The 72089-nt window shown below is 43.6% G+C and overlaps 1 protein-coding gene across 3 annotated transcripts; it reads left to right on the forward strand.

Moving 5' to 3' along the window:
• The first annotated feature begins 9214 nt into the window (after positions 1–9214).
• Positions 9215–18177, forward strand: ING2 (inhibitor of growth family member 2). 3 transcript variants are annotated; one of them, XR_003968168.1, is made up of 3 exons: positions 9215–9515; positions 14205–16690; positions 17185–18177. XR_003968168.1 is itself a non-coding variant. In XM_030312095.1 (3 exons), exons 1-2 carry the CDS (start codon positions 9344–9346, stop codon positions 14873–14875), a joined length of 843 nt encoding a protein of 280 aa, XP_030167955.1. In that variant the 5' UTR covers positions 9215–9343; the 3' UTR covers positions 14876–14899; positions 17185–18177. The 3 variants fall into 3 exon arrangements, 2 of the variants coding, with proteins under 2 accessions (XP_030167955.1, XP_030167954.1); XM_030312095.1 differs by having other exon boundaries at positions 14205–14899; XM_030312094.1 differs by lacking the exon at positions 17185–18177 and having other exon boundaries at positions 14205–16704.
• The last annotated feature ends 53912 nt before the right edge of the window (positions 18178–72089 follow it).

Below are 72089 nucleotides of genomic sequence, written 5' to 3' on the forward strand. Positions count from 1 at the left end.
AATCCCTACACTGTATACCTGAAATCTGTGTGACACTGTGTCCATCATATTCAAATAAAACATTTTTAATTAAACGTGCAGGGCGCCTGGGTGGCTCAGTAAGTTGAGCGGCTGACTTCGGCTCAGGTCACGATCTCGCGGTCCGTGAGTTCGAGCCCTGTGTCGGGCTCTGTGCTGACAGCTCAGAGCCTGGAGCCTGTTTCAGATTCTGTGTCTCCCTCTCTCTGACCCTCCCCCATTCATGCTCTGTCTCTCTCTGTCTCAAAAATAAATAAACGTTAAAAAAATTAAAAAAAAAAATAAATGTGCAAAATGGCATTTGTGAAAACTAAGTGTCTCTCCAACTCCAGATCCCCAGGCCCTAAATTAGAGGCAACTATTATCAGTATATATTGCTGGACAATTCTTCCATAGATATTTACCTGGATATAAAAAGTTAGGGGTATTCTAAAGATAACACCATATAAGGAAGTCACTAGGCTCTTTTGAAATTATTTTGGAATCAACCTGCCAATTTTCAAAGATTAAGTTAGAGAGACTATTCGCCCAACCCTGTGTTACAACTGTGTTTTTCACTGCATAGTGAAAAAGAATAAAAGAATCACATAAAAGAATCACAACTAGTTTCCATAGAAATAATTTACATATCGTGGTCCCTAAATTTAATTCTAATGTACTACCACCATTAATGACTTAAATAATCATTCCTTTCTCTGATTCTTCTAATTTCCTGTAACAGAAAGCTTTTTAAAATGTATTTTTTAAAAAAATTTTTTAATGTTTATTTTTGAGAGAGAGAGCGAGACAGAGTGTGAGCGGGGAAGGGTCAGAGAGAGGGAGACACAGAATCGGAAGCAGGCTCCAGGCTCTGAGCTGTCCGCACAGAGCCCAACATGGGGCTTGAACTCATGGACCACGAGATCATGACCTGAGCTGAAGTCAGATGCCCAACCGACTGAGCCACCCAGGTGCCCCTAAAATGTATGTATTTTTAAGTTTACTTATTTATTTTGAGAGAGAGAGAGAGCGTGTGAGCAGGGGAAGGGGAGAGAGAGAATCCCATGCAGGTTCCATGCTGTCAGCAAAGAGCTCAATGCAGGGCTTGATCTCAGGAACCATGAAATCAAGATCTGAGCCAAAATCAAGAGTCAGATGCTCAACCGGCTGAGCCACCCAGGTGCTCCCAGAAAGCTTTTTAGCCTCTAATATTTTCCACTCAAAATTTCCCTTCATCTTTTATATCTTTGACTTTTTTATGCCTCTAATTATGGTGCTTACTTTAGCCAGATACCAGAAGAAAACATTTCTACTGTCACTTGTGGGCATTTCTTCAGAGCCTTCTCCCTGATGATGGCGTTTCTGTGACCACAGGATATCATGCTAAAGCATCTGGAATGTATGCCACAGTTAGAACAAGCAAAAGAAAGTACACCTAGGCTGCGGTTAGATAAGGAGGAGCACGAACTGTTTTCTCAAGCAGAGCAAGACACTTGAGGCCATTCTAGTAAATGAAAGAAAGCCAGATGAGGTTTTTTTTGTATTAAGTAAATATTTTCAAAAGTTGGATCTCTTGTTTTATAGAACTGGCACATTGCATATTACTTACAGCAAAATGAGGTTTGAGCACAATTTTCCAGAAACACATACATTGCATAAAGTGAGATCTATACTGGTTTCCATATATAAAAGAGTCTGAGAGTGGAGGGGGGATGAGTGAAATAAAGGAGATTGAAAGGTACAAACTTCCAGTTATAAAATAAATAATTCACAAACATGAAAAGTGCAGCAAAGAGAAGTTAATCAAAAATATCGTGATAGTGTTGGGTGACAGATGGTGACTATACTTATTGTGGTGAACACTGAGTCACTTACAGGACTGTTGAATCAATGTTGTACATCTGAAACTAATAGAACACTGTATGTTAATTATACTTCACTAAAAAATAAAATAAAATGCCTGCTCCCCCCCCCCCCACAAAAGAGTCAGAGAACCTCAATTTATGGAACTAAAACTGGATAAGAAATTTTTAAAAAATTGTCACCCTCAGAAATCAATAGTTACCAAATGCTGGATTAAATTAACCACGACAAGAGTGATTCATGTAACACCAGCTCCAATAAAGCCTCATTAAGTAATCAATTAGAAATAAGTCACGGGGATAAAAAGTAAAAAAAAGGGACTAATGTAATAACTTTGTATGGTGACAGAGGGTAACTACACTTTTCGTGTTAAGGACAGCCTAATGTGCCTAATACCTACTGTGGAGCCCCTATGCTGTGCACCTGAAACTAATATAACATTGTATGCATACTTCAATTTAAAAAGAAGACAGGGAAATAACATTGAAAAAATATTTAAGTGAATAAAGTTGAAAACCTGTTAAGTAAAATATATTCCATCCTTCTAAAAAAGAGAAAAACCAATCAGAATAATTTAAAAGGAACAAAGAATTTAGCAAAAATCTCCTGGCCAATAGTATGTTTTATTCATAAAAGAGTAGAGCATCCTGGGGCACCTGGGTGGCTCAGTCAATTAAGCATCCAACTTCAGCTTAGGTCATGATCTTGAGGTTCACGAGTTTGAGCCCCGCGTCCGGCTCTGGTCTGATAGCGTAGAGCCTGCTTGGGATTCTCTCTCTCCCTCTCTCTGCCCCTCCCCAACTCACTCTCTCTCAAAAATTTATTATTTTTTATTAACTTATTATTTTTGAGAGAGAGAGTGTGTGAGCAGGGGACGGGTAGAGAGGGGGACAGACGATCCAAAGCAGGCTCAGCACTGACAACAGAGAGCCCCACATGGGGCTTGAACTCACAAGCTGTGAGATCACGACCCGAGCAGAAGCCAGAGGTTCAACCGACTGAGCCACCCAGGCGCCCCAAATTTCTAGGTGTACGCTTAATTCATAAATTGCCATGTGACCCTGGGCAAATGAATTAACTCCTCTGGGTCCCCAAATCATCATCTGTAAAAAATGTTGGTCTAGAGGTGATCCATTAATAGGGATCCTCAACCCCTTCCCCATCATTACAGCCATGATGATTATGATAAATTACTATGAGCGGCAGAGGCTTACCCAGCTATTCAGAGAGACTATGTGTTGTTGCCTCTTCTTTTTCCTTGATGGGAAATCGTTGATCTAAGATTACTTTTTGCTATAAAAAGTCTATGAGTCTAGACTGATCATGAGATTAAAAATAACCATCTGCAATCCTGCAACCTCGAGATGCACTTTTTAATTTTCTTTTCCTGCATCTAACTTCTATTTATTGAGTACTGTGCAGGGCTCTGATAACAACAGACATGGTTCCTGAATAAAATCATCATTTTTGAGGTTCTTAGTAAAATATATATATATTATATTACATATATATGTTATGTATATATATTACATATAATATATAAATTATATATATAATATATACATTTAATTTAAAGATACGGTTTAGTCTATGCTACCACAGCTTTCAAGTTTCTTTGTTTTGTTTTGTTTTTTAAAGCAGGCTCCCCGCCCAACGTGGGGCTGGAGATCAAAAGTTGCTTGCTCTACTGACTGAGCCAGACAGGTGTTCCACTACTACTTTCAAAACATTCCCTCCCTCCACTTTTCTCTATCCATTGATGAAATTAATAGGAAAATCTCTATGACCAGTTAAGAGTAGCATCTGACGCCAAGCTGTAATCTCAAGCTTTCAAAGAAGGTAAGAAGTCAAAGTTTCAGTTTACATGTGATTTGGCTACTCCAAGATTCTAGGCCATTGTTGGGTTTACTGATTACCTGCAGAAACATTTGAAGATGGCTCACTAAGATAAAAGAGGGATCTTTAAGGAATGCACCAGCAACTCCTACCACACTTATGAATCTAGCCATTGCAGCATTTGAATAGATTGAACAATTTATACCTATAGTATCAACTATTTAATTTTGGACAAAATTTTAAGTTTCACTCACAAACCTAGACCACAATTTCAATTTTGAACATATAGTATAAATCTCTCTTCCCTAAATTTTAAATGTTTTCCCGTTTTTAGGAAGCATAATTGCATAATTCAAACTCCTTCAATACTGTGACCTAGTTCCTCCTCTTGATGTTATAAACAGCTCATGTAACTATGGTAACCACCTAGGGAAAACTGAATGTTTTTCTGGTCAGCGATATGCAAAGTATACCATATGTGTTATTTTTTTTTCTGTCTGGAATAACCAAAGTAGATAATATGTGTTTGCTTTTCTTCTTGGCCATGGGAATGATAGTTCATGATACTGAATTTTCTCTTTACTAGTCCCAGTCATTCATAGTCCCTTCATTTTTGGCTGTGATCATCTTCCACTGTCAGTAGTCAGAACCCATAGTGGGACTGACTGCATACACCCAATTTTAAATCTGTGCTGTCTACCTCACAAACTAAATGTACAGACCAACACTGCTCAGATTTCTAAAGTTCCAGCTTGAGAATCTGGTATTTTCTTAACTTTATCCTTTAGTCCTAGCCCAAGCATTTCCTTAAAGCAAAAAACTAAAATGCAATTATATACTTAGATTCCAAGAAGAGTTTTATCTCCAGTTTGTAGTGACTTTTATCTATCTTCTTTCCAGCTCTATTTTTGTTTTTTAAATACAATTAGTGTGTACCACTTATGTAATAAAGCAATTCATACTTTAAAACTGAGTTCAATGGAAACAGACTGCTTTGTTTGTTTCGTTTTTTGGTTGCCTATTGTGCTAATGAATTGATTTAAAGTTTTAGGTTTTTTCAATACAACTTACAATGCTTCACTGGACCTTCTAGAACAAATAAAATATGAACTCTTACATTTGTAATGATTTATTTATTTGCATTAGGTACAATTACATTTCTACAGTGGGCTATCAATTGGTGACCTTTTAATATGAGGATTTTTATTTAAAGTGATTTTCTTTCTACTTATTTACTTTGAGAAACAACACAAGTGGGATGGGAGAAAGAGAGAGGAAAGAGAATCCCAAGCAGGCTCTGTGCTTGTCAGCTGACATCGCAGACCCCACCTGACAAGGAGGGGGGCGGGGTGGTGGCTTGATCTCATGAACCAGGAGATCATGACCTGAGCTGAAATCACAGGTAGGAAGCTTAACCCCCTGAGCTAACCAGGAGCCCAAAAGTGATTTTCTTCAATTTCCTTATACTTTTAACAGTGCTTTCTAACAATCCAAATACCCTCCTTAGAAAAACACTGCTATTTGCTTCACTGAATTAAATAGGAAATTAACTGCCTTTTTTTTTTTTTTTTTTGGAAATTAACTGCCTCTTACTGGTTTAGAAAAAAATCTAACCAAATGCAAGATATGGAACTTGTGTGGATCCTGCTAAACCTGTAAAAAGATATTAATGAGACAATGGGGAAATGTGGACATTTTAATTGTCTGGATATTAAACGATAGATAATTGTCTTGATGGGATAATGGAATTGTGGGTATGTTTTTATTTTTTAATGTTTATTCATTTTTGAGGAGAGAGACAGAGCATGAGTGGGGGAGGGGCAGAGAGAGAGGGAGACACAGAATCCAAAGCAGGCTCCAGGCTCTATGTTGTCAGCACAAAGCCTGACACAGTTCTCGAACCCCTGAGCCGTGAGATCATGACCAGAGCTGAAATCAGAGGCTTAACCACCTGAGCCACCCAGGTGCTCTAGTGGGTATGTTTTTTAAAAAATTCTCTTATCCCTCCATATTTAAAGTATTTACAGATAAAATGAACAGTCCAGCAGGAGATAGGAAGCGTGGAAGGCTACAGATGAAATAATATTGGCCATATATTGATAAATATTCAAGCTGGTGAATAGTGCATTAGGATTTATTGTATTATTACCTCAATTTTTGTGTGTGTTTGAAATTTTCCATAATAAAAAAGTGTTAAAAATATTAAGAAGTAGAAAGAAGAAAAGCATTTCAAATTTAATTGGCCTGACTTAAGCAATAGCTGAAATTTTCTCAGGTAGTATCTTTAGGAATCCTTCAGAACTATCTGCTAATTTGCTTTTTCTTTTCTTTTCTTTTTTTTAAGTTTTGCATTTTTTAATGTTTATTTATTTTTCAGAGAGAGAAAGAGAGAGAGCGCACAAGCTGGGGAGGGGCAGAGACAGAGGCGGGGAGAGAAGATTCAAAGCAGGCTCAGCACTGTCAGCGCAGAGCCTGATGCAGGGCTCGAACTCACCAGTCGTGATATCATGATCTGACTCAGCCACCCAGGCACCCTCCCCTGCTCATTTTGTTTTCAATGAGAGTTTGAAGCTATTGCCCTCCCCTCTCACAATATAAATAAAGCTTATAAGACAAAGGTTTAGAGGCATAAACATTTCCCACCAGGGACCTCTTAAAAGAAACTGATTTCAAAATTACAGGTAATCCCAGACACTTGGTACTAATCTGGGGGAGTCAGTTACTTATCTTTTTTAGGGTTACTTAATGGTAGAAAACAGTTTGAAGAGCAAATAATATGCCTTTTTGCTTTATCAGAGGACTTGATATCACCAATTAATTCCTACATTGCAAAGAACTGGGGGCTTTTAGATTTTGCATTTAGCCAAGTAAGGGAACCCAGTGTGAAAACCCCCCAAATGTCCAGGTAAGTGATTACTGAGAAGAAAAGAACATCATAAATAACCAAAGGTCAAGAATTGAGTTTAGGGAATACGGTGATTTCTTTTTTTTTCAAGTTAGTACTCTCTCCACACAGTGTGCTCTCACAGGTATGGCAGGAATAAGCCTTTGATTAGCTTATATTAATTTAGCAAAAAAAAAAAAAAAAAAGCACGTCTGAAATAATTCACACCCCGTCCCCCCCATATTAGAGTGTTTTTTATACGCTTAGGCCAACACAAGCTGAAAAAAATCACCATTTGGATTTTTTGCTTCCTTTCAGCCTGTTTAACAAGAGTTATGAAAGGTGAAAAGAATGTATAGAAGATCTCCATTACCATACTCAGCCTCTCTTCTCTCTTCTTGCTCTAGCTTCTTGGACCGAATAGTCTAAGCAGCCTGCATCACTGCCTTTCTTGCTTCTGGTTTCTAACCACGTGTCCTATCTGCCAGCGGATTACTTCTCAGGCTGAATAAAACGCATAGGCACATTCAGTGTCTAACCTGAATCGGTGAATAACAAGGCATCTTGCATTATTTGGGGCTTCCAATAAGGACTCGGTGATTCAAATCCATGAATAAGAAAACAGTAGGGTTCAGGTAAAAAGCAAAAAAATTCAATTTTTAACAGTGACGGGTTTTTGATAAGACCTGTCTGCTTAATCTGAAAGATTTTAAAGAATGACAACAATGAAATCCCTAGACGATTCTCAGAAACACATCACCCTGTACTGCCTGGGTCGGCTTAATATTCAAGTAGTCAAAACCACAAAAGTGTCACAGTATAGTAACACGAGGCAATCTCCGAGTCCCGAGCAATATTTTTATTATTCCCAAAACGCCGAATTTCCTGGAGGGCTTTTTGTTTGAAATTTAGCATTTCCAGCAGATCAGGGTCTAGATTTCTCTTTGCATGTCAATGGGTACTTCTACTAACAGACGTTTTCAAAGTGCTCTAAATAGGTCACCGTACAGGTGTACCACCGCTGCGAACGAACTGGATAGAAGGAGAAATCCAAGTTCAACACCCACTTACGCTTCCTTTTTAATTCAAAGGTACTACTCGGAATAGGACTTGTGTTCATAGACACTCTCCGAAAATCCTCCGCGGATTCGTTCTATTTACAGCCATTTCTTTCAAAAACACATGTTAGCATATACTCTGAGAGTCCATCTGGAATTAAAATGAGCTCTTCTGCAGGGCGTTTCATTTAGCACTACACAAAAATTAAGCCCTGAAAGTCGATCACATACACAGGGACGCGGGCCTGATTACAGATTAGGCTTTTATTCTTTCGCTTCTTCCCGACCCCGTGGTTTTCAGTCTTAGGATAAAAAGAGATGAAAAGGGGGTGCTGCGCCCCCCACGCCTTCTGTAAGCGTCGCCTACGTTGCATGTCTAAACGTTCTGACACCGGGAGGGGGAAAAATTCTTTCTTAAAGGTGGCCTATTGGACGAACACGTTTCTGGGGGCAGATGCAGCCTAAACTAAAGAGGAATCCTGAAGGTGGACAAAACCTGCGAGGCACTTCGGCGGCGGCGGACCTCCCGCGTCTGAGAAAGGGCGGAAAACACTAAAGCCAGGAGGGAGATTTAAAAGCGAGCGGACTAAAAGAGAAGGAAAACGCAGGGGGCACGCGGGAGCTCCGCCTACCTCGGCTACCAGCCCTCCCCGGCGCTCCGTGAGCCCGAAAGCCGCGGCAGGAGGAGGGCCGGGGCCCGCGGGCAGCGCTGAGGAGGAGGCCGGGCGAGCCGCGGCGGCTCGGCGGGAACTCCGCCGCCGAGCATGCCGGGAGCCGCGCCCGCTGCACGCTGGGTCGCGTAGTTCCCGCAGGCCTTACTCCAGGTTGTAGCGAAAAGCGGCCGGCCGCCCGCTGCTCTTTTAAGGCCTCGCGAGCTGCCGCGCCAGATCCACCTGATGGGGAAAATGTCGGTAACGCCCGGCCGAGGGAGCTGGACCAAGATTCCCCCGGCCTGTGGGAAAGACGAAAGGAAGGACTCAGCCACCTTCCCGCTCAAGTCCCATTCAGGCATTGAGCAAAGAGGCGGGCTTGACAGCGCTTCCCCTTTAAGAGGGGGCGGGGCGCAGCCTGCCGTTTGGCCGTCCTCCGCACCCTCCCTCCGGGCCGAAAGTTGACAGACCAATCGCCCGGGTGGCGGAGGGAAGGCGGGAGAATGCGAACCCTTCGGTAGGGCGGTAGGGGCGGGCCCCCGGCCTTATTAGGAGTAAGTCCTGCGCAGGCGCAGAGGCGGCCACAGGCGGAGGGGCGGGGGCAGTCCAGTGAGAGACTCTCCTACAGGCACCGAGGGTGATTGGGAGAAGAGGGGGCAGCGAGGGGCTTGTCATGGGGATCCGTGCTACGAGACGGCATTGGTAGCATCTGGGGACTCCCAGGGGGACAGGAAGTGTCAACGCCCGGGACCCCGGCGCCAGCTCCGCTGGGGGGATCCCCGCTGCTCTAGTCTTTGGGAGGGAGGGGAAAAAGGAGGGAGCCCTGATCTCGCCCCGCCCCTGGGCTTGTTACCGCGGGGGCGGGGAGTGAGGGCTTCTTTTGGGGGGAGTGGAGATCGGGGGACTCGGCTGTGCCGTCTTGAGCGGCGGCCGGTGTCCCCGCGGCGCCGGGCTGCCGAGCAGAGGAGCCGCGGCGGCCGTGGCTGTTGCATGTGTGGCTGCTGGATGCGGAGGCGGCGGCGGCGGCGGCGGCGAGGAGCAGCAGCGGCGGCAGGATGTTAGGGCAGCAGCAGCAGCAACTATACTCGTCGGCCGCGCTCCTGACCGGGGAGCGGAGCCGGCTCCTCACCTGCTACGTGCAGGACTACCTCGAGTGTGTGGAGTCGCTGCCCCACGACATGCAGAGGAACGTGTCTGTGCTTCGGGAGCTGGACAACAAATATCAAGGTAGGGGGCCGCGGAGCTGCGTGTGCGGGTCCTCCCCTCAGTCGGATTCGCTGGCCTCCGGGCACTGTCGCTCGGAGGCTGCCCGGGGAAGTGCCACTTTCCATTTCTCCTGTGACAGTCTCCCCGAGTGCACAGAGGGGGTCTGGTGTGTGGGACGGGGGAGAGGGACTGGAGACCGCGTTCGGGGCCCTCCCTTCCCCCGCTGCGGTCGGCAAGGACCTCTGTGGGGTATCACGGGTGGGGGTGGGGGGCCGCTCGTCAGCCCCCGCTGCAGACCCAGCGGCTGCAGCTGGTGTGGAAAGGAATCAGCCATTTTAAGCAGCATTTGTTCCGGCGCTTGCCTGCCCGGTGCCGCAGACCCTCCTGCCCCGGCGAGGGAGCGTGCAGCCGGGCGGGGGGCTGTAGGGAGTGAGCGGCCGGCCGCAGCCGGACACCCGCTGGTCTCCCGGGCCTGGCTTTCCCCCTCTCCTCCGACCCCCACCCCGAGAGCAGATGCATTGGAACGGGGGGGGGGGGGGGGAGGGGGCGGGAGAGGGCCGCGAAGGCGGACTCGGGGAGGTCCCTCCCTCCGCTCTCCGGCTCCCGGCTCGGGAATTGAGTTCGTTCCCTTCTCCCGCCCCAGGGAAAGTTCCGGGCCGCAGCCTTTTCCTCTGAGCCTTCAGCCAAATGGTTAAAAGGGGAGGGGTCCTCGCGGGGAAAGGAAGAGGGGTGTGTGTGTGGCGGGGAGGGCCTCCGTCCCTGGGGGCGGGGCCTGAGGGCGTGACGTAGGGCATGGGAGGGGCGCGGACGGGCGCGCTCCCGCCCGCCTCGAAGATGGCTGGTGCCCGGAAGGTTTGGGCGGAGTTGGCTGGTTGGGAGGTGTCGGAACGTTGCAGGATGTTAATTCGTCCCTAGCGCAGTCGCTGTTGGGGTTTGGGACATATTTGTCCTGGTTTTTCGACTCTTTCTCAACCACTCAATCAGGACGAGGAAACATTCAGCTAACTAGGACCATCGCTGGCCCTAGCACCGCGTAGGTTCCGGGCCTTGCGTCACTTCCGGGCCCCAGGTGGAAGTGGGTGGTTGACAAGGCAACCGCCTGGCGTCCTTTAACCCATGGGTCCCTCCTTCGCCAAGTTTGAGTAATGAGGCAAAAGCCACTCTTTGTGGTCAGAAAACTAAGATAGGGAATCAGCCTTTCCTGCAGAGAGTATCATTTATCATCCACTATTGGTTGACTTTGGCCTGCTACTAGGAGGGGAGAAGTTTAGATGGGGAGCCGTTTCGCGTTTACTAACCCTGATCAAGGAACAGACCTTGGACATAATGTGGGAACAGCCATACGGACTTCAAAAAGATAACTTTTGGACCCCATTCTTTGTTTTTCTAGACCCTCCACTAATCTTATGATTTAGTCTCAAAGGAACCCACTTCTGGGGTGACATTTTCTGACCTGTAGCATATTAGAATATTTAAGTGTCTCTTTGTTTTTGAATCTATAACTTATTTCTGCCTTCTGAATCCATACGATAGGGCTGATGATAGGACTGATCTCTGTTAGGGGGAAAGAGAATTAAATAGTGATTACTTACTGGGTGTCATTGCTGTGTCCGATCCAGAACATTATTTCATAATTCTCTGAAGTAAAAATTTATTTTACTAAGGAGTTAAAATTTACAAGGAGTTTAAGTCACTTGTTCACTTAATTAGGTGGGGAAGTAGCCTGGCTCCTTCATGTACACATCCTTGTTTTTAAACTATTAACGTTGTATACAAGCTTTTTTAAAGCACTCTAAAGGTATTTTCTACAGACATGGAGCACATACATGAAGTATAGCCTAAGAATGACACACATGTGCTTAAGAATTGTATATTGAACATTTTTAGTTTTTCAAATAGTAACTGAAGTTTGTAAAGCTTGCATGTTTTTGCATTTCTTCACAGACATATTTGCCTTCACAAGAGTTAAGCTATTTTCATTTTAATTGGGGAGGGAAAATTGGTTACAGGGAAATCTGCCATCTTGACCGTCTAGAATTGTGCTAAGTAGCTCTGGTAACATGAGAAACAGTATTAGGCTTTAAAAGATTGAGAGATTATAAACATTTTAAGATTGTGGTCAGCTTCAAGATTAATGTAAGACAAGGATCTGGTTTTCAGTCTGTGCCTGTGCTTACTAAGCTCTGCTTTATATACTTCTGTGTTCTTGGTTCAGATTTCATATGCTTTTTGTTTCTTTGCTAGTTCTTAGGCATTTTCTGTTTTTGGATTTAAAACTTACGGCAGTATTTAGTGATATGAATTATACGAGAAGTCAAAAAAATTTCTCTCCTACCTATTTGAGACACTTTCAGAAATTACTGGAGAATCTTAAAAGTAACCTTAAAGACTTTAAAAATACAGAAATGAAGAAAACAATTTCACAATTGAAGTATTTATTATAGGACCTGGTTATTAGAGAACCTCAATTTTTGTTACAATATTCTTGTTCCTAATGTCTTGGGCAAATAATCATTGAAGAAAAAATTAATACTTAATTTCAAGTGCTTTCCGTGCAGCTTAGTAGCAAATGCTTCAATGGCAGAGCCAGACATACGTATGTGGCAGAGTTCAAAGTCTGGGGTTGTTACCTCTTGAACTTCATTTTCTTCACATATGGAAGTGATAGCGTCCACATAAGGTTGCTGTGGGGATTAAATGAGAAAATCTTTATCACATACAAGGGCCCTAGTAAGTGTTAGTTTCCTTTCTTCTTTCACTACATAATTAAGATGTCTTAGAAATGTGAATTTTTCTCATGCATAGTATCTTATCAGTGTGCTTGTATGGTATGATATAATTAGCCTCAAATCCTGATAGTTAGGTACAGAATATTTAAAATAAGGTTTACCTTTATTTTTTAATCCTCAAATTTTGTCTGAGGGGAAAATATGTGATGTCCTTATTTTTCCTGGAGAAAAATTACGTTCTTAAGAAAGTCACCCAGCCAGGCAAATGGGCTAGATGTGAACTTTGTTTTAAAATATGCCGTGCAGGTACGAGTACCCTCAAATGTGCGGTGGCATTTTGTCACGTATCCCGGGTTAAGCAGTTGTCCAGCACATGTGAGTACTTCTAATTTCTAGGGAGGAGTTAATTCATAAGAGTCGTGTTGAATGCCTGCTTTGTGTTAACATTTCTCGGAGACAGCCTAATGTATGCATTTTACTCGTCTAGCATTTCTGTTCTTGTTAAAGTAATAATATTGGAAGGCAAAACGATGGTATGCCATGTGCTGGTAATAATATTAGGATGTAAAACAGTGATATGCCATGTGGTGTGATCAATTAGAGTTAATTTTTGTTTCTCTCCCTTTAGTAAGACAGAACTCAGATAGCGTTGTATCTCAGAGGGGCAAGAAATAGAACAATAGAATAGAATAGAAATTTAATCTTACGTAAATTTTTGGTGACATCTGGAACTCTATTTTCAGATTTTTGTATGCCTTCTAGTGACTCAGACATTTTTAATTGATTTAAATGTGTCCCACATGCTATACAATACCAAAATCAGCAGTTCAAAAAGCTTAGAACCAACTGCTGAGTTATCTACAAAAGCAGAGTGATCCGGTGCTGACTTTACTGTAATTGTATTAGTAGCTTCGTCAGTTGATGCCAGAATGGGAACCTAACCCCACTCTGTAAATAGCTTGGTTTTCAGAATCTCCCCTATGGTAAAATAAGAGAGCCATTAAAACTAATATGGGGGGGGAGAGGAAGAGTGACTCGTGTCTGCTTTGTTTGAGTGTCCAGGGATATGATACGCAAGTAAAGGTGTAATGTCTCTCTGGAGTCATGTAGCAAGTCATTGATTGAGCTGTAAATCCTGTAAACACGGTTGGACAGTAGTCTGTAGCGAGTTTTAGAACCTAAGTTTTACAGTTGAAGTCTGGCATGTAAATTTCATTACAGTGAGTGTTTTGAGGTTCACGTGAAGTGTAGGTGACTTCACTAGGTGGGCTATAAAGTGGCATACAGTGTTCTTGCCCATGTATTAATTAGTGCATACATCTCTTATCCTTTTTTTTTTTTTTTTTTTTTTTTTTTTAAGTAAGTTCAGTGCCCAATGTGGGGCTTGGACTCATAAGCCTGAGATCAAGAGTCACATGCTTTACCAACTGAGCCAGCCAGGCACCCCTCTTATCCTTGTTAATATAAATTACTGAGTATTAGAAAGCTTTGTAAAAAATAAATACATAAATAAATAAGAAAAAAGAAAAAAAGAAAGCTTTATATCCTTCTTATTAGTTTATTTCTTTAAAAAAATTTTTTAATGTTTTATTTCTATTTTTGAGAAAGAGAAAGAGTATGAGCTGGAGAGGGGCAGAGAGAGAGGAAGACATCTGAAACAGGCTCCAGACTGAGCTGTCAGCACAGAGCCTGACATGGGGCTCGAACCCAGGAGATTACAGCCTGAGCCAAAGTTGGATGCTTAACCGACTGAGCCACCCAGGCACCCCTTATTAGTTTATTTCTAAATATACTTTCATATTGGATAACGTCTGGTTTTTCTAGGGGAAATAATTTTTTTAGTGTATGCATACCATAGAGGAGACTGGTTTTATGATTTGAGTTCATTCAACTTTACCAATTCTGTGAACCATAACTAACTTGAAAAATATCATATGTGCTAATGCACAATAATGTTCTGGTTTTTCTCTTCTGTTTTTAGAAACATTAAAGGAAATTGATGATGTCTATGAAAAATATAAGAAAGAAGATGATTCAAACCAGAAAAAACGCCTACAGCAGCATCTCCAGAGAGCATTAATCAATAGTCAGGAATTGGGAGATGAAAAAATTCAGATTGTCACGCAGATGCTCGAATTGGTGGAAAATCGGGCAAGGCAGATGGAGCTGCATTCACAGTGTTTTCAGGATCCTGCTGAAGGTGAGCGCGCCTCGGATAAGGCAAAGATGGATTCCAGCCAACCAGAAAGATCTTCCAGAAGACCCCGCAGACAGAGAACCAGTGAAAGCCGTGATTTATGCCACATGACGAATGGGATTGAAGACTGTGATGATCAGCCACCTAAAGAAAAGAAATCCAAGTCAGCCAAGAAAAAGAAGCGCTCCAAGGCCAAGCAGGAGAGGGAAGCTTCGCCTGTTGAGTTTGCAATAGATCCCAATGAACCTACATACTGTTTATGTAACCAAGTGTCTTATGGGGAAATGATCGGATGTGACAATGAACAGTGTCCAATTGAATGGTTTCACTTTTCATGTGTCTCACTCACCTATAAACCAAAGGGGAAATGGTATTGCCCAAAGTGCAGGGGAGATAATGAGAAAACAATGGACAAAAGTACTGAGAAGGCAAAAAAGGATAGAAGATCGAGGTAGTAAATGCCATCCACATTTTAAAAGGTTATTTGTCTTTTATATAATTCTTTCAGAATTTACTTTCAGAAAATGTTTTAGGGTAAATGCATAAGACTATGCAATAATTTTTAATCATTAGTATTAACGGTGTATTAAACGTTGTTGTACTTTGTCTGTGACTTTAATTTTCTGCACTGAATTACCAAATATTTTAAACCAGGTAGTCTTTAGATCGCCTGATGAAAGGAGCAGGGAATAGGGAGAGGGTGGTGTGAGCATTAGAACTTCACAAACCAGGCCTATTTCATTTTCATTGAAAACCACAATGCTGTTTCTGAGGTAAACACCAAAGTTTTGCTAGTATTTTAGTTCTCTGTGCTTTAAAAATTTAGATGAAGTTGGAGTTCTCTGTAAGCATTCAGATCATCTTGGGTAATTTAAGGTATGAACACTACATTTAGAGCTTCTTTCTCCCTAGCCCCATTTATACATACACTTGTTCATCTCTAGGCTTCCATGAATTTAAGGAGCTAGAGATAAGAATAATTTGGGATTCCATGTGGAATAATGTGCTCTTATTAGAGTATTTGCTGCTGTATTTTCCTTAGTAGCATTTTGATACACTGTCAGTAGCCCATTTGTAAATGCCTTCCTGCTGCATCATAGATACATTTAATCTAGTGCTTAATAAGGGAGTTGTGTTTTGTTTTGTTTTAATTGGGACAGGTAAGCATAGTTAGGATATCAAAAATGGTGCCATTGGCTTATATTGGAAAATTTGGGGTTCTGTAGTATCATGGTTCAAGGCTGAGCAATTTAGAAAAAGCATCTTCTTTAAAAACATTTTCCACGTGACCCACTGCTGAGTTGCCTAGCCACGGGCCTATCAGTGGGGACAAGGGCATATACTAGTCTTTAAATATTGCCTTTATGTCAAACAGGAGTTTCAATAGTTTTGCTAGTGGCTATAGTTGATTTCTGTCCCAATCAGTGATTATATATTATTTTAAGTAATAGTGTATTCACTTTCACTTTCTGGTACTGGTGCTGTTTGATGTTTTCATGTTTAATGAACTAATTTCATTATAACAATGCAATTAATAATGTATTTGTAAATTGAATTTTCCAAGATCCTGGTACTTTAAGAGTAAGCATATTGATGGATATATATGAACATATATTCGGAGAATTGTTTGGTCTGGGGGAGGAGGCAGATGATTGACCAGTCCTTTAAATCTGTGTGTAACGTAACTTTTTATTCCTCATTTCTTCCTAATCTGATGATCTCGATTCTTTTTGATTAGCGTGAAAAATTCTGTCTGCTTGTTTGGAACAAAAAAAAAAATTGTTTTTTCTTCTTCTAACTCTCCTGTGTGACTTTTAGGCATGTTATTTCCTCTCATCTGGGTGTCCAGTTACACATCTGTAATACAAAATACAAGGTTGGCTTCAGTATCTCCAAGGTTTTTTTGAAATCTATAGTTTTTGCACTATGGTAAGGATTTTAATAATCAAATGACTTGTTTTTCTCTTTTGTTAATTTTGTCCCTCATACTGAGATATGAAAATACTTTAAAGGTGATCTTTGAGACAGGTAAATGCACAATATTTGATTAACTTCTGTCCTGAGGATATTTTGCTTGATGACTGGAACTAGTTGGTTATATTACTTCTTGAGCGAGAAGTATTAGACAGCATGATGAAGAATTTATTTGTTGTAACATAGTTGAGTTGTAAAGACATTCTTTTCTCTCTTGAAAATACAGCATTTTGTCTTAGTGATGACATCCTTATTACCAAGATAGAGCTGTTTACCTGACACCATTAAAAATATCGGTATGTACAAAGTCTCCAAAAGCTTTCAGATGTCACTATATGGAAGTCAACGCTTTTTCATACATTAGATTTCCCTTAGCTTATGGGGAAAACAAAATAAACTTCATAACAGAGGCCCCAAATTTGGATTAGGCTTGCTAGGAAAACAGACATGGAAAATCCTGTAAAATGTGCTCTCTTCAAGACCTAATGTTTGAAACAGTCTTATTCTTATGAATTTTTTGTTTGTTTTCTGTACCATACCACACAGGAAATAGAAGTCTTAAGTTTGCATAATATTTCGACTGGGATTTCTTTTTTAAGTATTCTAGGTTTCATATACTATCTCATATCATGGTTATTAACTCATGCTATAAACCAGGGGTTCCTAAACTTGTCTCAGAGTTACTTCAAGAGTTTCAAGAAATATAGATATCTCTCTCCCACACCCAACAATTGTGATCTCATTCATTTGGAATGTGGCTGAAACATTAGAATTTTTTTTTAATCCCCAGGTGATTCTAATATACAGAAAAGTTTTGGAACCACTGCCATATTATGAAAATTTGAACCTGTTCGAAACTGGGTGTCTTCTCTACATTCAGACTTATGGGACTCTGAAGCACATCCAAGTTCTGAAACACGTGCAAGAGGTTGTCCCTCGCACCCAACAGTCTACCAACACTTGAAGACGCCACACTCGAGTGCTGCTTGTGTGCTGTTCTAAGCAGTGGCGGTTTAGAAGACAATCCTTGCTCACACACCAGACATTCTGATAGTCAGATATATGTAATGGTAGGGAACGGTTTAGAGGGGAGTAAAGTAGAAGAACAGAAAACGGAGGGAAAGAGAGGTGAGTCTTAATTGTGGTGATTAAAGAAGGTCTCGAAGGAAGTGATCTTGGAGCTGAGGCCAGAGGGGGAAATAAGGGAGGCAGGCAGAGGTTTAAGGGAGAGAGGGGTAAAAACAAGCTCATCAGTTTAACTAGAACACTTGACACAGTGTGGAAGGGACTAGAAACTGCTGACTCTCGAAAGCCATGGTAGGAAATTGGGGAAAGGTTTATATTGAAGAGTTTTTTGACGATCACAATGATCATGCTGCACTCAAAATCTGGGGAGCCTTAGTGAAAATAGGGAGTCTCAGGAGACTCAGAAGCCTCTGCACAAGAAATATTGATGGCTTACGGTAGGACTCTGCTTAGGTCTTCAAGATTATTTTTTAAATTCACAGGATTCCTATAGTTGCTTTTTAGCTTCAAATGGATATTAGCGAAACTTCAAGGATTTTGGCCCAGTGATTGGAAAGCAAAGAGATGACAAGGGTGACTCGGGTTTTGGGGTTGTGGGGAAAGATCAAGATTTCTGTTTGCATTTGGGTGTCAGATTCCTGATAGACTTCTTGTGGGATCCAACGTGGAGTGGAGGGAGGGGCCGGGCGCTAAACATGTGGAAATTAGCCTGTGAGTAGAGTTTAAAGCCATGCGACTAAAATCACTTGTAAACACATGATTGCCTCTCAAATTTTTTTAAAATGTTTGTTTGTTTGTTTATTTATTTTGAGAGGGTGAGAGAGAATCCCAAGCAGGCTCCACGCTCAGTGTGAATCCCAACCTGGGACTCAGTCTCGAGACCTTGAGATCATGACCTGACCTGAAATCAAGAGTCCGGAGGCTTAACCCACCGAGCCACGGAGGCACCTCGAGTGCCTCTCAAATTTTAATGTGCACGAGTCACCTGTTTTCGTCAAAATGCAGACTTGGATTCAGTAGGTCTGGTATGGGGGCCTGAGATGCTACATTTCTGACAAGCTCCTCAGTGGGGCTGATGCTGCTGGCGGGGGGGGGGTGGGGGGGGTGGGGGCGAACCTACATTTTGTGTAACAACTGGGTGGATCCAGACGAGGGAGGGGTGGGCCCTGTGGCGCTCCAGGCTTGGAAAGGGGGAGCCACTGAAGGAGACTTCCAGATCTCTCCGAGAGATCAGCCGGAAAAATGTGGCACATCGGAACCAAAGGGAAGTGTTTCAAGAAGAGCATGGTCCCTCATTGAAGTGCCACCCAAATAAGACGAGGACGGCGGCTAATCACGTGGTTGGGGGGATGGCAGCCTTAACAGGCTCTGAGTTTGGGGATGAGGAACCGCTCGGAGTGGCCGGTGACCAGGAGGGCGCAGAGGTAGCATCAGCAGTTACGGACAACTCAAGTTTTTATGTTTTTGTTTTATTTATTTTTAATGTTTATTTATTTTGAGAGACACCGTGCGAGCGGGGGAGGGGCGGAGAGGGAGCAAGAGAATCCCAGGCGGGCCCCGCGCTGTCAGCGCAGAGCCCCGCACAGGGCTCGGTCTCATTACGTGCGATTGTGACCTGAGCCGAAATCAAGAGTGGGAAGCTTAACCGACTGAGCCACCCGGGCGCCTCAAGTTTTGGTGTGAAGGGAAGCATGATTGTAGCTGAGGTGAGCGAGCTAGGGGAGGATTGTAACTCCTAAGGAGACAATATAGCGTGACCATATTGGAATATTCCATCAGAAGGGGACGGATGCATGCTGTCAGGAGAAGCGGGTTATTGCAACAGTCACATCTGAACAGGCAGGCAACAAGGAGTGAGCGAGAACTGAGACTCGTGACGGGTTCATCTCAAACAGGCACAGGGACAGCTCCAGTTAATGTGTCAAAAAGGAAGGTGGTTTTTTAACTCACTTGTTAAGATCTGTATTTGCTCATCTGTGACTTACAAGGCACTGTTTTTAGGCCTCGGGGAATAAAAGTGATCGAGACGACAAAAATCTGTGTAACCTGGTGGTACTCAGGTTCTGCGAGTGAACAGGTGTGAATGCAGGCAGCTCGCTAGATTTGGTATTGAGAAAAGAGCTCGTTCTCTTCTAACAGCTCCCGCTTTCCCCGTGAAGGGCTGACACGGGGAAGGGACATGGGAAGTCTGCAGGAGTCCCGAGAGGTGTGTGTGAACGATGGCTGGGGACAGTGGGAGAGTGGCCGGGGAAGGCCAGTCCGATCCGGGGGTCAGCTGGAGCCTCGGGTCACAGCTTCAAATGAGCTGATAACTCATTCTTGTTGCCTGGATGCAAGCATGACAAAAGAGACGGACAAAATAGCAAAATTTCAAAATATCCCTACAGCGAGCTGGAAAAATTGCAGCCCTCCTCTCCTTTTTATATGCCCAGTAGGTGGCTTCCTCGGAGGGTTCTGTCCTCATTACCCCCACCCGACCTGGAGAAGGGGCTGTCTTCAAGGAGCAGTGAGGGTAGAAATAAGCCAGACAGCTCTTCAGCCCTTCCTGAATCAAGTGCTTATAGTTTGATGTATACTTTTATGTTGTAATTTTTTTTTAGAGGCAGAAAGAGCGCGCGAGCAGGGGAGAGGGGAAGAGGGAGAGAGAGAATCTTAAAACCCACCCGATTGCACGACTCCATCCCACAACGGAGAGGTCATGACCTGAGCCGAAAACCAGGAGTCGGATGCTCAACCCACTGAGCCACGCAGGCGCCCCTGAAAATCTATTTTAAGTAAAGTGTAAGTTACCTTGGAATTCGCTCACCATGTTGCCTAAACTCTATACATCAAGTAGAGAGACCAAAGGTCCCTGTCCTCTCCTACATGCGAGGTCAGTACCCTGGCTGAGGACTCCAGACATGTGGGCTTCTCTGGGGTCTGCAGTTTGTTCAGCCATAAAATGAGCGATTTAAGGTAAGGTTATGCTAAAAATGTGGTTATTATTAATCACATACCTTACAATTGATAGGAAAGAGTTCTTCTGGTCACAAACTTACTGATTGTGGAGTTTGTAAAACAAACAGTGTTTAGTTCATGTATGTGGTAACTAGACTTTACAACAGGGTTTTCTAAACTTCGGACAATAACATGATCTTGATGGGTTTTTCCATGTCCACATCCCATTCTAATTTTATATTTATAGGAATTTACTTATTCAAGACTTTTCTTTAAAATGACTCACTTTTGGATGTCAGTTTATGTGTAAAAGAAAGCCTGTCACTTTTGTAAGTGGAAAATTGTCAACGTATCACTTTGATTGGATTACCTTAAAATATAATGAAAACAAAGTCATGTTATTAAATTCCAGCTAGGTAGTATCACTGTGAAAACAGAGCCCCAAATCTGCTCTCCCTTTTTAGACGTGTGATTAGTAAATAATATTGGGTAAGGGTAAAAGAGACAAATAAACACCGAGTCAAGTCTCTTCTGCATGATGTAACCAAAAGGATTTGAAGAGAATATTGAGGGGCGCCTGAGTGGCTCAGTCAGCTGAGCGTCCAACTTCAGCTCAGGTCGTGATCTCATGGTTCGTGAGTTCAAGCCCCGCGTCAGGCTCTGTGCTGACAGCTGGGAGCCTGGAGCCTGCTTCGGATTCTGGGTCTCCCTCTCTCTCTGCCCCTCCCCTGTTTGCACTCTGTTTCTCTCTCCCTCAAAATAAATAAACATTTAAAAAAAAAAAAAGAATGTTGAGCACTACGTCACCATCCTGCTCCGGGAAACACTATAAGCAACAGCAAAGGTTAACTACCGCACTTTGTCGGCAATGCTAACATGTCTTCGAGGCACCCGTCTACTACGTGCAGATGGACTGATTGTGCCTTGTAGTAAAGGTTTCTGTAAAACCCCTAAGGTATTGGCCAGCACCACCTCCATTGCTATGAGGGTAACTGACATTATCCTGACTCCACTAAGTTTCCGGACTTGTTGGTGTTTTTAAGCTCAGGATAAAAAAAATCTGCAGCTCCTCGAGTACCAGGCTGGGAGCAGAGAGAGCGGTCCTAGGCAGCCTCATCTATAGTTTTGGGCCTGGCAGTCCAGCCTTAAAAAAAAAAAAAAAAAAAAATCCTTGGAATTTCCCAGATAACTTCCTCAGTCACCCACTTGCTTGGCTTGGCGATCTTCGTTGTAAAAAAAAAAAAAAAAAAATTCCAATTTCCTTATGAATTAGATAACAGCAAAATGTCCTAACACTGCAGGACTCAGATTTCTGGTATTGCAGTGTGTTTTGGTGTGCTGGGTAGCTGTGCCCCCACATGCAAAGTCGCCTTTCACCTTTTAATTGTGTTAGATAAAAATTGTCCTGCCCCCTTAAATACATCCTTCGATCCTTTTTGGCAAGATTTGATGCCTTCGTCCTTTGACTCAGCACCGTGTGCATATCCGGGGATTTCCTTTCATCTTGGCCCAGTCTGGAGGGCTGTTACCTCTCTACTTGCCTCGGATGAGTTTTTAAAATAAACGTGGCTGCTTTTAACGCGATTGGTTCTTTCTTGCTTCTAAAACTGCCTGCCCAGCGCTGGAAAAGCATTTGGGGAAATTTGTGTCTAGCTGAAAAATAAATACATTCTAAGAGAGAATCTCACACTTGAGCTTTGATGTGTGGTGTTGGTTTTTTTAGGTAGGTGGATTTTTCCCCCCCTGTTTTTGACTGTGTTCAGATAACAGTGTTTTGCTATATTCTTACTTTGAGCAGCAAAATCGGATAACTGTGACCGGAGTCCTTAATTTATTTGTATAGTGCCTTAATCTTCGAAACTTCCCACATAGAAACAAAGGTGTTAGACCAACCGGCTAGTTTTCGCTCCAAAGATTCAGGTTTTAGACTAGTAATACGGAATCATGTCCTCAGTGGGAGGTAAAGATTTAGGTGCTAAGAATCTGCTGTTAGACTTACCGAGGCTGTAAAATGGTAACATATAGCAATTCCAAGCCTTCAAGACAGACTTTGATCGCATTTTTGTGCCCCCCTGAGGCATGGTAAATCCCTCAAATGTCAGAAAGTGTCCCCCAACATCTTTAGAGTGCATTTGGTTTTTTGGTCATAAACTTACATTTCTCACCAATTGGAAAAAGAAAACAATTCTCGGATTAAGAAAAGCCATTTATAAACTGTAGCAAATTAGTGCCTGAAAAGTTCCTCGGTTTTGACTGCAAAACATTTCCCGTAGCTTTGGCCTTGAATTTATGATGCTTGGGTATCGCATTGAAAATTTGCTCCTCCTGCATCAGTTTAATGTCACTTTGGAATAATTCTGGCTAAATGTAAGGTGTAATTTAGTAAAAGTGACCATCTCGCACTTTTCTAACTGTACAGTGGAAAATAAACCTTCCATGGCTAGTTAGAAGGATGTAAATTATTTTTTCTGTTTAAGACTTTATCAAAATCCACCTGAAATTATATTTCTCTTTCCAGTGCAGATCAAATGCTTAATTATCTGGCAATGAGAGATTAAAAACCTTTTCATATGACTTTCATGTCCTTTGAAACATCCGAAAACAAGACTTTGACCCTTCCAAGCTAACAAGAGTGAGTTCAGGATGTTGGTAAAGCGTTGTCGTAAAGAAGTACTTTATGTGTGAGTTTGTAGTGTCTGCTTAAATAACCAATGATTAACTCAGTGAGTTGCTAATAGTAGCTAAGGATATTATTTTGCATGCAGGGTTAAGGTAGATGATTTGCTGGGAGTTTTTTTGTTTGTTTCTTGCTGCTTTTTGTTTGTTTGTTTTTACCAGATAACCCGAATCTTTGTTTCACTCATTATGATCCCACTGACAGCCACCCTTCAGAGATGCAAATACTATGCTATGAAAGAAAATTCAGTAGTTTTGGTAGCATTCCCACCACTGTTTAAAGGGACAAGGGCTTGCCCCTTCTTTCTGGTTGCTAGGCAGTACTACTCAAGTTGGCGGAGGAAGTGTGTCAAACCCTCCCAAGTGAATCTGATACAACAAATAACAATATGGTTCAAGGAAGAATTGTCTGTCAAATATCATTGGGTTATGTAGCCCATCAGCTCAACTTTGAAAGTATTGTGCTCAGTTTCCCGATTGGTAAAATTGGCCTTGATTTCTTAGGTAAAAGGGGCTGTAACCTTCGTGTTTGATCAGAGAAATTCTAGAAGAGGCCACTTTTACTCTTGCACTCATTTCTGGGAAAAAGCATGGACTACAGAGAGCGAGCAATAATGAAGATGTGAATTCAAGCCCTATTTTATTATTACTGTATGAGTCAACGATATGAGAACTGACTGTTGGGGAACAATTTTCTGTTCCCAGTGGGCTCTGACATTTATTAGGATTTAGTGTCGTGACATTCCTTTGGCTCTAGAACCTATAAAGATCAGGCAAACTGTTGTCCTTGGAGATATTTCTTGTTGTTTCAAAGTCATATAATTTGCTTCTGTAAAATGCAATTACTGAAAAGGCGGAATTGCTTAATCATTGTCATGGTCAAAAATTTCTGCGAAAGGGTAGAGAAATACCTTCTGTAGACAGAACTGAAACCTGAATTGTGTATGAGGCACAGGGCCTTTGGAGAAAAGGGGTAGTCAATCGTCCAAGACTTACAACGCCAGACAGTGATTGGCAGAGTTCCAAATTTATCATTTCTAGCACAGTTCAGTTGAGAGAGCAGGAAATCTTTTTGTTCGTTTCACCTTGTTATTAGTTGGGGTCTTTAGGAATATCAAGAGCCATGAAGAATAAGATAAGTAAATTATTCCTGGAACCAGGAGATTAAGCTAAAGCAGTATTTGATATGCCGGCCTCTATGTCCTGAGAAGCAACAGACTCTCTGTTAGTCTCCAGAAATGTGTTTGGTAACGCTCTTTTGAGAATAGCTTGTTTATTCAGAAGAGAATGATGTGTCAAGTCCAAGTGAGGGTGATAGGCAAAGGGAAAACTTCCTTTCTGCCTTTTCACAATCATGCTCATTTTACAAAGGAGGGAAGGAAGGAAAGAAGGAAGGAAGGAGGGAGGGGAGGGAGGAGGGAGGGAAACCTCCTTTTCTTAAAGCACCATAAAACTCACTCTTTGTCGTATTTAATACAGTTTTACTTATTTTCAATGAATTATCAATTTTATAATGTTCTAATCAATTGTGAACTAGTAATTGTAATACTAACAATTGAGAAGAAAGAGGCAGATATTTGTTGCAAAGAAGTATAATACAGTAATCAAACAGTTCTTTTTTTTTAACTTTATTTTTTATTAAAATCTACATCCAAATTAGTTAGCATATAGTGGAGCAATGATTTCAGGAGTAGATTCCTCGATGCCCCTTACCCATTTAGCCCCTCCCCCCTCCCACAAGCCTTCCAGCAACCCTCAGTTTGTTCTCCATATTTATGAGTCTCTTCTGTTTTGTCCCCCTCCCTGTTTTTATATTATTTTTGTTTCCCTTCCCTTATGTTCATCTGTTTTGTCTCTTAAACTCCTCATATGAGTGAAGTCATGATTTTTGTCTTTCTCTGACTAATTTCACTTAGCATAATACCCTCCAGTTCCATCCACGTAGTTGCAAATGGCAAGATTTCATTCTTTTTGATTACTGAGTAATACTCCATTGTGTATATATTCCACATCTTCTTTATCCATTCATCCATCAATGGACATTTGGGCTCTTTCATACTTTGGCTATTGTCAATAGTGCTGCTATAAACATGGGGGTGCATGTGTCCCTTCGAAACAGCACACCTGTATCCCTTGGATAAATGCCTAGCAGTGCAATTGCTGGGTCGTAGGGTAGTTCTATTTTTCGTTTTTTGAGGAACCTCCATACTGTTTTCCAGAGTGGCTGCACCAGCTTGCATTCCCACCAGCAATGCAGAAGAGGTCCTCGTTCTCCGCATCCTGGCCAACATCTGTGGCTGCCTGAGTTGTTAATGTTAGCCATCCTAACAGGTGTAAGGTGGTATCTCATTGTGATAATCAAACAATTCTTAAGAATAAGAATGCATCCGGGCGCCTGGGTTGGTTGGTTAAGCATTTGACTCTTGATTTTGGCTCAGGTCATGGTCTCATGGTTCGTGGGATCAAACCCTGAGTTGCGTTCTGTGCTGACAGCGTGGAGAAGCCTGCTTGGGATTCTCTCTACCTATTTGCCCCTCTCCTGCTCACACACTCTCTCTCAAAATAAATAAATAAGCTTAAAAAGAAAAGAGTAAAAATGCATCATTAAGATACTATTTTGTGGGGAAAGTGGAATGGATATATAATTTTGAGAGACAAAGAATGTTAAACTCTGTGCAGTAAAAATGTGCGGTATGTATATTCCATTGAATGTATCTGAGCGACGTAATGATTTTATTTTAAAGTGCCAGTATAGATTACATGCTGGAATTTTTATTTGTTGCATTCACACAAGCTTAGAGGTCAAGTTATATGTTTGAGAGGATATATACTTTTTCAAAAAAAAAAAAGTTTAGTAGATTTGAGAGCACAACCAGAAATCATTGACAGAGATAATCTGTTCCATATTGGCCTTGACCCTCTCACCTCAAATGATTTATCCCGCCTTCGCCTTAGACTTTGCGATTACCAGAATCTTCGTGTGACTACTACCAAAGAAGCCATCGTCGATTTTCAGCATCTCATCCTCTAACCGCCACCTTCTGTCATTCTCACTCCCTTCTCTACTCCGACTGGAGCCATCCTTCAGCACCCGCACCTCCAAAGAATCCCCACCAAACCTTCCTGCTTGCTCACCTCCTCAGGTGGGCGTCTGCCTCCTTACCTGACACTCTGTGGCCCATCACTAATCAGGTGTCTGCACACACAAAGCTCAAGCGGGCCCCAGGGCGGCCTGACCCACCTCCTACGCCTTCTGAGTGCACTTCTCCCTCTCCGAGCTCCCTGTTCTGCGAACATGCAGTACCGTCCTCCTTCTAATCCAATCACAAGCTGATTAATTCACTTCTTACTTCACTAGAAACAGGAAGGTTAATCAGAGACCTCCACCTGCTGTTTCTACCCGAGGTCTTGGCCCACCCGCCTGGCGTCTCCTTCTTCTGGGTGAGCGTCTGTTCCAAAGGTCTCCACCGGCACAGGGATTCTGTCCTGACATTTACTCCCTCCATCCTAATGATCCCTGTTTTCTCCTTCCATTGCACTTTCTATTGGCATGTGATGTTGTTGTATTTCCAATCTGGCGGCTTTCAACTCCTTTGATACTCTGGTGGTTCCCAAATGCACATCAGCAACCCGACCCTCATCTCGGCTTATGTACCCAACACCCCTTGGAACACATGCCTTTGTCTAAAGCGTGCCTCAAACTAAACACGTAAGCCCCGGAGTTTTTCACTACCCTCCCCAGCTGCCAACCTACTCTTTCCTCATCTTTCTCTACGCAGTAAAGGGCAGTTACATCTTTCAGTTTCAAAGATTGCGAAAAATCTTGGAGTCATCTTTGATTCCCTGTGTTCTCTTACACGCCCAAACAAATCTGTCTGCAAATTCTGCCATTGTGATATTCAAAATATATCCAGCGGCTTGCTCTCCACTGATCTTTTACTTCATCTAGACCACCATCAATCACTTCTGCCAGAACCATTGTAATCGCTTCCCAACCAATCTTCCTGTTTCTGCCTTTGTCCCTATGCGTGTTTTCTACAAAGCAGCTCAAGAGATTCAGCAAACCAGTCTCTCCTCTGATAAACGTCCTTCAGTGGGTTCCTATCTTAAAGTAAACTCCAAAATCTTTACAATGGCCTAAAAGGTCACATTTAATCTGGCTCTGAGTGCTGACCTCTCTTAGCCCTCTCCTTTTGCTCACTCTATTCCAGCCACATCAGATCGGCCACCTTGCTGTGCCCTGAATATATATCTATCACCCCAGCCACAGGGCCTTTGCACCTACTGTCTCCTCTGCCTACAAGGGTTTGCTCTCAGATTCCCATTTCACTTGCTCCCTCTATCACTCTGCAAATACCTATTTTATGCTGTAGAATGCCCTGTGTTTCTCTCCCGAAACTCTTCATCAAACTCCAGCTAGGTTAGAAAAAAGACCATACTTTATGAAATTCTAACTGAAGAATGATTATTGGACCTTAACCTTCTTACCAGCATTTTAATATTGTTAGTCCTGCTAGTGTGATATTAATTCAAACAAGTTTTGAATTTGTGGAAATTTGAGATAGTATATGAAGAAAATTCAAATATTAAAAAAAAGAACCCTAATAAAAAGAGAAAATGTTCCACTGACGTCTCTTCCCGCTAAAACATAAGCTCCTTGGGAGCAGGAACTGCTGTTTTGTTCACAGCTGTATTTTCAATGCCTAGAACAGTGCGAGCACAACATAGTCCTTAATAAATATTTTTTTGAATGAATGTCATGAAGCTTTTGTTAATCTAGCCCAGCATCTTTGGTCTTTAAACATATCATCCCTTCTCAGTAGGTCTGTTTTCTTTTCTTTTCTTTTTTTTTTTTATGTTTATTTATTTTTGAGAGGGAGAGAGAGAGAGAGAGACAGCATGAGTGGGGGAGGGGCAAAGAGAGAGGGAGACACAGAATCCGAAGCAGGCTCCAGGCTCCGAGCTGTCAGCACAGAGCCGGATGCGGGGCTCGAACTCCTGAACCCTGAGATCATGCCCTCAGCTGAGGTCGGTCGCCCAACCGACTGAGCTCCCCGCAGGCGCCTCTGGGCCTGTTTTCTTGGAATGAAGCTGCTGGGTGGACCCAGGGCTTGTTCATATGACTGAGTAATCAGTGATTCTGGCAGGGACCTACTTGTCAGGGCATTAAGGGAACATCAAGCTATTGTGTTTTTTCTCTAAAATTAAACACTGATGCGTTTAATTCATGTTTTGGGGGGGAAACGTGTTTGAGAGAAAAGCGCAAGAATGCTTTTGTTTCCATAGCAAGAAGTAAAATATGATGTTGAGTAGAGGAAATGCGAAATTAATTTTAATAATGCTTTAGTGCTTCAAGGAATAGGACGTAGCACAAACCTGTGATAAAGGCATTAAGTGGATAGTGACCATCACAAAATGCCCATTGCCTGTTGGGCAGTTTGGTCTGACTAAAGGAAGACAAGGCTCACTGAGTTTTCACTTGAACTTGCTATCACCTCGGAAACACATTTGTCAGATTCTGTAACGGTCAAGCCATACAGATCAGCTTGCTGCTTATTCACTGGGAAAGATGAGGGGTCAGCTTACTCCCCTTGATTTCCTGTGTCAAAACATAGAAAAGCGTGCTCTGCCATCCAGACAGGAGAACCGTATTACTTTAATCGGGAAGGACCTTTCCCGGTTGCTGTCCCTGGCGGTGTACAAATGCTTTCTTTTTCAGGGTGATGTTCTCCACCTGAACAAGCCGAAGACAAGACAGCAAAGGTGCAAAGTCACAGGTAGGTTAGAAAAAAAATGTCCAAGATGTTATATCCCTGGAAGATACGGATTGGCCACAGCCTTGTATGATTTGGGGAAAGAGAGAGGTATAGAAACAGCAAATATCTGGCAAGAGCGTTGCAGTTAGGGACCCATGCCAGACATCACTAATTTTTTTCTGGCATTCTTTACTGCTGAGTTTCGGTGACCTCAAAAAGTCTTCTCAATGCTGACACCAGTTGATTGATGTTAGCACCAAAGATCAAGCCTGTCTGCTATTGCAGTTTGAATGGAACTTTAGAGATTCTTTCTGACAGGTGTTCTGCTTTCGGATTATAATTCTATGCGGAAGATCAAAATGAGTTCTTATGATTGGTCAACTCATCGTTGACTGGGTTAAACAGGATCCATAAAGAGAATTTAGCTTTCTGTTTGCTCGATCTCCAAACTAGGTTGTTTATTTTTTTCTTTCCCCTCTTTCTTAGTTTGTAGTAAAGTACTTTGAAATTTATGGGCTACCTTGAGTTGGGAAAGCAGAGACCAGTGCTTCTAGATTAGATCCTGTGTTAAGCGTGTAACACAGGCTCATCATCAACAAATTGCGAAGGGAGGGACGTGCACGGTTTCCCGTAAGTCATTATTCTGCCCTTGGAGTTGGGACTCCGAAGACTGGCTGGTGTTGGTGGCGGTGGTGGTGAGGCATTCTAAATAAGTCGGTATCTCTCCTACTTCTTTTTCAAAGACTCCACATTCTCGTCGACTTTTGTTGTGCTCAACAGTATTGGCATTTCTCGAAACTGTCTGATTTCGCCTTCACTGAAACTGCACTCTGTTTGCTTTTATTTCCAGGGCTCTTTTCTTCTTTGTGTCACTTCTTCTTTGTCTCCTTAACCAGGAATGTCACCCCACGCTTGGCATGGCCTTCCATTTCTCTCCACACTCTTCTGAGATCTCGATCTTTATAACTTCACCCATCACCTCCTGGATCTATATCACCATCCCTTAGCCTGACAACCAAGCCTCTCAGTCTGCTTGCCCTAGCTAGCTCCTCTTGGATGGTGAAGTATCAGCTCACAGCAAGGCATCTTCCCCTTGACTGGCCCAGTTCCCTCCCAATTTCTGTGTCAGCTAAACTGCCTCTGTATCATTTCCATCCACTTCCCATCCACTACAGACGCCAACACCATGGGAGATGAAAAAGAAAAAATCATCTTCTTGAAGTTCTAGAAAGCCAATGGATCCTATGCTAAAAGAAGGGGAGAAGCAGGGCGTGCCTGGATGGCTCGGTCAGTTAAGCGTCCGACTCTTGGTTTCAGCCCAGGTCATGAGCTCACAGTTTAGGAGTTCGAGCTCTGAATCGGGCTCTGTGCTGACAGCGTGGAGCCTGCTTGGGATGCTCGCTCTCTCTCTCTCTCTCTCTCTCTCTCTGTCTCTCCCTCTTTCTCTGCCCCTCCCCCCTCAAAACAAATAAATAAACTTAAAAAAAAGAAGGGGAGAAGCTATGAACCATGGAAAAGGCAGCCTTTTCAGCAGGCTCTCAAACAGAAATGCATGCCTCCGTGCTGGTCATCCCGTCCCAAACAAATCTATATTATATTACATATCATGTGACACTACACATATATTAATAATTATAGTATACATTATATATTATTTTCCTTCTTTTTAAAGTGTTGATCCTACTTTTCCACTTGAATATTCTTGTTACGTGATCTAATGTTTCAATAAGTTTGAGATTCATTTGAATTAATACCATGTGATCAGCAGGCTTAATATTCTAACCTAGATAGATATGGAAAGAAGAGTTTGTTGGTTTGTTTGTTCGTTGTTTTTTTTCCTTAATTTTTAAAAATACAATTTATTGTCAAGTTAGCTGACATACAGTGTGCTCTTGATTCCCACGATTCATTGCTTCCGTACAACACCCAGTGCTCATCCCAACAAGTGCCCTCCTCAATGCCCATCACTCATTTTCCCTGCTTCCCACCCCCCATCAGCCCTCAGTTTGTTCTCTGTATTTATTTATTTTTTTAACATTTTTATTTTATTTTTGAGACAGAGAGAGACAGAGCATGAATGGGGGAGGGGCAGAGAGAGAAGGAGACACAGAATCGGAAGCAGGCTCCAGGCTCTGAGCCGTCAGCCCAGAGCCCGACGCGGGGCTCGAACTCACCGACCGTGAGATCGTGACCTGAGCTGAAGTCGGACGCTCAACCGACTGAGCCACCCAGGCGCCCCTGTTCTCTGTATTTAAAAGTCTTTTGTAGTTTGCCTCCCTCTCTGTTTGTAACTATATATATTTTTTTTTTTTCCCTTCCCTTCCCCCATGGTCTTCTGTTCAGTTTCTCAACTTCCACATGTGAGTGAAAACATATGATATCTTTCTCTGACTGACTTATTTCACTTAGCATAATACCCTCCAGTTCCATGCGCATTGTTGCCAATGGCTGGATTTCATTCTTTTTCGTTGCCGAGTAGTATTCCATTGGATATATAAACCACATCTTCCTTATCCATTCATCAGCTGATGGACACTGGGGCTGGAAAGAAGGGTTTTGATTGGGCCAGAGAAACTTAGGGCAATCTGAGCACACTCTACAGATCTTTTGGGATAGCTATGTAATAGTGGCAAAGTATTAGGACAGCTCAGAGGGAAAGATATTGGAAAGTGAGAAATGGCTGAAAAATAGGTAAGAGTTTGGGAAAAGGAACGGGGCACATGTGGTTCAGCTCCGTCTGGATTCTTCCGTCAGTCCCGTCTGCCAGCAGGGAGGATGCATTCCTGTCTCCTCTCTGCCACGCTATCGATAGGGGTCTGCCCTTGTGGGACAGCGGGGACCGGGTAGGTAATGGGTCTAACCCACTTAGCAAGATCACTTAGCGGCAGTTACAGAGTCATGCTCTCCACCAGCTTATTAATAATAAAGCTGGCATGTGGTCTGCGTTGGCTCATTTCCTGTTCTTCTTTCCGCATTAGTTCAAGCACGCGTGCATGGGAGAAACCAAGGAAAGGTGTTATTTATTCGCCTCCTGAAACTTCCACACTTAGTTACAATTAGTCCTCAATAAATAGTTGTTGAGTGATTAAGGAACTTTCCTATTGTGCAAGTTCTCCTCATCTCACCTCGTTTGGCTTGGTCCAGCATAGGACCAATTTGAAATGCAATCTCACTAGCCGCATGAGAAGCTGTGGCCTGGGTTAGTGTCTCTGGGAGAGAGAAAAAGCGCATAGGTTTGTTGGGCAGATTTCTGGCACATATCTTGTCCCAGGGCCGAGTGAAGTAACATTAGGAGAGCTCTTTCCCTGAGGATCAGGCCGCTCTGTCCTCTGGTTCGTGTATTTGACCTCATCTAGCTGGAAATGACCCCGGGAGGACTCTCATCCTTTCAGGAACCACCTTTCTGAATGCAATTTCATTTTGGACAAGATATTCCTGATCTTCTCGTCTCTTCCAAGGGGAAACTAACAAATACCAAGGGACTTTTTATGAAGCAGTTATTGAAATGTTTCCATTTTCTCTTTCAGTTCATTTTCCAGCTGTCTTTTTCTTCAATTTTCCTATCACTTGGAGTCCCAAAAGCTGAAATGATACAGCGGATAAAGGAGAGTGATTTAAAGAGGCCCATCTGCTCCCAGTGGCCTGTCCACACAGCCCAGAGTTTCTAGAACCAGGCCAGTAGCAAGCCACAGCTGTTGATAGAGTAGCTAGCTTCGTATCTCTCTGCCCACCCAGGAGCAGGAAGGCACTCCACACCTTTATCTCAAAAATGCTATCAATACTTGTCAAGCCCACACTCAGGAGGATCCTCAAAATGGAGGACTGACTTCATGTGAGTCTACACCTAGTGACAGAGGATGCTAATTCCGTCCTGGTCCTCAGCTTGTATTTCCCATCTCGCTCCTACTTTTGCTTTCGTCCTAAATTTGGAATAGTCCACTTGGTGCCTCCTGCCAGTAATAGATCATAGATCTGCTTCTTGGATTCTCAGTTCCCAAAGGACTTAAAGTTTTCAAGAAAGAATCTGGGGGGCCCCACATGGTCTTTGCAGAAATAGTGTCAGGGATACTCACTGACCGGAGGTCATTAAATATGTCAATATGAAAGTGTTTGGGGGCCACTTGGGTGGCTCAGTTGGTTAAGCATCTGATTCTTATTTTCAGCTCAGGTCATGATCTCACAGTTCATGAGATCGAGCCCCATGGTGGACAGCAGAGAGCCTGCTTGGGATTCTCTCTCTCTCTCTCTCTCTCTCTCTGCCCCTCCCCCAACTCTCTCTAAATAAATAAACATTTTAAAAAATAGAAAAGAGAGGGTTTAGGGGCGCCTGGGTGGTGCAGTCGGTTAAGCGTCCGACTTCAGCCAGGTCACGATCTCGCGGTCCGTGAGTTCGAGCCCCGCGTCAGGCTCTGGGCTGATGGCTCAGAGCCTGGAGCCTGTTTCCGATTCTGTGTCTCCCTCTCTCTCTGCCCCTCCCCCGTTCATGCTCTGTCTCTCTCTGTCCCAAAAATAAATAAACGTTGAAAAAAAAAAAAAAAAAAAAGAAAAGAGAGGGTTTGGAATGTTTACCACCTGATAAAGAGGATCACCATAAGAACAGGAAATTTAGGGGCACTGGGGTGGCTCAGTCGGTTAAGTGTCCAACTTTGGCTCAGGTCATGATCTCATGGTTCGTGAGTTCGAGTCCCACGTTGGGCTCAGTGCTGACAGCTCAGAGCCTGGAGCCTGCTTCCAATTCTGGGTCTCCTTCTGTCTCTGCCCTCCCCCACTCACACTCTGTCTCTCTCTCTCTGTCTTTCTCAAAAATAAATAAACATTAAAAAAAAAAGAACAGGATGTTTACATGGCACCCAAGTATCACCACACACCTTGTTAACTGACTTCAAAGGGAAACATATCAAGTCAGTGGGAAGGTCTGGCTGTCAGCACCTTTTACCAAATCAACATTACTAGTAGTGAGACAGTTCACTGTTATGTGCCCTGTGGCATGGTGTAGTGTGAAATACCCAACATCGACTCTGAATATATTTATCAAAATGTTAAATCTAAATGAAATCCGGGTCTCTAGAGCTAACATCTAGAGGGACTAGAGCCAGTTAAATTACAACATCAGGAAACAATCAGAAAAGTCCAGAATGTGAGATAACTGGCATAGACATTCCAAAAAGTCAAAGTTTTAGGGGAAAAAAAGCGGGGAGGGGGGTTGCCTGTAATTCTGGGAAAAAAGACATATACTCAAATGCAATCTGTGAACCTTGATTGGATCTTGACTTGAACAAAAACAGCTCTAAAAGATATTCTTGGAAAAATGGGCAAATTTGACCATAATTGAAGATTAGACGATATTATAAAATTATCGTTAATTTCCTCCGCTGTAGTAATGACATATTGATCATGTAGAGAATGTCAGATGATCCCCTTGAGTCCGGTCAAGGCCTTTCTCTCTCCAGGTAGGGCGAGGAATCTACTTTTGGACACCTGGCATCCTTGTCGGCCGGGCCCAGAAAACTCAACCAGTGTGATTCTGTATGGGTGGCCCAGATGCTGATCCGAAGCCTATCCAGAAACTGGGAATCCTTCGCAATGGTACAAGGCTGAAAAAGCCCTGTGGCAAAGGAACCTGTTTAGTGAGCAAACCTCGAGGTGACTCGGCCGGAGAACACTGGGTGTCCCAATCCTCATCCGAGCTGGCTGTAAGCCGTAACTGAGAGCTGAAGTGTCCTCCCTGTAGGCAGATGAGTTCCTGCTCTGGTGTCAGTGACCCCGCATCTCAGAGGAGGAGGGTGACAAGGAGAACTTTGTGGAAGGCTTGTGATCTGTGTTTCCCTCCTTAGGCTCTGCTCCAAATAGGCTGCAACCACTAGAGACCAAATGTAAGTCTGGGGAAAGTAGGTTATCAGGCACAGGACGGAGATAATTAGTCTATTGTGTTCTGCTTACAGCACGATTCTTTTACCGTGTTGTCCTCCCCAAATGCTCCGTTTCGTGGAAATTAGTGTAGTATTGGCATAGCATCTAATAATGAAGCCAGGAGATGAGGAGAATTCCAGCAAGTGCCTGACCTAAGCAGGTGGACAGAGTCACGCTCCCAATTCCTTTGCACCCACCACTTGCTTTGCTCATATCCCATTTCTCATGCTGCTGCTGGTAATTTAGCTGTCTCAGCCCAATTTGAGTTAAAAAAAAAAAAATGTTGGCTATTCTAAGTGCAGCTCCAGGCAAGTGACATTTACAACTCGTAGTTTCTTCCCTCCACCCTGTTTTTTTCCAGGGTTTTTTTGGTGTGTGAAACTGTACTTGTTTCCTGATAGGGCCACGACGTGGCACATTGCTAGAAGAAAGTAGTGCAGGGAGGGGACCAAACTTTGTGTCTACTCTCTTAGGGTATCCAGATGGGCCTGAGAATGAAGTCAATGGAAGACAGATTGACAAGAGAAAAAACACAGATTTCACATGTGCGCGAGGACCCCCAGAGGAAAGCGCAGACCCAAAGAAGTAGTTGGAACGGAATGTTCACATACTAAGTTGGACAAAGAGTAGTGAGTGGTAGAGATGTGACAAGATCAAGGGACTTGGGCTAGGGCAGTTAACCATGACCAGGAAGACAAGGATTCATTTAACAAGGCTTGTTTTGTTTGTACAGAATCTCCTTGGCTGTGACTCCCGTCTCTGGTGATAAGGATGTTTGTTTCCTCCTGGTGTAAGAGGACATCTTTCATAGGGGGGGCTCCATCTCCTTCTTTCAGGAACAAAACAGAAGGTCAAAGAATCCTTCTTCTTCTTCTTCTTCTTCTTCTTCTTCTTCTTGTTTGTTGTTGTTGTTGTTGTTGTTGTTGTTTTTCTTCCTCTCTCTCTTTCTCTCCAGCTATTCGCTCCAGGATCAGGGCTCCCTCCCCACTGTGGCATCCACGGCTCTTTTCTCCCACAAATTAATTCTCTGCAGTTCCCACCTTCCACGGGTCATTTTTTAGTGTTTGCGGATGTGCAGCTTTGTTTTCTAAGACTTCCAATTGATTTCTTGGATGTTCAGAATGATTTGATATTTATCTAGCTGTTCAGGGGAGAAGGCAGGCTTGGGGTCACCCTACTCTTCCGTCATCTTAACCTCCCGCCCGGCATGTGCTTCTTGCATTTGTTGCTTTTCCAGCGCCTTTAAACTCAAAATAATCCTTAAGCCAAAGTGGCACATTTTGGGGTGGTGTAATTTGCCACCCTTCAGTAGTACATCGGTTGAATTAAATAAGCCCTCGCCATGCGAGCCTTCAGGTTTGCATTATGTCGGTACTGAGGGAAGTAGGGAGAAGGGCGACAGAGAAAAATGCCCTTTCAGAGCTTATACCCTAACGGGGGAGATGGACACACACACATCTGTGGAGAAGTAATCAGATACGTCCTCATCTTCCCATCATCCAAACCACCCAACTAGCCATGCCTTTGGCCACACTCTCCATCCTGCTCCCTGTTGGCTCATGTCTCAAGTCAACCTCTCTTCTTTTTTTTAAAGTATTTTTATTATTATTATTTTAAAGTTTTCATCCAAGTTAGTTAACATGTAGTGTAATAATGATTTCAGGAATAGAATTTAGTGATTTGTCACTTACATATAACACCCAGTGCTTGCCCCAACAAGTGTCCTCCTTAATGCCCCTTACCCATGTAGCCCATCCCCCCACCCAAAACCCCTCCAGCAGCCCTCAGTTTGTTCTCTGTACTTAAGAGTCTCTTCTGGTTTGTCCCCCTCCCTGTTTTTATATTATTTTTGCTTCCCTTCCCTTCCCTCGTGTTTATCTGTTTTGTATCTTAAACTCCACATATGGGTGAAGTCATATGGTGTTTGTCTTTCTCTGACTGACTTATTTCACTTAGCATAATACACTCTAGTTCCATCCGCATAGTTCCAAATGGCAAGATTTCATTCTTTTTGATTGCCGAGTAATATTCCATTGTATATGTATACTACATCTTCTTTATCCATTTATTCATCGATGGACACTGGGCTCTTTCCATACTTTGGCTATTGTCGCTAGTGCTGCTATAAACATGGGGGTGCATGTGCCCCTTCAAAACAGCACAGTGGTTCCCGTGGATAAATGCCTAGTAGTGCAATCGCCTGGGTCATAGGGCAGTTCTATTTTTAATTTTTTGAGGAACCTCCATACTGTTTTCCATAATGGCTGTACCAGTTTGCATTCCCACCAGCAGTGCAAATTGTTCCTCTTTCTCCGCATCCTCGCCAACATCTGTGGCTGCCTGAGTTGTTAATGTTGGCCAATCTGACAGGTATGAGGGGGTATCTCATGGTGGCTTTGATTTGTATTTCCTGACGGTGAGTGATGTTGAACGTTTTTTCATGTGTCTGTCGGCCCTCTGGGTAGCCAACCTCTCTTCTCGTGTCCAGTCCCATCTCTTGCCTTGTTAACGACTCACTTCAAGCACCCCTCTCTCATGTCTGGTTCACCACTCTACCCCTGCCATAGCATTCTTCTCTAAGGGAATGTCTGTTCAGAAATGACTTCACCTCTACCCCCCAGTGAGCCAATCCTCTCTTCTCCTCGGCCCCCTCCAGCTCTTGTCCCGTTTCGGGGCCGCTCATCTCGCACTTCAGAAGGCTTGTGTGTTGAGGCCGCCTCTACTTCCTCTCTACTCCTTCATCACCTCCCTTTAGACGAGCTTCCATCCTCCAGACCCCCCCCAGGGAGCACCTTGGTCACTGTTTCTGGTGACCTCCAGGTTGCCAACTTCAATGGTAGCGTCTTTGTATTTATCTCCTTTGATTTCCCAGCAGGTTTTCGTTCAGTTCACCACCCTCCGCCTTCTTGAAACAATTTCCTCTCGTATTTCTTGACACGAGGCCCTTCTGGTTTTCCCTCTACCTTAGGGAATGCCAACTCTTATTCTTTGTTTGTTCTCCCTTCTCCATTTGACCTTTTGATGACCCAGGCTCCCTTCTTGTGCTTTCCTCTTCTGGGTGACCTCATCCAACCCCATGGCTTTTGACATCTCTACATGTCGATGACTCCCAAGTCTGCATCTCCAGCCCTGATGTCTCCCTGGAGTTCCACATTTTTATAATCAACTGTCTAATTGATTCATCGCTTGATAGGTTTATTAACTCCACTAAGATTTATTGATCATCTATATATGCCAGCTGCTGTTCTAGGTGTGGAGACCATTAGCAACACACATAAGTAAATTAAGTGCTATCTCAGAAGCCGGAAAGCATGGAGCATGGGAGATGGATGGTGAATGTCAAGACGAAGGAGACAGTGTTGTAGTTTTAAGTAAGATGGTTATGGATGTCGTACTGAAGAGGGAATAACCGAGCAAAGACTTGAAGGAGGGAAGGGGTGAGCCATGTGGATATCTTGGGAAAATAACAATTGAGGAAGAAGGAAAAGCAACTGGGGCAGGGGTGTGCCTTTTTGTATTCAAGAAACATCAGGGAGGGTTAGTACAGCCGAAGCAAAGTAGAAGAGAAAGTCAGAGAAGAAATGGAAGCGATGCATTGGGAGCAGGTCCCACGGCGCTTGGTTGGCCATAATGAGGACCTTGGGTTTTATACTGACTGAGATGAAAACCTATTGGCAGTTTTGAGCAGAAGGCTAACATAATTTGATTTACTTTTTAAAAGATCCCTTGTTTGCTTTATTGAGAATAGACTGTAAGGGACGATGGGAGAAGAGCTGGAAGGCTATGTCAGTTCTTGAAATGGTGAGTCATGTCTTGGACCAGAGCGGCAGCAGTGAAGTTGGTAAAAAGCTTCAGATTATGGATATATTTTGAAGGTAGAGCCAATGGGATTTGCTGACAGATTGGATATGGGATGTGAAAGGAAGAGAAGAATGAAGGATGATGCCAGTATCTTTGGGCTGAGCTGTTGGAAGGACAGAGTTGCTATCAATTAGGGTGGAGAAGACAGTGGGTTGAACACATTTTCAGATCCAGTTGCCAGATGTAACAAATGAAAATGCAAGATGTCTGGTTAAATTTGATTTCAGCTAAACAACAGATTCGTCTTTAGTTTAAGTACATCCCATGCAATGCTGTTTAAACCTACACTAAAAAGTTATTTGCTGTTCTTCTAACTTAACTCGGTGTCCTTTATTTTATCTGGTACCCCTGGATTGGAGGGAAGTCTGTGTTGTCTGTTAAAGAGAGCGATGTTGAATAGGCGGCTGGACAAATGGGGCTGGACTTCAGGGGTGGATTCTGGGATGGAGATTAAAGTTGGGGAAGCATCAGCATATAGGTAGCTGGAGGAAGTCACTAAGGCAGTGAGGTTGGATAGAGAGAAGGTCCAAAGGTGGAGCTTATGGCCGTCCAATGCAGAGAGAAGAGACGAGCCAGCAGAGAAGTCTGAGCAGCAGGCACCAGGATGGAAATCAGCACATCTAGAAGGTGTCTAAGGTTTAGGATGGCCCAAGTGCACTCTTGGCTTCTCCACACACCCCTTCTCAATTCTGCTTCCTTCCGTATTCTATCCCAATTCAGGGTAGAACGGCATCCATCCAATTGCAAAGGCCAAATACAGTAAAACCTTGGTTTTCAAGCGTAATTTGTTCTGGAAACATGCTTGTAATCCAAAGCACTTGTATATCAAAGCGAATTTCCCCATAAGAAATAATGGAAACTCAGATGATTCGTTCCACAACCCAAAAATAGTCATATAAAAATGATTACAATACTGTCATATAATACAAGATAATAAAGAAAATACCAAATATGAAGAAAAATAAACAAATTAAGCTGCTCTTCCCTTTGAAAACTTTTGTGGCTGATGTGATGGAGACAAGAGAGAGGAGGGTTATTGTGTAGGACAACTTTCACTCTCACCAACGGAATCACTGCTATCTGTTGGCTCAATGGAATCTTTTTCTGCATGGGGACCATTGTATACGCTCGAACGGATGTTGACTACAGTTCAGAGTTAATAAACTTGTCATTTACTGTGTTTCATGTAACTGGCCATTAGCCAGCAGAGGAAAGGGTCTATATCTGCAGGCAACCTGATCTAGAAGGAAGCAAAGCATTACCTAAGCTCACTCTTGGATGGAGAAACAAGGGACTGTCCATAGGCGCTTGGAAGTGACATAAAATACACAGGTGCCAGTTGTGGGCACCTTCCAATGTTTTGAAAAATCACTGATTTCTCCCAAGCACTGTGGCCTGAGACCGAGCATCCAAGCATGGGGGACGATCACCCACAGTCCCACAGTGAGAGGGAGAGAGAGAGGGAGGGAGAAGAGCCATTGGCCCAGTTGTGGTCATGTGACGTTCAGCATCACGTACTACTCGTATTGCAAGACATCGTTCATTTATCAAGTTAAAACTTCTTAGACTTGTTTGCTCATCTTGCGGAACACTCACAGAACAAGTTACTCGCAATCCAAGATTTTACTGTATCTAGGAATTATCTTTAATTTCTCTTTCCTTTACCCTGCCTATGTTTAGTCTAACAGCAAGTTCTGCCTCCTTTGTTTCCAAACCACGCTCTGAATCCATCAAGGTCTCTCCATGTGATGACCACAGCCCAGCCTCCGTCACTGCTCAGCTATGCTCCTGCAAGCCTCTTGCAGGACTCAGTATGTGGTGTGTGTGTGCGTGTGTGTGTGTGTGTATGTGTGTGTGTGTGTCTGTAAATCCAGGGCTTCAAATCTGGCATCTCATTGTCAGGGTCGGCACAATGAAATCTAAACTCATGATGACACCTGGGCCCTGTTACTGCTGACTTCCCTCTGTGACCTTTTCCTGCTCATGGGATTCAGCCCCAGTGACTGGATTATGCAGGGTCAACAGGAGGGAGTCAATTTTAATAGTCCCGGCAAAGAAAAAGGGCTTGACCTGCAGTGGTGGGGTTGGGTTTGGGGGTAGGGTGTGCGTGTGCATAGACATTAGAGCGATCTCAGAAAGAGACGTAAGAAGGTTTGTCCTTGATTTCTGCCTTTCACTTAATTCTTTGTGGATCGTGATTTTAGATCACAGATAATGAAGAATGATCTGAAAGGTATGGTTGTCTACTTTTGTCTCTCAGAAATAAAAAAAACTGGCTTTCTGTTGGTTATTTTAAATCTGGGCAATGGGCCACTGTTGTGAGCTGTTTATTTTGGGTGTCCCTTTGTTTGTGGACACAGGAACTCTAGGAGAAAAATATAGATGTTAAGGACAAAATACCAAGAGAACACCACAAGCAGGCAGCAACCGACTTTCCCCTCCAAACTTTCAAATCCTCTCGTTTGTCAATGTTTAGCCTTCATGAGAAATCACCTGGCAACGACTATGCATTATTCTGATTGCTAGGGAAAAAAATGACACAAGCGCATTCAAAATCCTTAGAAAAGATTGCCATCTTTTTTGATGCTTTGTTGAAAAGCACGCACGAGAAACTAGCATCACTGGTTGCCTCTAGGCAAGGGGACCAAGGGTCTGGAGATCCGGACTGGGAGATGTGTTTTTCTTGTGCACTCTTTTATATATTTTGAATCTTGTGCTGTGTTCCTGTACTATCTACTGCCGCAGAACTAATTTTTGTAAAAACGACAGCTTAAGAGGGCCAGAAAAACGAAATCTGATTGGTTGCTGATTACTGTGATTTCATATGCAAATTTTAAACATGTATTCCCCGAATGGGCAAATATTTTGCGGACTGTTGAATCCGTGCCTGGTCCTGGACGTAGCAAAGAGAGCTCGGGCACCTCGTGCACAGACGGACGGACACCCTGGGAGCTCCCCAGACTTGGGCAGTTCCCGGTGCTACTGTGTGTTCTGCTTCCTGGACTGTCAAATGTGGGGCCACCTGGGGATGGCCTCTCCACTCCCTTTCAACTTGGATAGCCTTTATGCGTACTCATTTCACAGAGTGAGAAAGCATCTCCTGGCCTTTCTATCGCAGATTTTTTATGGGCATTGCCTGTGAAATTTCATCTCAAAGACAGGCTGAGTGCTTGCCTGTAGAGCGGTGCCCATGGATCCCCACCAGCAGCTCACACCTGGGAAGTTGGTGGGTTTGCTGAACGGCTAAGACTCACGCCTGCAGCTGGCTGGTGCTTCCCAATCCATGTGGGCTGAATCTGAATCTGAATACTAATTCCACCCTCAGGAGCCAACACATATGGAAAATATTAATGCTTCCTTCACATGGAAATCTTTTTTTTTTCTTTTTGGAAAAAAAAAAGATTTTTAAAGAAGATTCTTGTTACGGTGCTGCAAGGAAAAAAAAAATCATCTTTCCAAATGCCCATAGAGTCATCGTTCTATCAGAAGTAAAGAGAAAATGGGGGATTATTTGAAGGGAAGAATAAAAATCAAGTCGGGCTTTTTCCTTCAACGGCTACAGGTCATTAGCCCTAAAAATTGGAACTTAACATTTCCTGGAAACAAACCCAAGAACATCGATGTCAGCTGTGTTCCTGTGTTGTTTAATCTCTGTAGAGCCTGCTGGACTGAGTTCTCTCTGACCCTTACAGAAGGTTTCAGTACGTGAATTTTAAGTGTTGAACCTGGGTCTGAGTAACCACGGGAACCTGCCCTTCTTGGTCTCAGAGATTTTGCATTTACATTTTTAATTTTTTTTAATGTTCATTTATTTTTCAGCGAAAGAGACAGAGTGTGAGCAGGGGAGGAACAGAGATAGAGGGAGACACAGAATCCCAGGCAGTTTCCAGACTCTGAGCCATCAGCACAGAGTCCAACGCGGGGCCCAAACTCACGAACCATGAGATCATGACCTGAGCCAGAGTCGACGCTTAACCGACTGAGCCACCCAGGCGCCCCTACATTTTTGGCGTGATACGGCTTCTGGTAAGTTCTTAATTGCCATTGCTCACAGTAATGTGGAATGGATGTGAGGGAGAGCTTTTGATAAGAGGAGGTCTTTCTAGGGGCCTTTTAAGGCATTTAAACATAAAATCTTTATGTTTATACAATCACAACTAATTTTTCTGTTTCTTGTAGCCTGACATCTAATCATCTAACAAACTTGTTCACATATTTAAGTAACTGGTCCCTGTGTTCTCTCGTGCAGCACGAGGTCAGTTTGTGCTGAGTTAGACTCCCTGGGGCGCGGAGAGGTTTGGTGTGAAGGGAAGGAGGATTTACTCCAGTAAGATTGAGCTAGTTAGGAGAAACCTCCGGATGTCCCCAATGAGAGGATTTCTGGGAGGTTGGATTAGTGGCAAACTTCAGGAATTGCAGTTCAGTCTTCTGCACGTCCCTCCCCCAGGTGCTGCAGGAAGAACCAAGCGGGGCGTGGGGAGGGTGGGTATGGAAAACAGTAGCTCAGAGCTGTGCTCCTTCCTGTCAAAGCCCAGACTAGGCTTGCTGACTCACAAAGGAATGGGGGCAGAGAGAATGAGGGTGCCTGGGAAAGGAATGTTGAGAGGGGAAAATATATTTATATAAGAACACAAGGATTCAAACTATGGCTGGTGCTTTCTCACTGCTCTTGATACTGAAGACATCCTTGGGGGCGGTGAGGACCACGGGACCCTGCCTGACCACGCTAACAGTCCTCCAGTTCCTCTCCTTGAAATAGATAGATAAAATTCCAGTTCTTTCTACTCCTGGAGACCCCATGCTCTGCGAGAGGGATTCCAGAAATCTGGGTTTGGGGCGATACCTTTTCCTATTTCTTTTTGCATGCCATCACGGGAGAGACCCTTTTCACTTTCTGAGCAGAGGAACAGGTCCGTTTTCCCACAGATCTGGTTCTTCTACCGTGATAGGTAGCAAAGCCTTGTTTTCTGTATCAAAAGGTATTTTGCCACGGTGCTGACTTCGTGGTGTGCGCAGCGTGTGTTATAAATTATGAGCTGATTATATGGCTGACTTCATTCTCCCTCTTCTGAAACTATGCAGTCTGTCCCAAACAATTAGCACTTAATTATGTTTCTATATTGTTTCTTAATTGTTCCATATGTTGGGGTTTCACTCCTCAACCAGACTACACGCCTCTGGATGACAGACATCAGAACTGAAACTTCTTCGAACCTGCAACACAGCAGTACTTTCTGTCCTGATTAACACGGTCACTGGCAGAGTTGGGGTTTTAAGAAAGGGACGGTAGCATGAGTGTAACTGAGTCATTTGTTTGCGAGCAGGGTGGGCAAAGCCAAAACCAAGATTTAAAAGAAAAAAGCTGGACGGACATTTACTGAAGTCGTTCGTTGTTCACGTTCCCAGACGGCAGGGATCGTATGTTTGCATTACTGCTGCCTTCCCAGAGCCCAGCCTCCGGTTTGGCAAGTAGCAGACACTAAATGATTATTTTTATTTTTGTTATTTTTTTAAAGATTTTACTCTTTCTTCAGTAATCTCTACCCCCAGCGTGGGGCTTGAATCCATAACCCGGAGATTAAGAATTGCACGCTCTACCGACAGAGCCAGCCTGGTGCCTCTAAATGACTATTTCCAATGACCCAACAAATGAATGGCTTGAGCTCCTGTAGTTTCTAGGTCCTGTGCTACAATAGGAAGACACAAAGACAAATGGCATCTTCTTTCTTCAAAAGCTCACGGTCCAGGGAAGGGGAGGAATGGCGGAATTGAAAACGATGGACTCCCACCTACAAAAGAAGCTGTTAGACTTCCATACAAAGGGCTTTGCAACCAGAGAAGGGAGTTGCTCACTGTCCAGGGGCGGTCAGAGAACTTAAAACAAACAAACAAACAAACAAACAAAAATTTGATGGATTTTGGAGGGAGAAAAAGAATTTGCCAGGTGGAAGATGTGGAGACATTCTGGGCAGAGGGAATAATTGGACCCAGTTCAGAGGGCGGGGAAGTCTGTGTTTTCTGGGAAACCTGTGGTTCTTCTGAAGGCTAAGGGATGAGGTCTCTTGAGGGGGGTGGAAGAAATAGGACAAGTGAGTTGAGACCTGTTTCTGAGAGCCTCAGCGTTGCTCTTGCTGGCAATGGGGGCCAGCGGAAGTGTCTGAGCAGAGAATCACCGCAAGTAGGTTTGGATTTGGGGGGATCGCTGTGGACAGCGTGGAGAGCACATCGGGAGCGGGAGAAACGAGTCAGAAAGCCCTCCACGAAGGTGATCGTGGCCCTTTGATTAGAGATTATGGAGGCAGGAAACGAGGGAGTGGAACTGGGGATGGAGAGAAACTGACTCATTTGAGAGCTTTTCAGAAAGTAGAGTTACGGGAGGACTGTATGTCACCTGGGTGTAGGGAGATGGGAAACGGAAAGACAGGAGTCCAGAGCGATTTATTTATTTATTTATTTATTTATTTATTTATTTATTTTTAATGTTTTATTTATCTTTGAGAGAGTGCAAGCAGGGGAGGGGCAGAGAGAGGGGGAAAGAGGATCTCAAGCAGGCCCTGCACTGACCGAGGGGAACCCAGTGCCACTTGAACTCATAAACTGTGAGATCGTGACATGAGCCAAAGTCCCAGGTGCAACTGACTGAGCCACCCAGGTGCCCCAGGGTGATTTTTAGTTTCCAGTTTAAGAAAATGGAGAACCCAGGAACAGTAGCGGAATGCGTGTATTAGGAGAAAGCAGGTCTCATTTTGGACTGTAATGCAACAACCTCTTCTCTGTGTCGATGACTTCATTATTATTACTATTATTTTTAATGTTTTTATTTACTTTTGAGACAGAGAGAGAGAGAGAGACAGAAGCGCGAGCGGGGGAGGGGCAGAGAGAGGGAGACACAGAACCTGAAGCTGGTTCCAGGCTCTGAGCTGTCAGCACAGAGCCCGATGCAATGCGGGGTGAGGCTCGGGGGCTCGAACTCATGGACCGTGAGATCATGGCCTGAAGTCATAACCTGAGCTAAAGTTGGATGCTTAACTGGCTCACCCACCCAGGCGCCCCCTGTGTCAACGACTTCAGACTGTTTTCCTGTTGAGGCGACAGGGAGCCTCCCCTTTGTAGGGAAGGAGAAGAGGCTTCCGTGAGGAGGTCAGGACATGGGTCCCAGTGTCAGCCATCTTGACAGGAGGACATTTCTCAGCCAACCAGCTGTAATTCCAAACGTAGTCTTGAGCTCTCTCTCGATTCTAGATTCCAAGAAGCCGTGGCCCCTTAGCTACAAATCAGGCTGCAAGTAGCCTGCAGCCTACGAGACTCAGAGAAGGACGTATTTTGTGAGTCAAAGAATTTAGTTATACGCTGTCATGTGCTTTTTTCATTTTTCTTATCCTTGAGCATAGTCATCTACAAATAATCTAGTCTTATGGTAACTGTCCTGTAATGGCTTCAAGAACATAAAAGGAACAGTACCGCCCTTGCCTCCTTCGGAATAGGAATGATATTCAGGAGGAAACCCCTGAGGGGATGGGTGACACCTACAAGGTTCAGGGATTTACCCCTTGCAGACAGTCCCCCTCGGTTGCCAACGTGGAAGAATGGTGCTTTATTTTGTTAAGGTGGACAGATGTTTCCTTAATGGCTATGTTGTCGTTTGAGGTGCCTACCCTATGTCACTTTTAGTATGTCTACTAGAAAATGACATCTCCTCCCTGGCTCCCCCAAGAAGAGGTAAATACCCACATCCTTTTGTTGATCCTGCCCCAGCTCCAAAGACTGACACGCTTGTAGTAAATGAGTGTCAAATGGGTTGGTGGCCATTCGGGGAAAGGTGTTTGTAGCCTATCACGAGAACCCTTATCTAATAATCGTACCGGAAGAAGACACCCCTCCACGCTAACATTGTCTATCCTTTCTTAAAATATTATTGTCAATTGTGGTAAAATACCGCGTGAAATTGACCATCTTAGCCATTTTTAAGTGTGCGGTTCAAGCACGTTCACGTTGTTGGGCAACTATCACTACCAACCAACTCTAGAACTTTTTCATCTTCCCCGACTAACACTCTGTACTCATTAAGCTCATAATAAACCCCATTTCTCCCTCTCCACAGCCCCTGAAAAACCACTATTCGGTTTTCTGTCCCTATGAATTTGACTCCTCTAGGGATTCTCAGTAATGTCCATGGAATCATGCACTACGTGTTCTTTTGTAACTGGCTTGCTTCACGGAGCATGATGTCGTTGGTGTTTATTGGTACTGTAGCCCGTGTCAGACTTTCCTTTCTTCGTAAGGCTGAATAATATTCTTTTGTGCTTACCTACCATATTTTATTGCTCCATTCACCCTTCATTGGGCACTTGGGTGGCTTCTATCTTTGGCTGTTGTGGGTGAGGCTGCCATGAACATGGGTGTTCGCGTCCCTCCTTCCTTTTTTTTTTTTTTAAGTTTATTTACTTTTTTTTTGAGAGAGAGAGAGAGAGTGTGAGTGGGGGGAGAGGAGCAGAGGAAGAGAGAGAGAGGGAGAGAATCTCAACCAGCATCTTGTCAGCATGGAGCCCCACACAAGTCTCAATCTCACGAACTGTGAGATCACAACCTGAGCCAAAATCAAGAGTTGGAGGCTGAACTGACTGAGCCACCCGGCGCCCCAGCACTTCTCGTCTTATTCACAGCTATAAACCCAAAACTCAGAGCAGAGTTTAGCAAATGGTAGGTGCTCAATACTATCTGCTGGATGAATAGATAAATAAACTAACAGTTTTGACTCAAGCGGAATTTCTATACTGAGTTCTCTTCAGTTCTGTTGCTGAATGTAGAAGGGGAATTTTGAACAAAGCTTTCAGTTAGATAGTGCCTCACATTCCTTACCTCTAAACTGGGCATCAGTCTTGCTTTAGCAATACTTGTGAGCCTCCCCTGTGTGACAGGGAGCAACGGAAGGGTCATCGTATTTTCTGGCAGAACTCTGGCCAGCCCTCTAGAATGATAAGCAAACTCCCTGAGGGTGGCGTCTGAGGATTTTCTCTCTGGTTTTCGTCTACTGGAAGAGTGACAGCTTTGTTTCTTGAGCTACCTTAACTTAAATTAAAAAAACAGTGTATCCTGAACTATCTATTCAATGACATAGATATTGTCTCAAAGTATGCTAAGCCGTAATTAAAGGAAGTTGTAATTATACCAAACTTGAGTTACACCCGTTACTACTTTCAAGCACTCTTTTATGTATAAACTTCCAATAAAAAAGTTTAGATACAGGGGCGCCTGGGTGGCTCAGTCAGTTGAGCGTCCAATTCTTGATTTTGGCTCAGGTCATCATCTCACGGCTCGTGGGTTCGAGCCCCTCGTCGGGCTCACTGCTCTCAACGCAGAGCCTGCTTCAGATCCTCAGTCTCCCTCTCCCTCTGCTCCTCCCCAGCTTTTACTCTCTCTCCCTCTCTCTCTCTCTCTCTCAAAAAAAAAGAAAAAAGTTCATATACATTTCACTCAATATGATGAATTGTTTTATTCAATTTGAATGTTATTTTTACAACTTTATTGTAACATGTCACTTTCAGAAGGCTTTAGGATGGGCTCAAAAGTAGTATGACTTGTTCAGTTTGCTTATTTTCAGTATTTCATATTTGTGTCCCAGAGTAAGTCAGTTTATGAGACCAGACCTCCAGAAGAGGAGACTCTCATCAAACCTATAAGCAGGGAGGGGCGCCTGGGTGGCTCAGTCGGTTGAGGGTCTGACTTCAGCTCAGGTCATGATCTCACAGGTCGTGAGTTTGAGCCCCGCATTGGGCTCTGTGCTGCTGGCTCAGAGCCTGGAGCCTGCTTCCAGTTCCGTGTCTCCTTCTCTCTTTCTGCCCTCCCCCGCTCATACTCTGTCTGTCTCTCTCTCAAAAATAAGCATTCAAAAAATTAAAAAACTAATAAAAATTTAAAAAAAAACCTATAAACAGGGAGCAGTTAGAAGGGATTCCCTAGAAGGAAATTTAGTTTTCTTAATGTTTTTTTAAAATGTGTATTTATTTTGAGAGAGAGAGAGAGAGAGAGAGATGAGACAGAGAGGGGCAGAGGGAGAGAGAGAATCTCAAGCAGGTTCCACTCTCAGTACAGAGCCTGATGCGGGCTCAACCCCACAACCCTGAGATCATGACCTGAGCTGAGATCAAGAGTCGGATGCTCAATCGACTAAGCCACCAGGTGCCCTTTGTGTGTGTTTTTTTTTTAAAGATTTTTTTAAAGTAATCTCCACACCCAAGTGGGGCTTGACTCACAGCCCTGAGATCAAGAGTCTCACGCTGCACGGACTGAGCCACCCAGGCACCCCTTAACCTTCTTGACTAAAGAAGAAGGTTAAATAAATATCTTCCTTACCTTCTGGTCGACAAGCTTCCACTTAGTACTTTGTATTCGTGCTCTGGGTGGGCACATCATAAAGGCCATCCTTACATATTTCTTTTCCCCAGGGCTAAACGCTAGTAATTTCTGAGAATTATAAAAGAGAACAACTTGTAAATTATTATATATTTAAAGATTGAAACATAGTGTTAGTGATTTGGTGATGGGCAGATTGGAAGAAAAGGCACTGACTCTACACTCTGTCCACCCTGGTCCTCTGCATCCCCTGTCCCAGGTCACAGCTCCACTCAAGGTGGCTGCACACGACACCCTCCTTTCTATTCTGGCAAATGCTCTTCTCGTCACCCACTCAGCCCAGAGGCGGTGCCGCTCTACATCTCAGCCACGCTTTTGTAAGTGGTCTCTTCTCTTCTCCCTCCTCAGCTGACAGTATTTGGAACGCACCCTCTTTTCTCTGATTGGGTCTATTTGATCCATAGGGTTTAAGTCACCGAAAGGAAAAATGACTTCCGTGACCAAGACAAGATTTAATTAAAAAGTGCACAATACGCAGAGTTGCTCTAAACTACAGGCAATCCAATACCAAAAAGGTGGAGAGTGTGAGAGAGAGAGAGAGAGTGGAGTCAGGGAAGAGGGAGAAGGAGAGGCGGAAAGGAAAACGAGTGCTACGAGTCTTGGCTTTTGTAGAACTAGAGGGACTCTGAAGTCCTAAACCAACTGATGAAGGTGAAGGGTGTAGTATGCAGTAGAAATGACAATGACAGCTATATCACTTACTGAATGGTTTATGCGCATAATTTGCTCCGGAAACATGCTTGTCATCCAAAGCACTTCTATATCAAAGCGAATTTCAAGAACCATTGGCTCAGTTGTGATCATGCGACGTTTGGTGTCACATACTACTCGTATTGCAAGACACCGCTCGTTTGTCAAGTTAAAATTTATGAGAAATGTTTGCTCGCCTGGGGGAACACTCGCGGACCAAGTTCCTCGCAATCCAAGGTTTTACCGAGTATGTTAGATGCCCGTCTGAGTTAGCCTGCTTGGGCTGCCACAGCGAAAGGTCACAGGCTGGGTGGCCTAACCAGCAGAAATTTATTTCCCACAGTTCTGAAAGCTAGAAGTTCGAGATCCAGGTGCTAGCAAAGTAGATTTCATTCTGAGGTTTCTTCTCTTGGCTAGTCAACAGCCGCCATCTTGCTGTGCCTCACAAGGCCTTTCGTCCCTGCATTCGCTATGCAGACAGGGGGAGAGCAAGTCTCTTCTCATAAGGACACTCATTCAGTCTGATCAGGCCCCGCCATTATGTCCTCACTTAACCTTGCTTACTTCCCTAGAGGGCCCATCTCCAAATACATCCACACTGGGGGTTAGGGCTTCAGTGTATGAATTTGGGGGGCACACGAACATTCAGCCTGGAGCACCTTAGTCCGTGTGCTACTGCTTTCTCCAGAGTACAACCACAGGGAACCAGAAAGAGGTTAAGGAGTGAGGCAGGGAAGGGGGACAGCCATTGTGAAGGCCAGTTTCCAAGCTGGCCAGTACTTCATATCAAACTTGATGCCAGGGACCATCTTGGGAGATGCTGAACAAGCACGTCCTGAGACTCACTCAGGGAAGGAAGGGGGTTAATGTGCCCGTGTGAAGTTGGCAGGAGCCCACACAGAACTGATGGCTGCAGTGGCGACTGGGCCGGAGACCCTGGAGACAAGAAGCCAGGAGAGCAGAAGGGGCAGGAAGGAGGAATAGTATTCCCTACCATATTAAGTGCTTTAAGGACATTAACTCGAAGCCTCATAATAACCCTCTGAGTAGATGGAGTGCCCGGTGCCCCTTTGGGAGGGAAGCGTAAGTTCCCTGGAACCAGGGATTTGAGCAATGCTGAGACCTTCTGTGCCCCTCCTACTGCTCTCAGAAGGGTTTCCCCTCGTTTCAGAATCAAGACCACCAGCCTCTCTGGCCCCACCCCTCTACAGGGCTGCCACTTGAAACGAAAGGAAAGGGTTTCTCTTTCTCTTACATAGATTGAAAGCATCACAGGGAAGGGCTCTGTGGGCTTTCGGTCACGTGGTGACTCCTTGGGCCAATCGCTGCAGAGGGAGCTGGGGGTCCAGTCACTTGGCTATTCCTTGGACCAATCGTTGCAGCGGGAGCTGGAGGCCGTGCTGTGATTGGCTACTGTCTGGTAGTGTGCCCTGCAGGGTGGCTGGAATCTCGGCATGTTAACAGAGCAAGGGAGCAGACCAGGAAAGACGCTCAGTGTGCAGTACAAAGAGCCTAAGGTGGTCACCGTCACGGTGGATCCTTCCATTAAATCTCACTCCTACAAACAAGGGCTAGCCATACACCAAGAACACCAGATATCTTGTTTGCATGTGCACCCAAGGTCAGCCCCGTCTCTCTTGTCCAGAAGGGTATTTATAGGGAACGTGTTTGGCGCGATTTCACCTTCGGCCCCCCACATGTAATTAATTGTGAATTTTTGTCAGTCCTGCCTCTTGAATGTCTTAAACACTCCCTTTCCTTTCTGCTCTCATGTGGCACCATACCTTGTCCTTTGGCCATTTGCAATCGCCACCATTTGCCTGTCTCATCTTGTTCACCCTACGCTATCACCAGATAAACCAGAGTTTGTCGCCGTGAAACAAATCTCAATTAACTACTCTGCTTAGCAGTTTTTGATGACCCACTCTTTCTTCTATGTTGCGTATCAGCTCTGTGAAACCTTCCCAGGAGAGAAAAATGGAAGAATTTGACTTTTCTTCTTGAATGCCTCACCTAGCACAAGTATAAATACTTTTTATTTGCATAAACACTCTTAGGGTATTGACCATAGTGTGTGTGTGTGTGTGTGTGTGTGTGTATGCATGTGTATGCATGTGTATTAGTTTCCTCCACTAGATAGGAGCTTATTCAAATGGGTGGAGTGTTCTCATCTGTTATTCTATCCACAGGACTTGTCATGGAATAGGTGTTCAATAACTGCTGAATAAATACTTACTGTTTAGTCTTTGGTATTATTCCCTAGTTTCTGGAAAGGGTAAAGAGATAAAGAGGAAAAGAACAACAGGGAAAGGAATGGAAAGGAAAGAAAAAAAAATCCAAAATGACATTTAATGCCTAGCTCTTGTATCAAGTCAATTTTGGAATGAGGTGAGGTTATAAACAAGTCAACAAAATCATCACATTTTATATTAACTTATTTATTTATTTATTTATTTATTTATTTATTAAAGTTTATGTATTTATTTTGAGAGCGAGAGGGAACCAGGAGGGGAGGGGCAGAGAGAGAGATGGGGGGACAGAGGATCCGAAGTGGGCTCTGTGCTATCAGCAGAGAGCCCGAGGTGAGGCTCGAACTCATGAACCCTGAGATCATGACCTGAGCAAAAGTCAGACGCTTAACGGACTGAGCCAACCGGGCTCCCTTAACAACATATATTCTTATCTCCAGAAAATAATCTGGCCTGGTGCTTGTGATGTACCTCTTGGTTGGAAGACACGATATTATTGCAATTGAGGCTGGGGGTGACACCGATTTGGGGACAGGTGCTTGAGGATCAATCCAGGAATGCAGCGACAAAGGTAGTAGGTTAAGTCACGTGGCAACAGCCCTTCAAACTCCTGACAAAGCTCAGTGGAAAACCCCCCAAAGATTCTGTGGTAGAGTGTTTTATTGTTTACAACTGCTCACTCCTCCTTTCTATAACAGCAGATTAGACATTCCTGCTCGTTGCATGTGACGTCATAGTAACTCCCCACCAGCAGGGGCAGGGTGTCCTCCACACCCTGTTGTCGTGTGGCCAGTGACACATGAGCAGACGTGGCCTGCACCTCGAGAGCAGGCGCTGTAAATGTGACTGCTTGCTTCTGCACCAGACTTCTGTTTCTGCCCTCCGCCATAGGAAAGCGTGTTCCAGATCGGGGCTGCTCTCATAGCCGAGATCCAGGGTTGAGAAAACACAGAAAGCAGACGGCCCCGGAGCAGAACCACAGCCTGGAGCTGACTGTACAGACCCACGTGGAACACGAAGAAAGCCATAAAAATGATTTATATTATAAGAAACTGAGATTTTTTTTATAGTTGCTTGTTACGGCAACAAAGCTGACTATATAGAGAAGTCAATCAAAATTCTTTTTTTTTTTTTAATTATTTTAAATTTATTTTTGAGAGAGAGAGAGCACAAGCTGGGGAAGAGTGGGGCGGGGGGGGGGGGGCGCAGAGGATCTGAAGTGGGCTCTGAGCTGACAGCAGCAAGCCCGATGTGGGGCTCAAACTCACAAACTCGTCCTTTGACCTGAGCCAAAGTTGGATGCTCAACCGACGGAGCCACCCAGGCACCCCTCAAAGTTCTTTAAACTGAAATATACTCTTTAATATGAGCCATTAAATCCAATACTAATAGAAGTAACAGGGAATTTATTGCAGAGGGAAAAAAAAATTGCTTTGATTTTTGGTAGGAGTAGAATCTCCAGTTACACAAACAAATGAGCAAATATTCACACCCCATGTCGTTATTTGCTGCCCTTCCGGTGAAAGATTAGACTTCCACACATCATTGACATCAGGTACGGCCGTGGGACTTCCTTTGACCTGTAAACTGTGAGTGAAACGGACATAGGACCCTTCTAAGCAGAAACCTTAATGAGGATAATTTGAACAGAAAAGGTTATCAGGACGTGGAAACACAGTAAGAGATCTAAACTGCCAAGTAACATGGACTCCCTTTGTTGATCTTTCATTGTTATTTTTTAAAGTTTATTTTGGGAGAGAGAGGGAGAGAGAGAGAAGGCATAAGCAGGGGAGGGGCAGAGAGGGAGGGAGAGGATCCCAAGCAGAGATTGGGATCTATTAGCACAGAGCCGGACGCACAGTTCCATGCCACGAACTATGAGACCATGACCCGAGCTGAAATCAAGAGTCAGACGCTTAACCGACGGAGCCCCCCAGCTGCCCCTCTTTGTTGATCTTTTAAAGGAGAGGTGTCACCAGACGTAAATCTTCTGGCTGGTCAGCAGCGGCCTCACTGGTGGTATTTCCTTTAGGAATTCTTGTCTTAGTTGTACATGTCCAGAAACTTCATCCTAGTGTGGCAGGCAGATTAGCTACGTGGAGAAAATGGCTGACGCTAATACAATCCACAAGGGGTCAGTTCTAAATCAGATCCTTGGTGTCTTGATCTATGAAGTACGGTAGCCTTTCGGGCGCCCCAAATCTTCCTTTCCAGTTCCTCTCCAGCACGAAGCGTATGCACTCGTCTCTAACAAGGGATCCGGAAATGTAGGGAAGAAATCTCTGGGTACGTGTGGAAAAGACGAGGCAAACAGCATCAAGTGTGTTTAAAGGAAGCCGCTTGGTGGTGTGTACCAGCCAGAGTCCCAGAAGTTCCCGCTATATTCTGAGACTCTCTTTCTGTGCTCCAGAGTTGGACATTCTCCCTTCTCACTGACACTTTTCTGTAGGTGCATTCATAACACTAATCATTTCTCAAGTACACAGTTGCTTTTCCAGTTCCTAGCGGGTCCTTTATTTCCCAGTTCAGAGACAGAGTAGAGAAAGCATGGGTGTTGGAGCCAGGCAGACACGGGTTCCAATGTAGCCTCTCCCATTGATTAGCTGTGTGTTTCTTCGCCAGTCTGAGCCTGTATCTTCAACCACAAAAAATTAGGGTATTACTATCTTCATCTCAGGGTTATTGTATAAGAGTCCAGCCTAGCTGGTGCACACAAATGCAAGGTTTTCCTTTCTTTCTATCTGTACTAAAACGTAATGCAAAATCATCTCACAGTGATGATCACAGCAATAACACTAACCCTTCCCAAGTCCCACTGTGTTACTCATGCCATGCTGGACACTTTTGTTAACTATGCTCTGTGTAACTCAAAATGATCATTTAATCCTCTTTTCCTTTTCTTCTCCGTGCTACTGTCGTATGCCTCCCTTTTCTCTAGAAGCTAGAGATTTTTTGTAGCTCAAATAGCTCTTAATGCTGATGAAAACCTCCATGCTCTGTCCTATCTTTTATTTATTTTTTTATTTTTTTTAATTTTTATTTTTGAGACAGAGAGAGACAGAGCATGAATGGGGGAAGGGCAGAGAGAGAGGGAGACACAGAATCTGAAACAGGCTCCAGGCTCCGAGCTGTCAGCACAGAGCCCGACACGGGGCTCGAACTCACCGACGGTGAGATCATGACCTGAGCCGAAGTCGGACGCTTAACCGACCAAGCCACCCAGGCGCCCCTCTGTCCTGTCTTTTAATTACAAAGCCTCTCACGGCTCTGGCCAAGAGTTTACAATGGCTCCTGAGTGTATATGTATCAGGCTGAGAGACAAACTCCGGACTCCCCAGCCCCACCGTCACTCCTTGAACATTCCCAACTTTCCGCCTAAGGGTTCCATGCCATCCACCTCCCCGCACGAACACACCCGCATCTCACTACTGATTTCCTTTATGTGAACTCTCTTTATGCTCTTCCTCTGCCTCCAATAAGGTTTCTTTCCGTATTTCCCTTCTTTGAAAGCTTGCACTTTCTTTCAAGTCAAATTCGAAGTCACAGAACTTTCTAAGGGTAACCGAACCTCAACCTACATAATTAATATTTGTTTTGCTTTGAAAAATCTCCCCCTGTCCCTCTCAGGTAGACGGGTTACACAGCTCCTCAGTCACCGAAGATTATAGCCCCCCAAGGAGAAGGAAATTGTATTCTATTACTTTAGTGGGTTTTTTTTTCCCCCATCTCTGAGCCTAATCAGAACTAGAGAAAACAGTAGGTAGGTACTTAATAAGTGCAGGAATGAATCACTAGTGTAGTGATCAGTGAGCCATGGAACTGTCTACCACAAAAACTTCTTGAATACCAAAAGAGTTCAACTCAGATTTGTGAATAAAGTTTTGCTCAATTTATACATGCTATGTATAGGGTTAATTTTGTTTTAAAATTCATGCATAGTTTTTAAAATGCGTGTGTTTTTAAGAGCCAGCCTACTTAAAAAGATTCTAAGAATTCGCAATCAAGCCACATAAAGAATGATTAAAATGTGAATCGTTTAATAAGAATCATGTAGGGAAGGAGGGAGATAATTGTATAGTTTCATCTCCAGACTGTTGAAGGGTTGCCTTCCTGAATGTGACCTTTTGGTCTCTTGGAACCTAACGTAATTATGCATATGAATATATACTTTGCACAAGATAAGAGAATGACACCCAGTCAAGATGTTTTTTCCACCATTGTTCGTCATATCTTTAAAAAGCATGTATAAGGGCAAATAAGTTATATAGCTTATTTTTCAATATAATCGTAAGGCACAGCATCCCGTCCGTAACCTTCTTCTATGTGCTGACTTGTGTGAATGGAGGGGATAACTGTAAACAACTTTCCACGAGAGACTGTGGAAAACAAAATAGCTGTGGCTTGGAACCTTCCTGGCGCTTACTGGGGGGACAAAAGCAATGGCATGAGTAAAATATTCATCGCTTACACCCTTCTCTGATTTTAGTATGGGCGTTATGGACATACCGGCATGTGGTCTGACTACTTCTAGCTCACGGATTCCTGGGCCAAGGTCTAGGCTGAGGACAACGTAAATGAAGCCCAACTTTAGCTCTGAGCTTCATGGCAGCCGAGGAAGGATGAAGATTTGGGTGTCTTTTGTGATTTGACGTTGAAAAAAACCACCAGGTCTTTAAGGGATGAACTTCTTTTCCATATCAAACTGAGAAAAGCTGGTCCTGGGACCCCGAGCCGCAAAGGCGGGGAGTTCAATGAAGATTTCAAGAACAGATGGCCTTTCTTGTGAACAGACAAGAGCCTAATGTGCCGAAATAATTCTGAGAAATATTTTGACAGGGAGTTCAAGTGAGTTAATCCTTTAAAGCCATATCCTGATATAGCCATAATAAGAGGAAGTCATTAAGAGGGACTTAGTGGGTTATTTGGTTTTGTTTTTTAAAGCTGAAAATGGGGTGAAAGCGATTGAAAACAGAGTTTCACGAAGTCCAGGTAGCAGAGCGTTCTTTTTTTCAATTTTTCTTCTCCTTTGTTCTATTTTGGCTGATTTGTGGATTGAAAAGTAAATTATTTATGTCACACTTTGTTACCAGAAATAAGTGAAACACGTTTGACTACCGAATGCTTCTGCGGCGTTTGCTTCCGGGGATGGGTCAGGTGTCTCTTCCTACCTATTTGGCCACAGGAGCACTTGTAAGGGAGCCCACCTCAAGTCAGTACAAAACATGGGCTCCAGCCCAGCAGAGCACTGGAAGATGACCTTTGGTCTGGGCTGAGTTGTTTCTGTAAGTTGCCTTCTCTTTCCTCCTGGGGCTTTGCTCTCCCAGTGGACTCTCACCATCTCCTCGCCTCTGCGTCTCCCAATCCAGACCGCGGGACGGGCCGTTCCACTTTGGGACTCTACCCCAAACTTGGCCGAAATAATCTTCCCTTGGCTCCCCAGAGCATCCATGCATTCATTGGATGATAATTAATTCAGCATGATCGCTGTGCTGGATCCTCTCCTAGGTCCTGAGCCGCAGCGATGAACGAAGCAGAAAGAGTTTCTCCCTAATGGAGCTGCCCTTTTAGCGGGAGAAGGTACACTAAGCGTATAAATAGAAAAGACATTGATTGTTAGTCATAAGTACCATTAAGAGCCTGTGCAGTGTTTACACAAAGAGCTTGCATATATTAAGGGAGAATAAGAAGAAAAGATGATAGGAGACACAAATAATGAGGTATTTACATATGAAGTCTTACAAAGCAAAGGTTTTTGTAGTTTCGAAGAGCTGGCACTTTGCCACCCACCTGTCTTTCTAGTATTTGGACTCAGCCACCTTGCTGGTTGAGCCCTCAAATGTTGCTCTGATGCCTGTTTTGTCTCCTAGATTCAACACTTTTCTCTTTTCAAACATCATTGCCAAGAAGCCCTCTGTTTCAAACAAATCAATGACCCAGTAAATTATCTAATCCTGTCCCAACCTCCACCGATCACTGGTATAGTCTCAGAATGCCCAAGTGGAAAATGTTACGTGGGGCATGTCACCACCAAGGACTTGGAAATGAGGCGAATAGCCAATGAGGAGAAAACGAAAACTTCCAAGGGACTGGAACAGAGAGATGCAAAAAGCTCTTTGGTGACTCTCGGGCTGGTTAAAGACGAGTAACACAACAGAAGATGTTGGCTTATCTAAAAATGTGTCACTGTAATCTGGGGGTTTGTTAGTAGAGAGGGCCAGAAAACAGTGGTCAGAAAGGCTGGTGTTGGCAGTGTTGTCCGTGGACAGGATGCAGGGTCTTAACCTGGCAGGTGTACCCATCGGTTATAAAAATGAAGGCACCAAGAATGAAAACTTGTTGAACATTGGAATCATAATCTCCCTTGCTCTAAATCTATGCTCGTCAAAAAATCTTCCGTGGTTTGTTTTCCCAAGTCCACAGAGGAAACAAGATCTTTGTGATCTCTGGGCTCACTTGTTAGTTATATTTTTTTGTAGAAATGAATAAATTGGAATTTTTATTAATGTAATTTAATGCCTCATCAGTCCCCTCTGCCCCTCCACACTCCCCCACCCCATCCCGTCCAAGTCTGATCAAATCTGGAGCGCTGACCAAATCTAGTTGTTTTTTTTTTTTTATTTTTTTTAACGTTTTATTTATTTTTGAGACAGAGAGAGATAGAGCATGAACGGGGTGGGTCAGAGAGAGAGGGAGACACAGAATCTGAAACAAGCTCCAGGCTCAGAGCTGTCAGCACAGAGCCCGACGCAGGTCTCGAACCCACAAACTGCGAGATCATGACCTGAGCCGAAGTCGGACGCTTAGCCGACTGAGCCACCCAGGCGCTCCCAAATCTAGTTTCTAAGTTCCAAAGAGCTCTGGGCTACGTTGGAAATTCATTTGATCATTCCTTCAGTCAACTGAATATTTTTGAAAACATATAGCATCAAGCACTGTGTTTAGGGATATAGCATTGAGCAAAACAGATATGACCCTGATGGCCAGAGAGCTTTTAGGCCAATAGGTATGATCAAATATGACAAGGATTTCTTGGCCATCAACGTGCAGAAGAAAAGGAAACTTTTGAGTCTAGGAGAAATTATTAGGTTCAGGGGGGCTTTCTGGTGCAAACAGTACCTAAACAGAGACTGGAAGCAGGAGTTCGTGCAGCAAACAGGGCAGGAAGGGGAAAAAGCCAAAGAAGTGCAGGGCAGGAGGACAAGATGAGGGTAACAGAGAGAAGCTGTTAGCCTGGCTTCTTAAGTGTCGGGAGCCCAACCAGGGGGCACACAAAGGGCTTTGTGCTCAAGGTTTATGGAGTTTGGGCTTTATCCTCGGGAACCACTGCATAACTTAGCAGTGATTAGACTCGCGTTTTGGAAAGATCTCTGGCCATGCAGGAATGACACTAGGGAAGAGCGAGGGGTGAGAGTAGACAATCTGAGGCAGGGAAGTCAATCTGAAGTCACCTATTGTCATCTGTGTGAGAAAGGGTGGTGGTCCAAGGGAGAAACAATGGCATGAAGGGAGAGGTACATGGATTTGAAAGACATTTCCGAGGTAGAGCTGAGTCTGGGCAGGCTGCTGGCTTGGCCAACCGAGCGGATGGTAAGGGAATCCCCTGAGCTAGATGCTGATCTCCTGTTTAGACTTTTCTTAAACATACACACAAGGATGTGTACATATTGACAGAAGGGTCATCTCCCAGTAGAGAACACAGAGGAAGGAACAAAGTTCAAGATGGAAATGACCAGCCCATTTTAGGACTTGCCTAACCGTAAATGGGAAAGCCACTGACGCACCACTGTTCAGTATGGAAGCACCTGGAAAAAGAGCACTCACTGCTTCTTTCTCTGGGGACCCAAGGAGACAGAAACCTCCTAAAAGTGAGAGGCCAGATGATAAAACTGGGCTCTGTGCTGACAGCTCAGAGCCTGGAGCCTGCTTCGGATTCTGTGTCTCCCTCTCTCTCTGCCCCTCCCCTGCTCACGCTCTGTCTTTCTCTCTCTCAAAAATAAATAAAAATTTTAAAACATTGTTTTTTAAAAAAAGAGAGAGATGTAATGTCTTAAATTTAATATTTTAAGATTTTCATTCCTATTTTAAGATCTTCATTAATTTAAGATATTGGTGAGTGTAAGATATTTAAGCAAATAAGTATCTTAAGTGTACTTTTGTTCCTTTATATTCCTGTTCCTTCCAGAATGTTGGGCTTCAACATTCACCATCTTCTCTCTTTGAGTATTTCATTGCCTCTTTTACCATGTCGGCCTTTGGTGGGTCTCATACTGCTCTTTACTGTGTGTCTCATACAATCCTTTTCAAGGTGACGTGGCTGCTTGGCTTTTCGACCTTCAAATTCCCGGGTTTATTTACTTTACTGAGCTTGGTTTTGCATACTATCTCCTTCATTTCATCTTAAAAACTTCCTTTGTTCCTGGTGACTTACTGAATTCTGCACGTTTTTAGCTACCCTACACCTCCCCCCACCCCACACACACTGCCGTCCATCTTGAAAGGCTGTTGTCTTTAGGCTATGGTTTTATCTGTGTGCCCACATCAGCATTGCAAATACTAACTCCGAGATTAGTATCTTTGCATGCTTCGAGGATTAGCTTTTCAGCCTCTCTGGTATATGTAGTTTTAATTGTCAAGAAAAAAAATAATTAAAAAAAATAATTAGATACCACTACTTTCACTCCTTGTCATGGATTTGAATTTGATGTTCAAGCGTCATGAAAGAAAAATACAGACAATGGAATGTGTGTAGAAGAAAAACAATTGATGGGATGCTTTTGTTAACGGTAATTGTCAGGAAGATACTAGCATTACTTAATAAGCTTCTGGTGGTCTTTCTATCGGGGCGGCGAAAAGGGGCATTTCTAAATCAATGTTGCCAACTTCACGCGGGCTCTCAGAACTGCCTGGAAGTCTTAATGTTTCCTGGTTCACTCCCTTTCCCTCTCCACTCAGCGACTGCTTTGAAAACTGTCCTGCTTTCCTCATACCTCTCGTCCCTACACCTCCCTTCTCCTCCTTGGCCTTTGTGAGCAAATTGAAGTCATCTTCCAGGACTTTTCTCAACTTGCAGTAAATTAATTACCTGGCACCCGAATGTAGCCTCCTTGCACAGTAGCAATTTATTTTCCTTTCTGAAGCTTTCATCCTTTGGACTCTAAATATCAGGATTCTTTAGTGCTTTGTCCTAAACTCTGTTCATCTTCTTTACTTTCCTTGGGAAATAGCAGCTCAGCCAAAAGCTCCAATCGCTCTCTATATGCTAATGACTCCCAGCCTGACTTCTCCAAACTCTTCTCCCCACTGGATCTTTCTTACTTCTCCACGTGAAAGGTCTGAAACATTTCTCAAGTTCAATTTGTCCAAGGCTGAATTCATTGTCTCCTTGCTTAAAGCTGGGCCTTTGCCATCATTCCTTAGCTCACGGACAGGAGCCACTATGCTGGTGCACAAGTAGGAACCTAGGTGTCAACCCCAATCTAAAAAAATTTTTTTTTTCAACATTTATTTATTTTTGGGACAGAGAGAGACAGAGCATGAACGGGGGAGGGGCAGAGAGAGAGGGAGACACAGAATCGGAAACAGGCTCCAGGCTCTGAGCCATCAGCCCAGAGCCCGACACGGGGCTCGAACTCACGGACCGCGAGATCATTACCTGGCTGAAGTCGGACGCTTAACCGACTGCGCCACCCAGGCGCCCCATGTCAACCCCAATCTAATTGCTTGTCTTTACCTTCCGAATTTAGCACAATATAATTCTGCTGATTTAGCCTCCTAAACAGGTCTTGATTTTTCTTCCACTGTCACATGCAAGTCTAAACAAATCCTAAGGAACTTCAATGAAATCAGGTAGCATACAGGTTTTCTGAGGTCCCCTTTCTCTTGAAACTATCCTGCTACCCTCATATTTAACTAGTACGGGTACCAGTGGCCATGGGTTTCCATAGCATCTAATAGTGAGCCAGGGGGTAACAGTAAAGTAATTGCCTAATGGCTGTACATTATAAGCAAAATGAATACAGTAAAACCTTGGTTCGTGAGCATAATGCGTTCTGGAAACATGCTTTTAATGCAAAGCACTTGTATCTCAAAGTGAATTTCAAGAGCCACTGGTTCAGTTGTGATCATGTAACATTTGGTGTCACAGACTACCCGTATTGCAAGACATCGCTCATCTATCAAGTTAAAATTTATTGGAAATGTTTGCTTGTTTTGCAGAATACTCGCGGAACAAGTTACTCACAATCCAAGGTTTTACTGTATTTCTAATACTGTAATCCCCGATTCTTGCATTATTTCATTGGTTACGTTTTACTTAAATTGTATTCTGAATAAGGGTGACATTAAAAAAAATTCATTGTGCAATTGACAATAATTAATTATGTAGTGGCGAGAGATGCGGGCTGTAAAAGATTAAAATAGGCTTAGAATTGTACACGGAGCACATTTTTCAAAAGCGACTGCACCAATAAACAAAGCATGAAGGCAAAATTGTATTTTATGTAACCTTAATTTAAAGCTAAGGGAAAGGTAAATACTCAATGAAAACCTAAACAAAGCATGTCCTCTGATGAGGAAATATGTATTATCAAAGGGATCGCAGCAAGCAATGCGGTCACAATACGCAAGTAATACATGCAATTAAATAGTCTTTTCATATCTTAAAGTGCTCTCTCCGAGAGAGGTCATCAAGTGAGTAGGAGTGGTTGTAACGTGAAAACCTCTCCCTCCCAGCAGTGCAGCCTGGGCACCCAAAAGCTCTTCATTACCACAACGAATGCCCAACCACGAGTAACCATGACAACAGCCCCTACAATGGTTAGCGGTATGCCTGTTAGAAAAAGATACAGTTCAAGGTCAAACTCCACATTTGTGAAGAAGCCTTACCCTGTTCCTCTGCACAAACTTTCCACTGAACAGCAGCCACAATTTGAGGTTCCCTCTGCCTTGAGGGTGTTGGTCAAATACCCCTGCTGGCTGCCCTCCCGTGGGTCCTACAGGACTTCCTCTTTCTGTCCTTTCTATCTTGGACCATTGGGGTACCTCCATTTCCCGGAAAGCCCTCTGTTGGGGCCAGAGTTGGGATGACAACCATGAAATCCTTTCACTTAGTCTCTACGGCGTTGAACCCACTGTGCCTGGTGGCTCCCGCTGTGGGCCTCAGCTGTGGACAAGGCCTTGGTTGGATTCCCTCCTCCCAGAGCTGGGATCAAGCCTACCAAGATACCGAGGAGGAATGACAGCCTGGGATCCTTCCAGTTTGTGAAATCTTTATTTCAATGCTTTTGAAATGGAATGAAGCATTTATTTCAATAGATTCCCTTCCCACCTCCTCAAGATTTGGAACCTACCCATGCTTCCTCAACACAACAGGGTTTATTCAACCTACATCATAGCCTATTGCATTTATGACCTTACTGGCAAGTTTGATAAAGGTGGGGATATGCTTTGAACTGAAAGGCATGGTTTAGCAGGGTGAAAGGGTGAAAAATCTCCTGGTTTGAGAAGATGCTTCACCCCAGCCCAGGGCTGATTTGAAAGATGGCCCATCCTCATTCCTTACCGAACAGTTACGAACTCTGGTGCCAAGACTGACGGGAAAAAAGGATGTTCCTCTTTCTCTTCTCTGCCTTCTTCCTTTCCATTGTGTTTGGCCACACTGTGGTCAAGCAGCAGTGGTTTTTTTTGTTTTGTTTTGTTTTTTAACGTTTATTTATTTTTGAGAGAGAGACAGAGCACAAAGAAGAGAGGAAGACACAGAATCCGAAGCAAGCTCCAGGCTCTGAGCTGTCAGCACAGAGCCCGACGTGGGGCTCGAACCCACGAACCATGAGATCATGACCTGAGCTGAAGTGGGATGCTCAACCGACTGAGTCGCCCAGGCACCCTATTATGTTTATTTTTATGATCTGAATCTTTCCACTAGACCATAAACTCCTAGAGAACAGGATCTTTCTTTTGCTCACTTTATTTATCGCAAATGTCCAAAATGGTGCCTGGCACGTTGTAGGTCTTCGATAAATATTTAAGCAAGTGAAGAATGAATTGAAATAAAGCCTTCATGAAACTTTTCCTAACTATGTGGAATACGTGCACATATTTTCTCATCTCATCTATCAAAAAAAAAAAACAAAAAAAAAACAACAACAAAAAAAACAACTGGCCAAGATCCAGGATGCTTCTGAGACGATGCTACAGAACTTAGCAATAGAAGGTGGGCATGAGGGAGTCGGGGGAGGGGGTAGGAGGGGGGGCAAGAGGAGTGAATCCAATAAATGTCGTAGTGGTTTGAAAATATATCCTTTTTTTTTTAAGTTTATTTATACTTTAACTATCACTAGTTCTTTTTCCTCTTACACATTATATATTTACCATGACTCACATTTCCAAGCCTGTATGAATAAGTTTCATGATTCCTGCGGTTATTTATTTATACCCCATGTATAGTCCTCAGACTAAGAGAAGGAGGCTGAGCTCACTTCTAGTGCTGACTAGAGGCAACCAGCTCATCTTACTGCCCACGAGACGGGAGTGAATATGTAAGAATTTAATATTGGATATTTTCCCCTCCTAATAAAAATATTTAATTTGTACTTGTGTATTGCTGAAGGTTTTCTGGTTGATACGAGAAAGAGAGTGCATACGTGTGTACATGTGAGTGGGGGAGGGGCAGAGAGAGAGAGAGAGAGAGAGGGACAGAGAGAGAATCCCTAGCAGGGTCTGCGCTGTCAGCACCAGAGCTGATGCAGGGCTCGATCCCATGAACCGTGAGATCATGACCTGAGTCAAAATCAAGAGTTGGACACTTAACCGGCTGAGCCACCTATGCGCCCCAGTCTTAGGTTTTCTATATTGATTACATGTAGTGGTGATAATATTTTGGATCTATTGGATTATATACAAAGTATTATTAAAATTAATTTCACCTATTTCTTTTTTTCTTTTTCAAACGTGGCTACTAGGAAATTTAAAATTACGTTTGTGGCTTCCACATATCTATTAGCACTGAGCTAGAGGCTGGTTTAGAGTCTCTTGGGACTAATTCCGTGCCCAGTTACTTCAATTAGCACACTTGATCTCATCCGCACTTGTGTGAGCCCTTCTCTGTGGCTTAACCACCTCCCTTAAACAGCGTCCAAGCAAGCAATTGGGTGTTAGCAGGGATTAGTAGGGCTGGCTTCTGATTACAGCCTTCCCTGACATGGGAGCCGGCTGCAGAGAGGTTACTGGACATGCTGAAAAGTTATCTGCCTTCTACCAGGGGAACAGAATTAAATCCCAGGGCCCGTCCCAGCAGGAGGTCAAGGCCATAGACTACCCAACTGAAATGATAACTCCAGCCTCGAGCAGAAAATGTTCTTGTCAGAAGGAGCAGGATGAGGGGGTCAACAGGAAAAAAAATCAACTAAAAACATTTTAACTTTGTGATTCCAGGGTTAAAATTATATTTCCCTTGTCCCCATTCGGCTACGCAGTTGGTATTTCCTGGGCTCTCAGTGATGGCATATTTTTCATGGCTTGGTCACTGAGAGTTCCTCTATACTTTGCCTTCCATTTTAGTCAGAGGGAATTTTGTTTTACTTTAGTCTTTTGGTGACCTGTAGAGTCATGAGTCCCTACCACATTTAAAGCAGCTTGTTAACATCAAATTACTCCCAAAGCAACGCAGAAGAATACAATATAGGGAAATTTATGTTTATTCCTTTCACAATTCATTTTTCTTTAATAAACCATGACTTTTATTTTTTTAATGTTTATTTGTTAGAGAGAGAGAGTGAGCAAGCTTGTGCAGAGTGTGGGGGAGGGACAGAGAGAGAGAGAGAGAGAGAGAGGAAATCCCAAGCAGGACCCATGCTATCAGCGCAGAGCCCCACTCGGGGCTTGATCTCATGAACTGCAAGATCATGACCTGAGCTAAAATCTAGAGTCAGATGCTTAGCGGATTGCGTCACCCAGGCACTCCAAACCATGTACTTTTAAATTCCAATCAACATCGATTCCCAAGGAGGAAAGTTTATTTTATTATTTAACTTATTTATTATGGAATCTTTCAAACATACACAACAGAAAGGAGAGTAGTATGATGAGTCCACATGTGTCTATCATGAAGTTTCAACAATTGTCAAAATAATCCCAATCCTATGTCATTTGTTTCCCCAATATATTTCCTTTTTTTTTTCTTGAGCATTTTGAAGCAAATCTCAGATAACACATCTCTTATAAACACTTCAGTGTGCATGTCTAAGTGATAAGAAGGGCTTTTGAAAGACATAACCACTCTGACATTTACCACTCGAGAAGATTAATAACCACTCCTTAGGGGAAAAAAATGGGTAATTATTTGTGGTGACCGATGTTAACTAGACTTGGTAACCACCTCACAATATATGCAAGTATTGAATTAATATGTTGTACACCTGAAACTAACATAATGTTTTATGTCAACTATGCTTCAATTAAAAAAAAAAAAAAAAAAAAGCTCATTCCCGGAGCACCTGGGTGGCTCAGTCGGTTAAGCATCTGACTTCGACTCAGGTCATGATCTCACAGTTCATGAGTTCAAGCCCTGCACTGGGCTCACTGCTGTCAGCACAGAGCCCCCTTTGGATCCTCTGTCTCCCACTTTTCTCTGCCCCTCCCCTTCCTGCTCTCTTTCTCTCTCTCAAAAATAAACAAATATTTAAAAAAATAAAAATGAAAATAAACTCATTCCTTAATATAACCTAATATCCGGAGAATATTTGAAATGCTGCGCTTTATCTTAAAAATGCCTTTTATGCAGGTTACTTGCGTGAATCGGGTTCCAAACAAGTATCACGAATTGCATTGGGTTGCCATGTCTCTGAAATGCCCTTTATCCTACCACAATCCCTTCTCTACATGCTACCCTTCAAGAAGAAAATGAGCCATTTGTCTATAGACTCTCCCACAACCTACTGCTGATTGTTTCCTCGTGGTATCATTCCACTTCTGTCAACTCCTGTATTTCTTGTAATTTGAGAGTTAGACCTAGAGATCTGAATGACAGGCTCAGGTTCAATTTTAAGGTCAAGAATCCTTCGTACGAGGTGCTGTGTCCTTCTTTTGGCATCGCATCGTGTGGTACATAATGGTTCATTGTCCCACTGTCACAAAGGCCAGATTGATCGGTATCTACCTCGTGTGTCAGACCGACGCCTCCATTATGAAGTTTCCCGCCAACATTTCATCTAATGGTTTTGGTCTTCGTCAAAGAAAGACCATTTTATGCTCAGACTATGAGGATGAGCGGGGCCAGTATTTTTGACACAGGGCAGCCTCAAGAAGTTATAAAGATGGCTATCGAAACATCCTTGGCTCAGGCATAGGCAATATCCTTTTCTCCATGGCTCCGTTCATTCTGCCTGTAGGGATGTTCATTCTGCCTGGAGGGATGTATGCTCGTCAGAGAAGGCCACTTGCCTGTGAGGGTATAATGAAGTTATTCCAGTGTAAGGCCTCACCACAGGTTTTATATGATTTTAAATAAGGACAATAGGGTAGTACATACGTGTCACACCTGTGTGTGTACAGGTAAAATCGGGAAATACTATCCTTTAGCTTGAAATATTTCTTCTACTGTTTTGAGGGCTAAATGTTCTTTATTTGATGAAATTATGTTTACTGCCAGTGATAACTGGCCAAAGACAAACTCTGCAACTTTATTCTCCTGATCTGTAAAATCGAAAAGCCTCAGATAACAGGTTAAGATGATTCTCAACCTAAGAGGTATATGAGAGCTTCAGGGGATCATGAGCTTTCAATATTTTTCCAAGTGGAGCATAGGTTAGGAAAGAAAAGATTGAGAAACGCTAGTCTAAGAGACAATGGAATCAGCACAGGGAACATAAACTGTAGCAGATGCCAAAGGTGTCCATAATAGGTAAAGTCTTCTTTTTGACCTATGATGGTCCACTTACTTTCAGCAACTCATTCAAAATAGTCACAATCAGATACCGTCTCATACCTATTGGGATGGCAGGAATGAAAAAGAAATAGTAAGGAGCGCTGGCCAAGATATGGAGAAACTGGGGCCCTCATATAGCTGCTGGTGGGAATGCAAAATGGCACAGCCAGTGTGGAAAATAGTCTGGTGGTTGCTCAAAAGGTGAACACAAAGTTACCATATGACCCAAGGTTTCAGTTACCCAAGGTCAAGAGCGGTCTGGAAGCACATGATCCTCTTTCTGACCAAGCGCCAGGAGGTGAATACTATCCTAATGCCAGGTCACGCCTACGTCACTCACCTCACGTCATCTTGTCACGTAAGCATTTTATCCCCTCACATCATCACAAGAAAAAGAAGGGTGAGTACAGAATAATAAGATAGTTTGAGGTGCAAGAGACATAACTTTTATTACGGTATATTATTGTTCTAAGTTATTATTAGTTATTAATCTCTAACTGTGCCAAATTTATAAATTAAACTTTATCATAGGTATGTGTATATAGGAAAAAAGATAGTATAGATAGTGTTTGGTATTATCCATGGTTTCAGGTGTCCATTGGGGGTCTTGGAACGAATCTCAGGTGGGTAAGGGGGGGATGACTGTATGCATCCAAGAGAACTGAAAGCGTGTGTTTGCACAAAATCTTGTACACAAATGTTCAAAACGGCATTATAATAATGGCCAAAACGTTTTTCTTTTCTTAAGTGTATTTATTTTTGAGAGAGAGAGAGAGTGTGTGTGTGTGTGTGTGTGTGTGAGTGTGTGTGTGTGCATGTGTGAACAGGAGTGGGGACAGAGGGTCCAAAGCAGGCTCTGTGCTGACAACAGAGAGCCTGACGCGGGGCTCAAACTCACAAACCGTGAGATCACGACCTGAGCTAAAGTCAGATGCTTAACCGACTGAGCCACCCAGGTGCCCCATAGCCAAAAAGTTTTAACAACCCAATGTCTATCGATTGGTGAATGGGTTAATAAAATGTGGTACAAGGGAATGTTATTCAGGAATAAAAAGAAATAAAGTACCGACACAGGCTATGACATGAGTGAACCTTGAAAACATTATGCTCAGTAAAAAAAGTCAGTCACAAAGGATCACATATCATATGATTCTATTTAAGTGAAACATCCAGAATAGTCAAATCCATTGAGACACAAAGTAGATTGGTGCCTAGAGCTATGTGCGTGTGTGTGTGTGGGGGGGGTGCTAGTGGATGGGGAATAGGGAATGATGGCTAATGTATATCGGGTTCCTTTGGGGATGAAATGTTCCAAAACTATTTAGTGATGGTTGCACAACTCTGTGCATGTGTGAAAAACCACTGAATCGTGCACTTTATTTTTTTTTTCAACGTTTTTTTTAATTTATTTTTGGGACAGAGAGAGACAGAGCATGAACGGGGGAGGGGCAGAGAGAGAGGGAGACACAGAATCGGAAACAGGCTCCAGGCTCTGAGCCATCAGCCCAGAGCCTGACGCAGGGCTCGAACTCACGGACCGCGAGATCGTGACCTGGCTGAAGTCGGACGCCCAACCGACTGCGCCACCCAGGCGCCCCTGAATCGTGCACTTTAAATGGGTGAATTACACAGCTTTGCAACATATTTTTATTATTATAAAAAACAAATAATAAGGCGCCTGGTGGCTCAGTCGGTTAAGCCTCTGACTTCAGTTCATGACTTTGTCATGAACTCACGGTTCGGGGGTTCGAGCCCCGTGTCAGGCTCTGCAGTGACAGCTGACAGCCTGAAGCCTGCTTCAGATTCTGTGTCTCCCTCCCTCTCTCTGCCCTTCCTCCACTCGTGCTCTCTAGCCCTCTTAAAAATAAATAAATAAATTTAAAATCCATACATTAAAAAATGAAAATAAAAAACAATTAACAACCAGCTTTTTGAATAAGGGCTGCTTTAAAGACATGAAACATTCCACCCACCTCCCTTATAGAATTTTAGGGAATTAGAGAATGCCAAAGTTAGAATTGAGTTTTCACTTGTCTGGTCTTTTAATGTTGGTATTGTCTTTCCTATCGTCTTTTCCATTTCCTAAATTTTAATTAAATTGATGGGAGTGCCCCGTTATTAACTAACAATGAAAGATGAATACCAGGTATGAATAGAGCCACCAAAAAGATCAAATCAGACGAGAAGGCTGTTTAATGAATAAAGATTTAGAATAAATGATGTTAGATCAACCCATCTCCTGAATTAAGAATAGAGAACATAGGGGCACCTGGGTGGTTCAGTTCGTTAAGCATCGCCCGACCCTTGATTTCATCTCGGGTCATGGTCTCATGGTCCTCAGATTCATCGGGCCCCCGAGTCGGGCTCAGTGCTGAGCATGGAAACTGTCTGGGATTCTCTCTCCCTCTGTCTCTGCCCCTCCCCTGTTTATGTGCAGGTATGCATATGCCCCCCCCCCAAATAAATAAATAAATAAACATTAAAAAAAAAAGAATGGAGAACATAAAATCTCTTAGGGCATAGAACAATGAGTTATATTTTTCATTTTATGACCAGTTTTATTATTTTTTTTTTTTTAAGAGAAGATGAGAAGGTGAGCTGGGGACAGGAGCGGCCAGAGAGACCCAGAAAAGCCTAGTGTCCGTTTTGAATCTTGGAGACACAGTGTTCCTCGGGCCCGAGAACACCCCTTAAAATATAATCAAGTCAGGGTGGAAGGAACATAAATCTGTGAAAAACACCTCTCTTGAATTTTTAGTCAGAGTTAGCATATAAAGAGAGGAGACTGTCCCCCTAAAGGACACGATCTAGTGATTGATAACATACGACCATACGACCATAAGCATTTTAAACTACAGAAAGTGAGAATTCGAAATATGGAACGTCAAATACTAAGACCTAAGACGGATTCAAAATGCAGAGGGATTGCATGGACAAAAACAGATCTCAGGTTATTATTCAAAACACCAGGTGATTCAGAGGGAAAGATAGGTAGAAGGTTCTGCACAGGCCCTTTCTGATTTAGGCTGAGCTAGTGTTCCTTTGACTCTCGAGTGTCATGAGGGAAGGCAGGGCAGCAGAATGAGATACAAAGTCACTCTAGAGAGAGAACAGGAGTCCTCCCAAAAGTGAACCAAATACATGGGGCACCTGGGTGGCTCAGCTGTCTAAGCATCGGACTTCGGCTCAGGTCATGATCTCACGGTTTGTGGGTTCGAGCCCCGCGTTGGACTCTGTGCTGACAGCTCGGAGCCTGGAGCCTGCTTCAGGTTCTGTCTCCTTCTCTCTCTGCCCCTCCCCCACTCGTGCTCTGTCTCTCTCTCTCTCAAAAATAAACATTAAAAAAAAAAGTGAACCATAAACAAACAAAAAGACCAGACAATGTTGGCTTTTAACTGATCTTGAATGGCTCATCACCTGGAAGGCTCATGTCCCGTTGACCCAGGATCCAGAGGCAAACATTGCTCAGAAAATGGAGATTCCTGAAAGACGGTTGAAGCTCCAGTTATTTCAAGAAGCAGTTTCAGATGCTGCAATTTCCATTAAAGAAACACGAGAAAAAACAGGAGTGATCAAGACAGACATTCGCTGGCAGTATTCATTTTTTTGTTTACAGTGTTATTACAGCAGCATCGACTATGTTCCCTGTCATAACTTTCATCCCCGTGCCTTATTCATTCCATCTCGGGAAGCCTGGACCCACCACCCCCCTGCACTCACTAGCAGTATTCTTAATTTGTGACCTTTTAAGATTATGCTCAAGAGATTTAAAAGCCCCATTGTGCTTTCATAAGTAAAGGCATATAATGCCTTTGTACAGGTCCTAAAGGCTTAAACGAAGTCAAATTCCGCCCCCAAATTCCCACCACCTTTTTACGGACGCCATGAACTAATTTGTTCAAATCCCTTCCCTTGTTTTGGCCGAAGGCATGTGTTAGAGAACCTCTTCCATCTTTCCCGCAAGCAGGCAGGAGACCATGTTGTCCAGCCTCTCGAAGGCCTCGGTCAAGTCACTGGAGACTCCATTTAAATTTAACACGCTGCAATCAATTCTGCTGAAAGATTGTGCCTGACAGTTTAAACAGTGTTATGTAAGAAGATGGCGCTCAATTTGGTGTTGTATCAATTTACAGTCGAGTTAGCGTATTTTCACATGTGCCATAAATCTTGGGGATCTGCCAGCTTTCAGCTGGATTTCTAAGCCTGTTTCCAGGCACACGCCCCCCCACCCCCACCCCACCCCCCCACCCCCAGG

The sequence above is a fragment of the Lynx canadensis genome, chromosome B1 (genome assembly GCF_007474595.2).
Source record: "Lynx canadensis isolate LIC74 chromosome B1, mLynCan4.pri.v2, whole genome shotgun sequence".
NCBI classification, from domain to species: domain Eukaryota; kingdom Metazoa; phylum Chordata; class Mammalia; order Carnivora; family Felidae; genus Lynx; species Lynx canadensis.

Excerpts from the sequence above, each read along its gene's own strand:
- ING2 (XM_030312095.1), top strand. The coding sequence starts at position 9,344 with ATGTTAGGGCAGCAGCAGCAGCAACTATACTCGTCGGCCGCGCTCCTG. Across the intron at positions 9,516-14,204 it reads GCTGGACAACAAATATCAAG|AAACATTAAAGGAAATTGAT; the intron begins GTAGGGGGCCGC and ends TTCTGTTTTTAG.